General features: G+C 39.5%; 2 protein-coding genes across 2 annotated transcripts; both read left to right on the top strand.

The window, feature by feature from the left end:
- Positions 1-29,260: 29,260 nt before the first annotated feature.
- On the top strand, positions 29,261-38,851 carry THOC3 (THO complex subunit 3). Its single transcript, XM_065874935.1, has 6 exons — positions 29,261-29,589; positions 30,390-30,546; positions 31,958-32,162; positions 35,505-35,666; positions 35,786-35,886; positions 38,272-38,851. The coding sequence occupies exons 1-6, from the start codon at positions 29,323-29,325 to the stop codon at positions 38,433-38,435; spliced, it is 1,056 nt and encodes a 351-aa protein (XP_065731007.1). The 5' UTR covers positions 29,261-29,322; the 3' UTR covers positions 38,436-38,851.
- Positions 38,852-48,278: 9,427 nt separating this feature from the next.
- On the top strand, positions 48,279-50,492 carry LOC136121582 (centrosomal protein of 78 kDa-like). Its single transcript, XM_065875494.1, has 3 exons — positions 48,279-48,367; positions 49,219-49,390; positions 50,292-50,492. Exons 1-3 carry the CDS (start codon positions 48,279-48,281, stop codon positions 50,490-50,492), a joined length of 462 nt encoding a protein of 153 aa, XP_065731566.1.
- The last annotated feature ends 21,597 nt before the right edge of the window (positions 50,493-72,089 follow it).

The following is a 72,089-nucleotide window of genomic DNA, read 5'->3' as shown; positions in this document are numbered from 1 at the left end:
CTATCTATTGTATTTTTTTGTCTTAGACATTATAGTTTTCATCTTTAGAAGTTTCATCTTTAGAAGTTCAATTAAAAAATATCATCCATGTCTTTTCTTAACTTTTTGGGTCTATGGAGTATAGTTATAATTATAATAACTATTTGATGTTCTTGTCAGCTTATTCTATCATTTCAGGGTCAGTGTAAGTTGATCAATTTTTCTCCTCATTATTGGCCATATTTTCCTGCTGCTTTCTATGCTATTAATCAGATTAGATGCCAGATATTGTGAATTCTATCTTGTTTGTTGCTAGATATTTTAGTTCTCCTATAAATATTAAGCTTTGTCTGGGGATGAAGCTAAGTTACTAAGAAAAACATTGATCCTTTCAGGTCTTACTTTCAAGATTTGTTAGGTTGGATCAGAGCAGCATTTTTTTTCCTAGGGCTGATCATTCTCCATTACTGAGGCAAGACTTTTTTGCTTACACTACCCAGGGACCCATGAGTTATTAAGTTTTCTGCTCTGATTGGTAGGATCAGGTACTCTTCTCAGCCCTCTGTGAACTCAGGCACTGTTCTCATTCTTCCTTTTAGATAATTTCTCTCTCATCTCTGGTAGTTTCCTTAAACAGGTAAACTTATCAATTCTCTGGTGAATACCCAAGGCAGACACTCCACAGATAGCTGGAGTTTTCTTTCCAGCTTTGTCCTTTGTGTTATTCTGTCTTGTGAGCACTAGCTGCCTTGGTCTCCCCAGCTTCTCAACTCTGTCTCCCCACCTCCAGAAGCCTACTACTTCTTGTTTTCTTCTTCCTGTACCTGGACAGTGCTCAAGGCAGTAACCTGGGGCAGTCATAGAGCTCACCTTGACTGTTTTTGGTCTTCCATGGTTCGTTACCCTTATTACCTGAGGTCCACTCTCTTGAAAACTGCTGTTTCATACTTTTTCTGTTTTTCTTTTCAGTTGTGTCAGATAGGAGGTTAGCTGCGTTCCATTACTCCATCTCGCTGGAAGCAGAAGCGTCCATTACATTTTTATTCCATTATTTTTCTTTTAAAACTCACCTTAGAAGCAATCTTCCTCTGTAACAACCGACGGCTCCAGAAAGTGTGTTCCATCATCCTATGACTGCTTTGCTTCTCAAAGCAAGCCTATGAGGTGGCGTCAGATCATCCCCACTTTACTGGTATGGGAACTGAGCCTCAGAGAAGTGAAGGGCCTTGTCCAAAGTCACATGGTCTATAAAGAATTAAGTCTATGCCCCTATTGCACTGTGCTGCCCTTGTCGTTCCCAGGAGGGGAAATAGAGCCACATGAAGAAAGGGTTGGCCTTGTTAATATATTTTAAATTATTTTGGGTGGGGAGGGAGATAAATAGGTGGACTCAGAGAGTAATATTTTCCAGGTCACAACGCTAATGAGCCTGGTGCTTAGAGAGGGTCAGGGGTCTCAGTGAGTGGTCTTCCTACTGCACCTACCCCTGACTCATTTCCAAGGAAGGGAGTATGTCTTCTGTGTAATGCATCCAGCCAGAGAGGAGAATTGGGCTTTTTTCCAGAGCTGTGGAATTGGGGATCTAAAACCCTCAGGGAAAAGAGAAAGTTACTGGCCGCTCAGTGGCAGGGTGTGTGTGGGTGAAGGGGAGGCAGGAGCACCAGACAGCTGGGGGTGGACCTGTGGAAGCTGTGGGCTGAGGGCACTGAAGTGGGGGTTGTAGGTGCAGTCGGCTCTCCACCCCTCTCCACCCATCTCCTGGCTTGCATAATTCTCCCTGCTCCTCCCCCTCTTCTGAGAAATAAAGGTGGGGAATAAAATAATTAAGCCGTGAGTAGGTGAGGTGTTAGGGACACAGCTTGCCAGGGTGGGCAGCACAGATGACCGCAGGGTGGGGAGGGAGGTGGTGGGAGGCAAATGTGCAGATCTGAGCTCTGAGAAACTGGGTGGAGGGGGCTCAGCCTGGGTGTGCAGAGTTGCAGGTGGGGACGCTGGAGGGTGACACCCCAGGGACAGGTGCTTCCTGGGAAAAAGGTAATATGGTCTTTTCCTGGCTATGGGGGAGGCTTTGGAATGTTCTTGGAGAATTTCTTTAAAGTGAGATTCTTCTTAGAATCTTTTAAAGCATGGAATGGAATGGAACCTGATAGTTTTCATGTATTCAGTGCTATTTTAGGCTCAGAACCCATTTCACATGCATCAACCCATTTCATATCACAATTATCCTATGAGGTAGGTACTATTATTTATTCCATTTCACAGAATTCGAGGCTCAGGCAGGTGGTGGCTCACTCAAGCATCCTATACACTTTTTTTAATGAGAGAAATGTGAGGTGCTAGAGCCTCACTGAACAGAACTCATGTGAGGGGGCTTCCCTCAGCTTGACAGACTTGGAGAGGGATGAGAGAAGAAAACGAAGTATCGAAGACTGACACCAAATATGGTATTAGGTACTATATCATATATATTCTGGATGTTTTGACTACTCAATAGCAACTTCCCTTCCATGGGAAGCTGGAACTCGATTTTTATGTGAACATTCCCAATTTTTAAATGTTGGCATCTAATTAAAAAAACCATGTGAGCCCCAAAATGTTCTTGACTCCAGGTGAAAGGAGTTTTTGGTAATATAGCTCACATGGTGTGCCAGGCTCTGTGCTGGGCCAGAGGGAGCTGAGGACAAGTCAGCCTGGCCTCAGTTCTCCCAGGGCAGCCTGGTTGCAGTTTGTTGTACTGGGATTAGATCTGCATTATTCTTTAACCCCTTGGCCTGACCTGCAGAATGCTCTTTGTTTGGAAATGGAAACAATAAAGCAATTAATGGCATAATTTGTGGCACTCAGAAACTTGGGAAATGTTTCTAGGGCTTCAGTGTTTCCTGAGGGGCTTTCACTGTCCCATTTGATCCATTCTGTTAAATGAGCAATAATCCCACTTTCCGGGTGGGGCAACCAAGGCTTATAGGAAATAAGGGTCTGAGAGTCACATGAACTGGCCTGGACCCAGGGCTCATGAGTCTGTTTCCCCCTTGCTACGTGGTGGCTCAGGTAGAGACAGGGGATGGGGACTGATGTTATTTGAACACTGGGTGTTCATACTGATCTGATTGGATCTTCCCTCAACCCTGTGAGATCAGCCTCATTCTTCATAGCAGATTGTTCAAGGCAGTTGGATTACTTACCTGGCAGCTCAAGGCCAAATTGTGAGTGTTCTAGCCAGCAAGGTGGGAGCTGTACCATCTTTATGATCACTGCTACTGTAGTCACAAGCCCTCTCAAGATTCAAGGAAAGGGAACAGACTACCTCACAATAGGGAAAGTATCCAAGACACATTGTAAGAAGAGCATGAGGGATGGGAGATATGACCTTCTTTGGAAAATGTAACATGCAACAGTGTGCAAAGTTTACCTTGCACTGTGTTCTCCAAAGCAGAGGTTTCCATAAACGTTATACTTGAACTTCACATTTTAAATATGTTTAACTATTTAAACATTGTAATAAATGCAATATGAATCCTCAGATATGTTGCATGCTCGATGTTAAAACCTGGAGATGGCCAGCATATTTTTTATGTTGTTAACTCAGTTGTGTGTAAGCTTGACACTAAGGTTTCTCCTCCTATCTCTGTATAATTAGAGAAAATCCTGAAATTCCGAAGCAAGTCTTAAAATACAAGTAGCATTTCCAACTGCTATTCTTCGTGACCTGGAATTTTCTTAGTATTTCCAAAAGAAAAAGAAAAAATAGGACTAAATGCAGTGCTGAGGTTGAAACATGACTGCATCTGTCATCCATAATATCTAATTTCTTTTTCTTTTTGATCTATCCAAACAATATCACTGTTCTCAATGATTGACCTTATAATAAGTACATGTTATAGAGTTTGCCACAGAGGCACCAAATTTCTGTCATTTTCCTTTTACTGGAAGAGGACAACTACATTTCTCAGAGTCCTTTGCATCTGAATTGAGGCAGGTGACTGGATGCTGAGGACCACTGGGATATGGATGGAAGTGGTGTATGCTCTTTCTTCCCCTTCCACAGAGGCCGGGGCTTTATCATGGTTGAATCACAAGATTGTTGGGGGGGGGTGAGTCACTGGGGGGAATGGAAATCTGCTAAGAAGAGTTCTTTGACCTGCACTAACTGTGACATGTGCAAGAAAAAAACCTTTGTGTGTTAAGCCACTGTAATATTGGGGTGTATTTGTTATCATAGCAAATCCTGGTCTACCCTGACTGAATCCGAATCAAACTTTTGAAATAAAATTTCTAATAAAACATAGGTCTTATCTGTCCTATAAGTGTTCCATACATTATTTATTTCAAAGAAAAACAGCTCTCCTAATCTAAAAGATTTCAAAATCAGTAATGGAACCTCATGTCTGAATCTTACAGGTGGGGAACTCAAGGACCAAATAGGAGAAATGACTTTTTTACAGTCACACAGCCGTGGCAGGGCTAGAATCCAGCATAAGGATATCTGTAGTTGTAACCTGTGTGAGAACATATGGGTGAGGAAACTTCATATCTGCTGCAATTTATTTATTTATTTATTTAGGCTGTGCCGGGTCTTAGTGGCGGCATGCGGGATCTTCGTTGCTGCATGCAGACTTCTTAATCGTGGCATGCATGTGGGATCTAGTTCCCCGACCAGGGATTGAACCCAGGCCCCCTATATTGGGAGCATGGAGTCTCACCCACTGGACCACCAGGGAAGTCCCTGCTACAAATATTTTGACATAGATTAATAATGCATCAATAAAGCAACTTTTTCATAACATTTTCTAGTCAGAAGCTCTCATGGGCATTTTCTTTCTTTATTCTCTACTCCCCAGATTGTCTCTACTCCCCAGATTGTCTCAACTCCTCAGTGTTGGAGCCTGTGCTGAAGTTCATCAGATATTCCAGGCAGGGCTTGTCTAGAAGCAGAATATACTACACCAAGGATAGTTTGAGATCAAGTGAGAAAAGGACACAGAGACACTCAGAGAGAAAGTTCCTGTGAAGATGTAGACAAAGATTGGAGTTATGCTACTACAAGCCAAGGAAATTTAGAAGCTACCAGAAACTGGGAGAGGCAAGGAAATATTCTCTCCTAGAGCTTGACAGGTACGTGGCCCTGCTGACACCTTGATTTCGAACTTCTGGCCTCTAGGACTGTGAGAAGATAAATTTGTTTTAAGCCATAAAATTTGTGGCAATTTGTTATGGCAGTCTCGGAAACTAATACAGGGTTGTACATAAAACACAGCTGCCTTGTCATGAAATACAGCTTGAGGAGGCCCCAAGATCACCTTTCTCAAAGAGAGCAATGCCATGTCTGACAATATTCATGCAGATACTGCCTTTGTGCTCAGAGATAAATCCTATACACACTTCTGTGGGAAAAGCACCTTGCCCTCAGCTGCCACAAAGTGGTGGACCTGGGTCTGGTTGTGTGTGTGGGGGTGTGGGTATCATGGTGGAGATGACGAGAACATTCTCATTCCTCCTGCTCCTGGTTCATTCTGTCTCTCCGCCAGTAATCTTCCTTATTTCCCACTCACTCTTCTACTGTTTTCATTCTCTCATTTATCCCCAGGCATGTTGTGGCTTCACCGTGAACATTCCCACCATTGATATCTGTCTGAGTCATCCTTCATGGATATCTCATTATGAGTTGAATATTTCTTCCCAAATATAACACTATAGACATTAACGATCCTTGAGTAGCAACTACCCTTTTTCTGGGTACAAGTTTCTGGCTTCTGAACAGGTGTGGGACATCCCTGGAGGGAGAAGAATAAAGTGGGCAGTAAGCCCTGCATCATGCACACCCATGGGGATCCTACCCTGACTGATCTTGCCCAAGTGCCTGTTCAGGGTGTTTTCCAGTTGCTTCTTTACTAGGTTCTCCCTTGGGTGCCTTGATAAGTCACTCTCTGAGTCACTCACCAACTCCCTCTTTCTTCTCTCTCAAAGTCAGTCCCCTAATAGTGTGTTGAGAATGTTGACATAAAGAAGCCAACCAGTAGGTGCTAGCTGGAGATGCGCTCTCTGAAATGTTCAGACTGAGAGTTGGGTGTACTCTGGCAGTGGTAAGAGTAGGGCACTTTAGAAGTGGAGGATGCCAAGTGAATGATTCAGTGGGATTCAAGGGGTGGGTCAAATTCGGTGAGATTGCTATCATGAAGCGTGTGGGGTCAGGTGAAGCCATTCTTTTCTTTACTCTGTTTACATGGGAAAACAAAAACAGAATGAACAGCTGGGAATCACACTATCCCCTCTTCAGGCAAGAGGGGATATTCACGAATAATGTGTCTTCTGCATTGAATTCATGTATCGCTGTGTTCTTTCCCTGTTATTCATTTTTACGGTGGATAAAAATATTTTCCATTGATGCTTCTTTGAAAAATTCAAATTAAAAAGTATTTTTGATATGTGTTCCTCAATGATCTTTCAGTCAGGTATCTTCTGTTTAAGAAGACCCCGAATAGCCAAAGCAATCTTGAGACTGCAAAATGGAGCTGGAGGAATCAGGCTCCCTGACTTCAGACTATACTACAAAGCTACAGTAATCAAGACAGTATGACACTGGCACAAAAACAGAAATATAGATCAATGAAACAGGATAGAAAGCCCAGGGATATGCCCACGCACATATGGTCACCTTATCTTTTTTTTTTTTGCGGTATGCAGGCCTCTCACTGTTGTGGCCTCTCCCGTTGCAGAGCAACAGGCTCCGGACGCGTAGTCTCAGCAGCCATGGCTTATGGGCGCAGCCGCTCTGTGGCATGTGGGATCTTCCCGGATCGGGGCATGAACCCATGTCCCCTGCATCGGCAGGCAGACTCTCAAACACCGTGCCACCAGGGAAGCCCGGTCACCTTATCTTTGATAAAGGAGGCAAGAATATACAGTGGAGAAAAGACAGCCTCTTCAATAAGTGGTGCTGGGAAAACTGGACAGGTACATGTAAAAGTATGAGATTAGAACACTCCCTAACACCATACACAAGAATAAGCTCAAAATGGATTAAAGACCTAAATGTAAGGCCAGAAACTATCAAACTCTTAGAGGAAAACATAGGCAGAACACTCTATGACATAAATCACAGCAAGGTCCTTTTTTGACCCACCTCCTAGAGAAATGGAAATAAAAACAAAATAAACAAATGGGACCTAATGAGACTTAAAAGCTTTTGCACAGAAAAGGAAACCATTAAACAAGATGAAAAGACAACCCTCAGAATGGGAGAAAATATTTTCAAATGAAGCAACTGACAAAGGATTAATCTCCAAAATTTACAAGCAGCTCATGCAGATCAATAACAAAAAAACAAACAACCCAATCCAAAAATGGGCAGAAGACCTAAATAGACATTTCTCCAAAGAAGATATACAGACTGCCAACAAACACATGAAAGAATGCTCAACATCATTAATCATTAGAGAAATGCAAATCAAAACTACAATGAGATATCATCTCACACCAGTCAGAATGGCCATCATCAAAAAATCTAGAAACAATAAATTCTGGAGAGGGTGTGGAGAAAAGGGAACACTCTTGCACTGCTGGTGGGAATGTAAATTGATACAGTCACTATGGAGAACAGTATGGAGGTTCCTTAAAAAACTACAAATAGAACTACTATATGACCCAGCAATCCCACTACTGGGCATATACCCTGAGAAAACCATAATTCAAAAAGAGTCATGTACCAAAATGTTCATTTCAGCTCTATTTACAATAGCCAGGACATGGAAGCAACCTAAGTGTCCATCATCGGATGAATGGATAAAGATGTGGCACATATATACAATGGGATATTACTCAGCCACAAAAAGAAGCGAAACTGAGTTATTTGTAATGAGGTGGATGGACCTAGAGTCTGTCATACAGAGTGAAATAAGTCAGAAAGAGAAAAACAAATACTGTATGCTAACACATATATATCGAATCTAAGAAAACAAACAAACAAACAAACAAAAAGCAGTCATGAAGAACGTAGGGGTAAGACAGGAATAAAGACACAGACCTACTAGAGAATGGACTTGAGGATATGGGGAGGGGGAAGGGTAAGCTGTGATAAAGTGAGAGAGTGGCATGGACACATATACACTACCAAACGTAAAATAGATAGCTAGTGGGAAGCAGCCACATAGCACAGGGAGATCAGCTCAAGTGCTTTGTGACCACCTAGATGGGGGAGATAGGGAGGGTGGGAGGGAGGGAGATGCAAGAGGGAAGAGATATGGGAACATATGTATAACTGATTCACTTTGTTATAAAGCAGAAACTAACACACCATTGTAAGGCAATTATACTCCAATAAAGATGTTACAAAAAAAAAAAAACACAGAGAAATGATCAGATGACTGACAGGAAAAGAAATTTACAAGACAGCAGCCTAACTACCAATTCTCTAAAGATTGTCATTTATTAAGGAGAACTAATAAAATATGAAAATACATTGAAAATTAAAAAATAATAAATAAAATAAAGGTGCTTATTTTAGTCCTAAATATGCAGTTTGCTCCATCAGGTAGGATTCTTATCCCTGATGCCAGAGCTGAGTTTTTGGCATCTTCTCAGAGACTTTTATAGGATCGGCATGGCTCTGCAGATTTGCCCCAACCCAAAGGCTTGGCTCAGAGACCAAGAATCCATGTGGGAAGGTAACTGAAAAACAAGTATTGTAGGGCTCTGCTCTGCTGCAGGTATCCTGAACTTTAATTATCCAGGTTTTTCTCTGGAGCTCTCTATACAGCCCTCTAGATATGACTGTGGGCTTTGAATAGAAACCCTAATTGCCACTCTACCCCCTGGCCAATCTATCCTCTTCACCTAGAAGAATGATGATCTAATATTTCTGGAGAATTTTCACCTGAGGTATCTGTCTCTGTAAATGATCTAATAATATGGGTAAGAACAGGCAAAACAAGATCAGTCTGTTCTGGAGACTAGGTCTAGGAATCCATAACCTGATACATTTCTCTATTTTTCACAAATAATGATGAAAATGGATTCCTCTGGAGAGAGTGGAGAAACAGAAAGAGGATCCCACATCATAGATGATCTAGAAAAATGTCTCAAAAGTTGATCTTGAGCTCAATCCTGGGGCACTAAATTTCCTCAGAAAAAAAAGAGAGATGTCTTTATCATCTGAAGCACACTCTGCCTCAGGCAACTGGGCACTGAGCATTCTTATTAGTAGAGTTCCATACCTGCATCACAGAGCTCTGTATGGGTTCTCGAGGTTGGGGGTGGGAGCACAAGAGGTGGAAGAGCCCTTAGTACCTTTCCTCACACTCGAGTCTAGCAGATCCCACCACACATCCTGGACCAACTGCATCCCCTCACCCTCCTCTGGGCTTTGTTGTTTTCCACTTCCAACCTTTCTGCGTATAATAATAATAATTACCTTAGTATAATTCTCCGTTTATTCCCCACATCACCAAAGCTAGGTTCAGCTTTGATCTTACCATTTCCATAGCCTCAAAAGTCTGGAGTTTTGCCAGAAGTTTTTTGTTAATTCTCAGGGATTTACAATCTCAGAATCTCTTCTATTTTCAACTCTGGCTCTGGTTTTGCTTTGCATAAAGCCATGGAACTCAGTTTCCTCCTTCAGATTTCCCCAAAAACATAGACTCTCACAGGAAAGCTTAAGTAAGCAATGTAGTCTCTACTAAAGATAATTCATGGGTGGCAAAAAGGGAGTGTGGTGCCATGGCAAAAAATATTTTTTAATTAAAAAAATTGTGGTAAAATATATATTTACCATCTTACCCATTTGTAAGTGTTCACTTAAGTGGCCTTTAGTCACATTGTTGTGCACGCATCACCGACACGCATCTCTAAAACGCTTTTCATCTTGCACAGCTGAAACTCTGCATCCATTAAACAATAACATCCCAATTCTCTCCCCTTTCTTCAGCCCCTGGCAACTGCCATTCTATGTCTGTCTATATGAATTTCACGACCCTAGGAACTTTATATCAGTAGAATCATACAATATTTGTCTTTATGTGACTGGCTTATTTTCACTTAGTATATGTCTTCAGTGTTAACACAGGTTGTAGCGTGTAGAATTTCCTTTTTAAGGCAGAATAATATTCCTTTGTATGTATATACCACATTCTGTTTAGCCATTTATCCTTTGATGGACACTGGGTTGCTTCCACTTTTCGGCTACTGTGAATAATGCTACTGTGAACATAGGAGTACAAATATATCTTTGAGACCCTGATTTCAATTCTTTTGGGTATATGCCCAGAAGTAGAAGTGCTGGATAATATGGTAGTTCTATTTTTAACTTTTTGAAGAAATGCCATACTGTTTTTCACAGTGGTTGTACCATTTTACATTCCTACCAACAATGCACAAGGGTTCCAACTTCTCTATATCCTCAAGAATAATGTTGTTTTCTGTTTTTCATGGTAGTAGCCATCCTAATGAGTGTGAGGTAGTATCTCATTGTAGGTCTGATTTGCATTTCTCTAATGATTAGTGATGTTGAGTGTTTTGGCCATTTGTAAATCTTCTTTGTGGAGAAATATCTATTCAAGTCCTTTGCTCATTTTTGAATTTGGTTGTTTATTTTGTTGTTGTTGTTGAGTTTTAGGTGTTCTCCTTATGTTCTGAATATTAATCCTTCATAAGATATACAGTGTGCAAAAATTCTCCCATTCTGTGTGTTGCCTTTTTACTCTGTTGATAATGTGTCTTTTGAGGCACAAAATTTAAAAATTTTCATGAGGTCCAATTTTTCTGTCTTTTCTTTTGTTACTGGTGCCTTTGGTGTCATATCTAAGAAATCATTTCGAAGTTTAATGTTATGAAGACTTTGTCCTATATTTTCTTCAGAGTTATAGTTTTACGTCTTACATATAGGCCCTTGATCTATTTTGAATTAATTTTTGTATATGGTGTTAGGTAAGTGTACAACCTCATTCTTTTGCATGTAAATATCCAGTTTTCCCAGCACCATTTGTTGAAACAACTGTCCTTTCCCTACTGAATGGTCTTGGCACCCTTATCAAAAATCATTTGACCAGGGCTTCCCTGGTGGCGCAATGGTTGAGAGTCCGCCTGCCAATGCAGGGGAAACGGGTTCGTGCCCTGGTCCGGGAAGATCCCACATGCCGCGGAGCGGCTAGGCCCGTGAACCATGGCCGCTGAGCCTGCGTGTCCGGAGCCTGCGCGTCCGGAACCTGTGCTCCGCAACGGGAGAGGCCACAACAGTGAGAGGCCCGCGTACGGCAAAAAAAAAAAAAAAAAAAATCCTAATATATAAAGATTTTTTTAAAATACAGAAGAAAAAGGATGGGACTTCCCTGGCAGTCCAGTGGTTGGGGTTCCACACTTCCACTCCCAGAGGGGCATGGGTTCGATCCCCTGGTCGGGGACTGGGTTCCCGCATGCCGTGCAGCATGGCCAAAAAACCCAAAAAACAAACAAACAGACAAAATGACAACCCCTCCCCAAAAAAACCCCCAAAAAACCCAGAAGAAAAAGGATAACTTGCTACAAAAGTGGGTAAGAAAAAGTGGACGATTCATAGAAAAATAAACTCAAATGGCCCTTATATATATGAAAAGTTGATCAACCTCACTCATAAGGAAAAAGTAAATTAAAACTATACTGGGGCTTCCCTGGTGGTGCAGTGGTTGAGAGTCCGCCTGCCGATGCAGGGGACACGGGTTTGTGCCCCGGTCTGGGAAGATCCCACATGCCGCGGAGCGGCTGGACCCGTAAGCCATGGCCGCTGAGCCTGCGCGTCTGGAGCCTGTGCTCCGCAATGGGAGAGGCCACAACAGTGAGAGGCCCGCGTACCGCAAAAAAAAAAAAAAAAAAAAATTTGACCATACATGTGAGGGTTTATTTCTGGCCCCTCTAGTCTATTCCATTGGCCTACAAGTCTGTCTTTATGCCAATACTACAATGTTTTGATTTCTGTAGCCTTGTAGTAAGTTTCGAAATCAGGAAGTGTGAGCTCTCCAGGTTTGTTCTTCCTTTTTCAAGATTGTTTTGGCTATTTGGAGTCCCTTGATATTCCATATGAATTTTAGGATGGGATTTTCCATTTCTGCAAAAAACATTATTAGGATTTTGATAGGGATTTCACTGAATTTGTAGATCACTTTGGGTAGTACTGACATCTTAAAAATATCAAATCTTTTTATTCCATGAGCATGGGATGTTTCCATTTATTTATGTCTTCTTTAATTTCTTTCAACAATGATTTGTAGTTTTCATTGTACAAGTCTTTTGCCTTGGTTAATTCCTCAGCATTTAATCTTTATGAAGCTATTGTAAATGGAATTTTTTTGGTAATTTCCATTTCAGGTTGTTCATTGTTAGCACATAAAAATGCATCTGATTTTTGTGTGTTGGTTTTGTATCCTGAAACTTTGCTGAGTTCACTTATTAATTCTAACAGCTTGTGTGTTTGTGTGTGTGAGTGTGTGTGTGTGCATGTGTAACCTTGAGGGTCTTCTACATATAAGATTACGTCATCTGTGAACAGAGATAATTTTATTTCTTTCTTTCCAATTTGGATGCCTTTTATTTCCTTCCCTTGCCTAAGTGCTCTGGCTAGAACTTCCAGTACTATATCTTGAATAGAAATGGTAAAGGTGGGCATCCTTGTCTTGGAAGCTTTCAGTCTTTCACCATTGAATATGATGTTTGCTGTGAGTTTTTCATAGGTGGATTTTATTATTTTGAGGTAGTTTCCTTTTATTCTTAATTGTTGAGCATTTTTAAGAGGTGTTACATTTTGTGGAATGTTTTTTCTGCATCAACTGAGATGATTCTTGTCTTTCATTCTGTTAATCTGGTGTACTACTCGATTGCTTTTCATATGTTGAAATGAATAAGTCCCACTTCATCATGGTATATAAGCCTGTTAGTGTGTTGTGGAATTTGGTTTGCTAGTATTTTGTTGAAGACTTCTTGTCAGTGTTCATAGGATGTTTGTCTATAGTTTTGTTTTCCTGTAGTATCTTTTTCTGGTTTGGTAGCAGAGTAATATTGGCCTCATAGAATGAGTTAGGAAGTGTTCACTCCTCTTCAGTTTTTGGAAAAATTTTGTGAAGATTGGTATTATTCTTTAAATAATTGGTAGAATTTATTTTAGTGAAGTCACCAGGTCCAGGGCTTTTTTTGTTGTTATTTTTGGGAGATTTTTGATTATGGATTTAATCTCCTTATTAGTTATAGGTCTATTCAGATTTTCTATAACTTTGCAATTTAGTTTTGGTAGGTTTTGTGTTTCTAGAAATTTGTCCATTTCATCTAGGTTATTCAATTTGTTGGTGTACAATTGCTCATAGTACTCTTTTATAATCTTTTTTATTTCCATAAAAGTGGTAGTAATATGCCTACTTTCATTTCTGATTTAATAATTTGAGTCTTCTTTCCTTTCTCTTAATTAATCTAGCTGATAGTTTGTTAATTTTGTGGATCTTTTCAAAGAACCAACTTTTCTTTTTTTTTTTTTTCGGTACGCAGGCCTCTCACTGTTGTGGCCTTTCCCGTTGTGGAGCACAGGCTCTGGACGCGCAGGCTCAGCAGCCATGGCTCACGGGCCCAGCCGCTCCGCGGCATGTGGGATCTTCCCGGACCGAGGCACGAACCCGTGTTCCCTGCATCAGCAGGCGGACTCTCAACCACTGCGCCACCAGGGAAGCCCCAAAGAACCAACTTTTGCTTTCACTGGTTTTCTCTATTATTTTTGTATTCTCTATTTCATTTATCCCTGCACTAATATTTATTACTTAATTCATTTTATTAGCTTTGGGTTGTTTCTTCTTCTTTTTCCAGTTCCTTAAATTGTAAAGTTAGATTTTGGACTTGAGATCTTGTTTTTTTGTTTTTTGCGGTACGCAGGCCCCTCACCTCTGTGGCCTCTCCCGCCGTGAAGCACAGGCTCCGGACGCGCAGGCCCAGCGGCCATGGCTCATGGGCCCAGCCGCCCCGTGGCATGTGGGATCCTCCCAGACCGGGGCACGAACCCACGTCCACTGCATTGGCAGGCGGACTCTCAACCACTGCACCACCAGGGAAGCCCGAGATCTTGTTTTTTAATGTAAATGTTTATAGTTATCATTTCCCCCGTAGCACTGCTTTTACTGCATCTGTAAGTTTTGGTATGTTGTATTTTTGTTTTCATTGGTCTCTATGTATTTTTAAATGTCCCTGTGATTTCTTTGACCCATTAGTTGTCTAAGAGTGTGCTGTTAATTTCCACAAATTTGTGAATTCTCCAGTTTTACTATTTTTTTAATTAAAAAAAATTTTTTTTAAGTTTTATTTGTTTCTGGCTGTGTTGGGTCTTTGTTACTGTGTGTGGGCTTTCTCTACTTGCGGCCAGCGGAGGCTACTCTTTGTTGCAGTGTGCGGGCTTCTCATTGCGGTGGCTTCTCTTGTGGTGGCGCACAGGCTCTAGGGGCGCAGGCTTCAGTAGTTGTGGCTTGTGGGCTCAGTAGTTGTGGCTCATGCGCTCCAGAGCGCAGGCTCAGTAGTTGCGGCGCATGGGCTTAGTCGCTCTGCAGCATGTGGGATCTTCCTGGACCAGGGCTCAAACCTGTGTACCCTGTGTTGGCAAGCAGATTCTTAACCACTGAACCACCAGCGAAGTCCCTCCAGTTTTACTTCTGTTATTGATTTCTAACTTCATCCCATTGTGGTTAGAGGAGTCACTTTGTATGACATCTATCTTTAAAAATCAATTGTAGGGGGCTTCCCTGGTGGCGCAGTGGTTGAGAGTCCGCCTACCGATGCAGGGGACGCGGGTTTGTGCCCCAGTCCGGGAAGATCCCACATGCCGCAGAGTGGCTGGGCCCGTGAGCCATGGCTGCTGAGCCTGCACATCCAGAGCCTGTGCTCCGCAACAGGAGAGGCCACAACAGTGAGAGGCCCGTGTACCGAGAAAAAAGAAAATCAATTGTGACTTAATTTGTGGTCTAATATATGGTCTGTCCTAGAAGATGTCCCATGTGTACTTGAGAAGAAAGTGAACAGTGTTCTTGTTGAGTAGTGTTCTGTGTATGTCTGGTAGATTTAGTTGGTCAGTTGTGTTGTTTAAGTCTTCTGTTTCCTTATCTTTTGTCTGGTTGTTCATTTCATTATTGAGAGTGTGGTATTGAAGTCTCCAACTATTCATGGAAAGCTGTCCATTTCTCACTTCAGTGTTTTTCTTTATATATTTTGATGGTCTGTCATTAGATGCATAAATGTTTAATTGTTATATCTTCTAGCTGTATTCTAGCTATCTATCTTTTATTAATATAATGTCCTTTGTCTCTTATAACCTTTTTAAAAAAATTTAAAGTCTATTTTGTCTGATATTAATATAACCACCCTTGCTTTCTTCTGGTTATTATTTGCATGGACTATCTTTTTACATCCTTTCATTTTCAATCTATTTTTGTGTTTGGATCTAAAGTATCTTATAGACAGCATACATTTGGCTCATGTATTTTTATCCATTTTGCCAATCTTTTTCTTTTGATTGGAGGGTTTAATCCATTTGTATTTAAAGCAATTACTTAGAAGGAGGGATTACTTCTGTCATTGTGCTATTTATTTTCTATATGCATTATGCGTTTTTAATCTCTCATTTCCTGCATTCCTGTCTTCGTGTTAGATGATTTTTGCAATGAAAATTTTAAATTCCTTTCTAATTTTCTTCCTTTTTTTTGGTTTAAAAAAATTTTTTATTGGAGAATAGTTGCTTTACAATATTGTGTTAGTTTATAATGTACAGCAAAGTGAATCAGTTATATGTATACATATATCCCCTCTTTTTTGGATTTCCTTCTCATTTAGGTCACTACAGAGCACTGAGTAGAATTCCCTGTGCTATGCAGTAGGTTCTCATTAGTTACCTATTTTATACATAGTAGTGTATATATGTCAATCCCAGTCTCCCAATTCATCCCATCCACTGCCCTTTCCCCCTTGGTATCCATACATTTGTTTTCTATGTCTGTGTCTCTATTTCTGCTTTGTAAATAAGATTGTCTATACCAATTTTTCCAGATTCCACATATATGCATTAATATACGATATTTGTTTTAAAAGAGAGTATTTTTGGTCTGAATTATTCAGCTTGGCTATTGACAAAACTCAACTGGATAATTAAACAAGTCTTCCTTTGACTAGTTCTATATTGGCCTAAGTTTTAGGTTTGGGATGTGAAATGTTGGCACTGGGAAAGTCAGTAAGCAGTCAAGCCCACCTCATCTGAAGGAGACTCTGGGGGTGCAAAACTTAAGGAGGCACTATTCTCAAGATGGGGTAAGTACACTCAGCCCTGAGCATGCCTCCTTAAATTTTGTGTCCTAGTCACCTCACTTGCCTCACCCTTGTTCTGGTCCTGAAACTGATGCCCCAAAAGGCCAAGTTCACCTGACTAAGTGGCATCAGAGCTGGAACTAACATAGATCCTCTAACACCTGATCTGGCACATTCCCCATATAGTGGGCTGCCTCCAGCTTTGCCTATCCTTCCGAGGAAAGACCTTCAAAGCTAAGCAGGAAGTTGTCTGCACAGCTGGGCCAGTGGTCCTCAATCTAGGTGGTACATTAGATTTCCTGAGGGAGTTTTAAATATTCTAAGTCCCCCTCTCTGAGATTTTAAATCAGTTGTTCTGGGATGGACCCTGGAAACATCTTTATTTACATTTTTTAAAACATCTTTATTGGAGTATAATTGCTTTACAATGTTTTGTTAGTTTCCGCTGTATAACAAAGTGAATCAGCTATATGTACACATATATCCCCATATCCCTTCCCTCTTGCATCTCCCTCCCAACCTCCCTATCCCACCCCTCTAGGTGCTCACAAAGCACTGAGCTGATCTTCCTGTGCTACGCAGCTGCTTCCCACTAGCTATCTATTTTATGTTTGGTAGTGTATATACGTCCATGCCACTCTCTCACTTCATCCCAGCTTAACCTTCCCCCTCCCCATGTCCTCAAGTCCATTCCCTACGTCTGTGTCTTTATTACTCTCCTGCACCTAGGTTCATCAGAACCACTTTTTTTTTTTTTAGATTCCATATATATGTGTTAGCCTATGGTATTTGTTTTTCACTTTCTGACTTACTTCACTCTGTATGACAGACTCTAGGTCCATCCACATCACTACAGATAACTCAATTTCGTTACTTTTTATGGCTGAGTAATACTCCACTGTATATATGTACCACATCTTCTTTATCCATTCCTCTGTTGATGAACATTTAGGTTGCTTCCATGTCCTGGCTATTGTAAATAGTGCTGCAATGAACATTGGGGTGCAGGTATAATTTGGAATTATTGTTCTCTCCGGGTATATGCCCAGTAGTGGGATTGCTGGGTCACATGGTAGTTCTATTTTTAGTTTTTTAAGAACCTCCATACTGTTCTCCATAGTGGCTGTATCAATTTACATTCCCACCTACAGTGCAAGAGGGTTTCCTTTTCTCCACACCCTCTCCAGCATTTATTGTTTGTAGATTTTTTGATGATGGCCATTCTGACCAGCGTGGGGTGATACCTCATTGTAGTTTTGATTTGCTTTTCTCTAATGATTAGTGCTGTTGAGCATCCTTTCATGTGTTTGTTGGCAGTCTGTATATCTTCTTTGGAGAAATGTCTATTTAGGTCTTCTGCCCATTTTTGGATTGGGTTGTTCGTTTTTTTGATATTGAGCTGCATGAGCTGCTTGTATATTTTGTCAGTTAATCCTTTGTCAGTTGCTGTGTTTGCAAATATTTTCTCCCATTCTGAGGTTTGTCTTTTCGTCTTGTTTATGGTTTCCTTTGCTGTGCAAAAGCTTTTAAGTTTCATTAGGTCCCATTTGTTTATTTTTGTTTTTATTTCCATTTCTCTAGGAGGTGGGTCAAAAAGGATCTTCTTGTGATTTATGTCATAGAGTGTTCTGTCCGTGTTTTCCTCTAAGAGTTTTATAGTGTCTGGCCTTACATTTAGGTCTTCAATCCATTTTGAGTTTAATTTTATGTATGGTGTTAGGAGGTGTTCTTTTTTTTCTTTAAACATATTTATTGGAGTATAATTGCTTTACAATGGTGTGTTAGTTTCTGCTTTACAACAAAATGAATCAGTTATATATATATACATATGTTCCCATATCTCTTCCCTCTTGCGTCTCCCTCCCTCCCACCATCCCTATCCCACCCCTCCAGGCGATCAGAAAGCACCGAGCTGATCTCCCTGTGCTATGCGGCTGCTTCCCACTAGCTATCTACCTTACGTTTGGTAGTGAATATATGTCCATGCCTCTCTCTCGCTTTGTCACAGCTTACCCTTCCCCCTCCCCATATCCTCAAGTCATTCTCTAGTAGGTCTGTGTCTTTATTCCTGTCTCACCCCTACGTTCTTCATGACATTTTTTTTCCCTAAATTCCATATATATGTGTTAGCATACGGTATTTGTCTCTCTCTTTCTGACTTACTTCACTCTGTATGACAGACTCTAGGTCTATCCACCTCATTACAAATAGCTCAATTTCATTTATTTTATGGCTGAGTAATATTCCATTGTATATATGTGCCACATCTTCTTTATCCATTCATCCGATGATGGGCACTTAGGTTGTTTCCATCTCTGGGCTATTGTAAATAGAGCTGCAATGAACATTTTGGTACATGACTCTTTTTGAATTATGGTTTTCTCAGGGTATATGCCCAGTAGTGGGATTGCTGGGTCATATGGTAGTTCTATTTTTAGTTTTTTAAGGAACGTCCATACTGTTCTCCACAGTGGCTGTATGAATTTACATTCCCACCAACAGTGCAAGAGGGTTCCCTTTTCTCCACACCTGCTCCAGCATTTATTGTTTCTAGATTTTTTGATGATGGCCATTCTGACTGGTGTGAGATGATATCTCGTAGTTTTGATCTGCATTTCTCTAATGATTTGCATTTGATTTGCATTTCTCTAATGTTGAGCATTGTTTCATGTGTTTGTTGGCATTCTGAATATCTTCTATGGAGAAATGTCTATTTAGGTCTTCTGCCCATTTTTGGATTGGGTTGTTTGTTTTTTTATTATTAAGCTGCATGAGCTGCTTATAAATTTTGGAGATTAATCCTTTGTCAGTTGCTTCATTTGCAAATATTTTATCCCATTCTGAGGGTTGTCTTTTCGTCTTGTTTATGGTTTCCTTTGCTGTGCAAAAGCTTTTAAGGTTCATTAGGTCCCATTTGTTTATTTTTGTTTTTATTTCCATTTCTCTAGGAGGTGGGTCAAAAAAGGACCTTGTTGTGATTTACGTCATAGAGTGTTCTGCCTATGTTTTCCTCTAAGAGTTTGATAGTTTCTGGCCTTACATTTAGGTTTTTAATCCATTTTGAGCTTATTTTTGTGTATGGTGTTAGGGAGTGATCTAATCTCATACTTTTACATGTAGCTGTCCAGTTTTCCCAGCACCACAAATTGAAGAGGCTGTCATTTCTCCATTGTATATTCTTGCCTCCTTTATCAAAGATAAGGTGACAATATGTGTGTGGGTTTGTCTCTAGGCTTTCTGTCCTGTTCCACTGATCTATATTTCTGTTTTTGTGCCAGTGTCATACTGTCTTGATTACTGTAGCTTTGTAGTATAGTCTGGGGTCAGGGAGCCCGATTCCTCCAGCTTCATTTTTCTTTCTCAAGATTGCTTTGGCTATTCGGGATCTTTTGTGTTTCCATACAAATTGTGAAACTTTTTGTTCTAGTTCTGTAAAAAATGCCATTGGTAGTTTGATAGGAATTGTATTGAATCTGTAGATTGCTTTGGGTAGTAGAGTCATTCTCACAATGTTGATTCTTCCAATCCAAGAACATGGTATATCTCTCCATCTGCTGGTATCATCTTTAATTTCTTTCATCAGTCTTATAGTTTTCTGCATACATGTCTTTTGTCACCCTAGGTAGGTTTATTCCTAGGTATTTTATTCTTTTTGTTGCAGTGGTAAATGGGAGTGTTTCCTTAATTTCTCTTTCAGATTTTTCATCATTAGTATATAGGAATGCAAGAGATTTCTGTGCATTAATTTTGTATCCTGCTACTTTACCAAATTCATTGATTAGCTCTAGTAGTTTTGTGGTAGCATTTTTAGGATTCCCTATGTATAGTATTATGTCATCTGCAAACAGTGGCAGTTTTACTTCTTCTTTTCTGATTTAGATACCTTTTATTTCTTTTTCTCCTCTGATTGCTATGGCTAAAACTTCCAAAGCTATGTTGAATAATAGTGGTTAGAGTGGGCAAACTTGTCTTGTTCCTGATCTTAGATGAAATGGTTTCAATTTTTCACCACTGAGAACGATATTGGCTGTGGGTTTGTCATATATGGCCTTTATTATGTTGAGGTACGTTCCCTCTATGCCTACTTTCTGGAGAGTTTTTATCATAACTGGGTGTTGAATTCTGTCGAAAGCTTTTTCTGCATCTGTTGAGATGATCATATGGTTTTTATCCTTCAATTTGTTAATATGGTTTATCACATTGATTGATTTGCATATACTGAAGAATCCTTGCATTCCTGGGATAAACCCCAATTGATCATGGTGTATGTTCCTTTTAATGTGCTGTTGGATTCTGTTTGCTAGTATTTTTGTTGAGGATTTTTGCATCTATATTCATCAGTGATATTATCCGGTAGTTTTCTTTTTTTGTGACATGTTTTTCTGGTTTTGGTAACAGGGTGATGGTGGCCTTGTAGAATGGGTTTGGGAGTGTTCCTCCCTCTGCTATATTTTGGATGAGTTTGAGAAGGATAAGTGTTAGCTCTACTCTAAATGTTTGATGGAATTCACCTGTGAAACCATCTGATCCTGGACTTTTGTTTGTTGGACGATTTTTAATCACAGTCTCAATTTCAGTGCTTGTGACTGTTCTGTTTATATTTTCTGTTTCTTCCTGGTTCAGTCTTGGAAGGTTGTCCTTTTCTAAGAATTTGTTCATTTCTTCCAGGTTGTCCATTTTATTGGCATTGAGTTGCTTGTAGTAATCTCTCATGATCCTTTGTATTTCTGCAGTGTCAGTTACTTCTCTTTTTTCATTTCTAATTCTGTTGATTTGAGTCTTCCCCTTTTTTTGTTGATGAATCTGGCTAATGGTTTATCAATTTTGTTTATCTTCTCAAAGAACCAGCTTTTAGTTTTATTGATCTTTGCTATTGTTTCCTTCATTTCTTTTTCATTTATTTCTGATCTGATCTTTATGATTTCTTTCCTTCTGCTAACTTTGGGGTTTTCATTTGTTCTTCTTTTTCTAATTGCTTTAGGTGTAAGGTTAGGTTGTTTGTTTGAGATTTTTCTTGTTTTTTGAGGTAGGACTGTATTGCTATAAACTTCCCTCTTAGGACTGCTTTTGCTACATCCCATAGGTTTTGTGTCGTCGTGTTTTTATTGTCATTTGCTTCTAGGTATTTTTTGATTTCCTCTTTGATTTCTTCAGTGATCTCTTGGTTATTTAATAGTGTATTGTTTAGCCTCCATGTGTTTGTAATTTTTACAGTTTTTTTTTCCTGTAATTGCTATCTAGTCTGATAGCATTGCAGTCAGAAAAGACACTTGATATGATTTCAATTTTCTTACATTTACCAAGGCTTGATTTGTGACCCGGGATATGATCTATTCTGGAGAATGTTCCATGAGCACTTGAGAAGAAAGTGTATTCTGTTGTTTTTGGGTGGAATGCCCTATAACTATCAATTAAGTCCCTCTTGTCTAATGTGTCATTTAAAGCTTGTATTTCCTTATTTATTTTCATTTTGGATGATCTGTCCATTGGTGAAAGTGGGGTGTTAAAGTCCCCTACTATTATTGTGTCACTGTCGATTTCCTCTTTTATGGCTGTTAGCATTTGCCTTATGTATTGAGGTGCTCCTATGTTGGGTGCATAAATATTTACAATTGTTATATCTTCTTCTTGGATTGATCCCTTGATCATTATGCAGTGTAATAGTCTTTATTTTAAAGTCTATTTTGTCTGATATGAGAATTGCTACTCCAGCTTTCTTCTGATTTCCATTTGCATGGAATATCTTTTTACATCCCCTCACTTTCAGTCTGTATGTGTCCCTAGGTCTGAAGTGGGTCTCTTGTAGACAGTATATATACAGGTCTTGTTTTTGTATGCATTCAGCCAGTCTGTGTCTTTTGGTTGGAGCATTTAATCCATTTACATTTAAGGTAATTATTGATATGTATGTTCCTATTACTATTTTCTTAATTGTTTTGGGTTTGTTTTTGTAGGTCTTTTCCTTCTCTTGTGTTTCCTGCCTAGAGAAGTTCCTTTAGCATTTGTTGTAGAGCTGGTTTGGTTGTGCTGAATTCTCTTAGCTTTTGCTTGTCTGTAAAGGTTTTAATTTCTCCGTCAAATCTGAATGAGATCCTTGCTGGTTAGAGTAATCTTGGTTGTAGGTTTTCCCCTTTCATCACTGTAAATATGTCCCGCCACTCCTTTCTGGCTTGCAGCGTTTTTGCTGAAAGATCAGCTGTTAACATTATGGGGATTCCCTTGTATGTTATTTGTTGCTTTTGCCTTGCTTCTTTTAATATTTTTCTTTGTATTTATATTTTGATAGTTTTATTAATATATTTCTTGGCATGTTTCTCCTTGGATTTATCCTGTATGGGACTCTCTGCACTTCCTGGACTTGATTTACTATTTCCTTTTCCATGTTAGGGAAGTTTTCAACTCTAATCTCTTCAAATATTTTCTCAGACCCCTTTTTTTTTGTCTTTTTCTTCTGAGATCCCTATAATTGAATGTTGGTGTGTTTAATGTTGTCCCAGAGGTCTCTGAGACTGTCCTCATTTCTTTTCATTCTTTTTTCTTTATTCTGCCCTGTGGTACTTATTTCCACTCTTTTATCTTCCAGGTCACTTATCCATTCTTCTGCCTCAGTTATTCTGCTATTGATTCCTTCTAGAGAATTTTTAATTTCACTTATTGTGTTGTTCATCATTGTTTGTTTTCTCTTTAGTTCTTCTAGGTCCTTGTTAAAGTTTCTTGTATTTTCTCCATTCTGTTTCCAAGATTTTGGATCATCTTTACTATCATTACTCTAAATTCTTTTTCAGGTAGACTGCCTATTTCCTCTTCATTTGTTTGGTCTGGTGGGTTTTTACCTTGCTCCTTCATCTGCTGCATATTTCTCTTTCTTCTCATTTTGTTTAACTTACTGTGTTTGAGGTCTCCTTTTCGCAGGCTACAGGTTCGTAGTTCCCCTTGTTTTTGGTGTCTGCTCTCAGTGGGTGAGGTTGGTTCCGTGTGTTGTGCAGTCCCCTTCTTGGTGAAGGGGACTGGTGCCTATGTTTTGGAGGGTGGGGCTGGATCTAGTCTTTCTTGTGGGCAAGGCCATGTCTGGAGGTGTGTTTTGGAGTGTCTGTGAACTTAGTATGATTTTAGGCAGCCTCTCTGCTAGTGGGTGGGGTTGTGTTCCTGTTTTGCTAGTTGTTTGGCATGGGGCATCCAGCAATGGAGCTTGCTGGCCGTTGGGTGGAGCTGGGTCTTAGTGTTGAGATGGAGATCCCTGGGAGAGTGCTCACAGATGGGGCCAGGAGGTCTCTGGCAGTCCAATGTCCTGAACTCGGCTCTCCCACCTCAGAGGCTCAGGCCTTACACCAGGTCGGAGCACCAAGACCCTGTCAGCCACACGGCTTTTATTCTCTTACTTAAAGACCTCTTAGCTCACATTGGCAGGTTGAGTTCCCAGGGAAGCAGAATGATGCAAAGACCAGCATGTGGGATGTTTACTGGGGAGGATCTTGGAATTAACATCTTTTATTAACCAAGGGCTGGAGTCGTCTGTGCAGACAGACACAGGCACACAGCAGTCTTCTCCCACACAAGCCTGGAATGGCAACAGTGTGCTGCTGCCTCTCATGCCCCTTCTGGCCCCTCACCCCATCCCTGCAGCCTCCTCCAGCTTTGGGGAGCGTCTGCATGTTCTCTCCACGTGTGAGCCCCGGGCAGTTTTGATTTTCTTTCTTTCTTTTTTATTGTTTTGGCATATCCTCTAGCTATTTTCTTTGTGGGTACTGTGGGGATTACATTTAAAATCCTAAAGTTATAACACACTAATTTGAATTTATACCAGTTTATCCTCAATAACATACAAAAACTTTCTCCTTTATCAGCTTCGTTCTCATCCCTTTTAGTTGTTGATGTTACAAAATTACATCTTTATACATCATATGCCCCCAAACATAAACTAATACTTCTTTTAAGTGCATTAGTCTCTTAAATTATGTAGAAAACTCTACGTGGAGTTACAAATGTTACAATATTAGCTTTTAGACTCATAATTTTAAAAAATGTACTAGTCTCTTAAATCATGTAGAAAACAAAATATGGAGTTGCAAACTGTTACAATAATAGCTTTTATAGTTGCCCATGTATTGACTTTTATTGAGATCTTTATTTCTTCATATGGTTTTGTGTTATTTTCTATTGTTCTTTCCTTTCATCCTGTAGGATTTTCCTGAAAATTTCTTGCAGGGAAGGTCTAGTGGTAACAAATTCTTTCAGCTTTTGCTTATCTAGGAATGTCTTAATTTCTCCACCACTTTCAAGGACAGTTTTACTAGATGTAGGATTCTCTGTTGACAGTTTTTTGTTTGTTTTAGCACTTTGAACATATTGGCCCTCTGTCTTCTGGTCTATAAATTTCTGATGAGAAACCTGCTTATAATCTTATTGACAATCCCTTTTATGTGATGAGTTGCTTTTCTCTTGAAGCTTTCAATGATTCTCTTAAAGATTTTTTTAAGTATAGTTGATTTACAGTGTTCCATGTACAGCAAAGTGAATCAGTTTCATATATATATGTACTTTTTTTTTAAAAATAAACTTATTTATTTATTTTTGGCTGCGTTGGGTCTTTGTTGCTGTGTGCAGGCTTTCTCTAGTTGCGGTGAGCGGGGGCTACCCTTCACTGTGGTGTGCGGGCTTCTCATTGCGGTTGCTTCTTTTGTTGTGGAGCATGGGCTGTAGGTGATCGGGCTTCAGTAGTTGTGGCACACGGGCTCAGCAGCTGTGGCTCGTGGGCTCTAGAGTGCAGGCTTTGTAGTTGTGGTGCACGGGCTTAGCTGTTCCATGGCATGTGGGATCTTCCTGGACCAGGGCTCGAACCTGTGTCCCCTGCACTGGCAGGCGGATTCTTAACCACTGTGCCACCAGGGAAGCCCCTATATATGTACTCTTTTTAAGATTGTTTCCATTTAGGTTATTACAAGATATTGAATGTAGTTCCCTGTACTATACAGTAGGTCCTTGTTGTTTATCTATTTTATATATGGTAGTGTGTATCTGTTAATCCCAAATTCGTAATTTATCCCTCCCCCACCATTTGTTTTATCCATCCTGGCATTTGAAAGTTTGATTATAATCTATCTCAGTGTGGGTCTCTTTGAGTTCATCTTACTTGGAATTTGTTGAGCTTCTTGGATATTTATCTTTCATCGAATTTGGGAAATTTCCAGTCATTATTTATTCAAATATTTTCTCTGCCCCTTTATCTCTTTCTTCCCCCTCTGGGACACCCCCCCCCCCCCGCCAAACAACACATACATTGGTACACTTGATCGTGTCCCACAGGTTCCTCAGGCTCTGTTCATTTTTCTTCAATCTTTTTTTCCCCCCTGTTACTCAGAGTTCCAAAACAGTTACATCAGACAGATTCTTCTAGTGCAACTGTTGTCTATGTGGGGAGACAGATTTGTGATTCTTTCTACTCTGCCATCTTCTCAGAATCCTCCCTAAACAGTTCGTACAATAAGTAATGAGGTCATTTTTTTGGGTGCAGGAATCTGCTTTAGTTTCCAATATTACCTAGGTAATATGATAGAAATGTAATACCTTTATAATTAAAATTCTAAGCTGCTAAAATCAAGCTCTGTATCCTTTCCTTAGTTTGATTTCCTCACTTCTCTGACCTTTGTAATGAGTCTACCTTGCCCAGGAGACCCAAACCTCTCCCACCCCATAATGGTCTTTTTGATGTGTCAGCTTGGCTAGGCTGCAGTCCCCAGTTAGTCAATCAAACACTAATCTAGATATTTCCATGAAAGTATTTTATAGATGTGATCCATAATCAGTTGACTTTAAATAAAAGAGATTATTTTATATAATCTGGGTGGGCCTGAGTCAATCAGTCGAAAGGCCTTTAAGGCAGCACTCAGACTTCCCTGAGGGAACAAATCCCACCTGTGGAAAGTACTTTCGGCCAGTGCCTGAGAGTTCCAGCCTGTCCATTCTGATGGCCTGCTCTATGGATTTCAGACTTGCCTACCTAACCCCCACAGTGGTATAAAATAATTTCTTGCAATAAATCTCTGTAATATATATCTTTCACTAGTTTGCTTCTCTGGTTAAACTGATACACACCTATACGTTGAAGATTTGCCAGAAGTGACATGCTCCTTCCTGTTTTCTTTTGCAACAGCAGCTTCTCCAAAGTCCCCCACCAACAAAGGACTTATACTTCAAGCCCCCCTCCTTCCTTATCTACTGTTCCTTCACTGTAGGATCTCTCCCTCGGCCCCTGAAAATTCCCTCTACACATCCTGGCATTTCTGGAATTATTATCATTATTGTTTTATTCTTTTAGATGTTGGGGGTAGGAGTTTATTAATTAATTAATTTATTTTTGCTGTGTTGGGTCTTCATTGCTGTGTGAGGGCTATCTCCAGTTGTGGCAAGCGGGGGCCACTCTTCATCGCGGTGCGCGGGCCTCTCACTGTTGCGGCCTCTCTTGTTGAGTAGCACAGGCTCCAGACGCGCAGGCTCAGTAGTTGTGGCTCTCGGGCCTAGTTGCTCCCCGGCATGTGGGATCCTCCCAGACCAGGGCTCGAACCCGTGTCCTCTGCATTAGCAGGCAGATTCTCAACCACTGTGCCACCAGGGAAGCCCCTGGAATTATTATTTTTGATCTGATTCTGCCCTGAATGACTCAAGTTCCTATGACACCCATATATAAAAACATCCTGCAGAGTCTGAGCAAAGATCAGCTCCCAAAGAGAATTTCTGGGTTGCAGAAGGGACTATAACAATGGTCCATCGACTATATTTTTCAAAAAATGTGAAGATCATAATAGCATGGAAATGCTGGGGAATTTTTATATAGATTCAAGGAGACTAAGGAGACATGATACAGTATAAAATCCTAGACTAGATCTTGTACTGGAGGAAGAAAAATGCTCTAAGGATATTAGTGGGTAAACTGACACAATTGAAATACAGACAGTAGATTAAATTCTATGTTACTGTTCAAATTACCAAAGTTTATAACTATGCTAGGGATAGGAAACAGAATATCCTTATTCTTCGGAAATACTCATTGAAATCTTTAGGTGTAAAGAATAATGATGTATGCAACTTACTCAAACATTTAGGCAAAAGAGTAATACGTGTATGTATAGACACAGCAAATGGAACAAATGCTAAAACCAGGTGAACCTGGGCCATGGGAATAACAGCGCTCTTACTACTCTTGCAACTTTTCTGTAAAGTTGTTAGTTTTTCCAAACAAAAAGTTTTTTTAAAAATGGCCCATGCCTCTGTTCCCCTGAATTTTGTCTCTTTGAGACTCTCTGACTTCAGTCTCATAGTCCCCAGAAATGTGCTATTACAACTGTCTCAGTGAAGAGCAGTGGGATACACTTATCACAACTGAGGTTCTAACATTTGTGTTTACAGAATATAGAAAAAGAACTCAGGGAAAATGAAATAAAAAACACATAACATACAAAAATACAGAATTAATACAGAAATTCAAAGAATTACATTTATAACCTAGAGGTTTCAGATACTAAGAATCAGAGTGTAGAATTTGAAGTCAGTACCTCTAATACCAGCCATGTGACCTGGAGCAGGACATTTTACCTCTTCTTTCTTCAGTGTCCTTATCTGGGACCAAGAGATATAAATTCTCAGTGTATGTAGGAAAAAAAACATGCGAGCATATGAAGAAGATTCCTGAAAATGAAAGCTAAGGAGGGAAAACTAGATACCAAATAATCTCCCACCCCAAGATCTTAGTGATGTCATCAATATTCTTTGGAGTCTAAAAAGCTTTGAAGTCTCCAAGAATTTCTAGTTTTAAAGGGGTAGGGAAGTGAATTGGGGAAAGAAAAGGACCTCATTTCCTAAGGTCCCTCTCAGAACCTTGTGCTTTATATGAGGACTCACTTAGTATTTAGGACCTTATGACACTCTCCCATGCAGCTGGTGGAAATGTAGATTGTTAGAACTTCTTCAGGTGTTTTGGCAATATTTATTCAAATAAAAAAGTGCATATGTGCACAATGAAGTTTGTATAGGGATGTTCACTGCAGTATTGTCCTAAAAGCGAATCATGGACACAAAATGTCCACCAAAGGGATCAGTCAAATAAACTATTATGCATCTATATCATTAAAGACTGCATCCATGAAAAGAATGAGACATATGCATATACTGATAAGAAATGATTTCTTACAGGTGTTTACCATAGAAAACAAGTTATGTAAGGAATTCTACCATTTTGAGGGGTGGGGTAGGATACACACACACCTATCTACCTCTCCCAAGGTGCTTATTTACACTTAAACTATCTCTGGAAGGCCACAAAAGAAATTTAACAATATTTTTTGGAAGGTATGGGTGTGAAGTGTGGGGAATAGTCTAAAGGGCATGACACAGGCAGACATTTACTTTTCACTCTGTATCTTATATATTTTTGCATATATAATCATGTGAATATAGCCCCTTCTAAAAACAAAGAATTTGTATATTTAAAAACATCCCCAAACCCCTTCCCAACACCTCCACCTCTCTTTCCTCCCCTCCCCTCCCCCCCTCCCCTCCCCTCCTACCTCCTCCTCCCCTCCTCCTTCCTCCCGCCCCTACAAACTCCTAGCCCTTTACCCGGCACAAGTTCACCAGCTCGTCCTTCTCCAGCAAGAAATTGAGAGCCTTCAGCTCTAAGAGATGTGGCTGACAGGTGGGGAGCACCCCTAGAAAAAAGGTGTTTCTGACTGACGGCGAACGGAGGTTTAGAAGAATTGCGTTGGTTTATTTCTTCGATTAAACAGGGATACAAATATATATACCAAGTAGTAGGTAAGGGGAAAATAAAGACCCTAAAAACCTTCTAACCGTTATTTGTAAAGAAAACTTAAAGTGGAACCCTGACTATTTGAAAAGGCAAAAGCGGGCGCGCGCTGCAGGCTGGGACTTGTAGTCCCTTCTGGATGGTCCACAGTGCGGCTGCGCGGAAGAGTGGGCGCTCTCCCGCGCGCATGTGTGCGGCGGCGGCGGCAGGGCTGACTGCAGTCCCGTAGAGTCAACCCAGCCGGTGTCAGGCCGCTCGGCATGGCGATCCCCGCGGCGTCCTTGGGGCCCTCGGCGCTGGGCCAGAGCGGTCCTGGCTCGATGGCTCCCTGGTGCTCAGTGAACAGCGGCCCGACACGCTACGTGCTCGGGATGCAGGAGCTGTTCCGCGGCCACAGCAAGACGCGCGAGTTCCCGGCCCACAGCGCCAAGGTGCACTCGGTGGCCTGGAGCTGCGACGGGCGTCGCCTGGCCTCGGGGTCCTTCGACAAGACGGCCAGCGTCTTCCTGCTGGAGAAGGACCGGTTGGTGAGCCGCTAGGACCCGGCCCAGGCTAGGGAGAAGGACTGTGGTAAAGCGAGGTGTGGTGGCAAGGAGAGAACGGGGGTGAGGAGTGTGGAGGTGAGGAGAGGGGAGGAGGGTGAAGGGGTGTGGAGACGAGGGGCGTGTGTGATGCGAGACAGAGGAGTATGAGGGTGAGGAGGGGGTGAACGGGCTGGGGTGGTAGGGGGTGAAGATGGGGATGCTGGAGAGGAGGACTGGTGGTTAGGGAAGGTGGCCGTGTGTAGGGAGTGTAGTAGTAAAGGAGGTGTGAAGATGAGCGGGGAGTCGCGGTGCGGGGATAGTGAAGACCGGGGGTGAGGAGGATGGATGGATGGGTGGTGAGGAGGATGGTGGGGGTGTGGGAGAGTGGTGGGAGGAATTGTGTGGTGGTGAGGGGTGGCTAGGGGCAGTGGTGGTGGGCTCACTGTGGTGGTAAGGAGGGCCTCTCTGAAAATGATAGGGCCTCCATGGCAATGAGCAGGTGGGTTGGGACCCCTTGGTGGCAGAGTAAGGGTAGAAAACCAGAAAGAAGGAGGAAGGCCAGGGAGAGCAAAAGAGTAAGGGCATTGATGTGGAACCCATCCTCAGAACAGTTCAGACTGATTGGGGAGGAAGGGAGGGAGGATTTTGGAAGGAGTTTGGGGGAAGAGGCTTGGAAGGATTTGACTCTCTAATTACCCAAACTTTTGTTGGTCACAAGATAGCTCTGTTTAAATAAGGTTGAGAAGTTACATGGGGAGGCAGGTACATATGGGTGAAGTGACATCTGTATTCTGTTCTTTCAGGTCAAAGAAAACAATTATCGGGGACATGGGGATAGTGTGGACCAGCTCTGTTGGCATCCAAGTAATCCTGATCTCTTTGTCACTGCATCTGGAGACAAAACCATTCGCATCTGGGATGTGAGGACTACAAAATGCATTGCCACTGTGAACACTAAAGGTGACTATTCAGAGAGTGGGCAGTAGGAAGATAAGCTACTTATAGTCATTCAACAAGCATTTTGCAAGTATCTTCTCTGTGCATGACCCTGTAGGTATAGGACATCCTGAGCTGAATAAGACAGTTTCCAGCTCCAAGGATATTAGGGTTTAGTGCAAGGAGAGAGACATATGTATAAAAAAAACACTAACGTAATATGACGTGGTCATCCTATAACGGAGAAGTCTACAAAGTAGATACCCAGAATGGAAATGCTTAAGTCTGCCTGGGGGAGATAGGGAGGGCCTCACAGAATTTGAGCAAACTCTTAGGGTAGCCATATAGATTTAGTGGTCAGGGTGCATTGGGTGAGCAGCTCTAGCAGGGAAGAGCATGTGCAAAGGAATGGAGAATTTGGGAAACTGCTGATAGGCTAGAATGGCTGATCTTGGAATAAATGGCTTTGATGGTCTGGGAGAAAATGACCTGGAAGTTGTGCAGTACATTTACAGACTGTTTTTCACCACGTATTACCTTATAAACCTTGAGGCCCTTTATTAAATTTTATTGACTAAGATGTTATTGATTATAAGATGCATCAGTATTTTATGGACCATTAGGAAAAAAAATAAAGTTTTATTTATCATATAGTCATGATACACCGAAAATTTTGAGATGTATCCTGATGCATTCTAAGATATATTATAGGTAATAAAGTGTGAAAAAATATGCATCTTAGAATCAGTAAAGTTGATGAAATTTTTAATTGATGTATTCAATGTGGGCTACTGGACTTTATTGGCAAGACTTGTACCTGGGGGTGGAATGATGTGGTTTCCCCAACTAGACAACTGGTGATATGTGAGTGATTTAGGTGGTATATGGATGAATATTAAAAACTGATTGTGTATATATTTTAATGCCTACTAGAAAAAAAGAACTAGCCCATAGAATTTATTGCTAAAGTAAAGCTATTTAAGTAAAAATTTGGGGGGTCAATTTTAATAAAAATCTGGAGTGAAGAAAAGTATAGCTGTTACATGGATAGTACAAAAATTGTGAAAATGGCATGTGAATGACTGGAGTTTGGGAAGTGCTGGTGTAAGAGTTAGAGGCTTTGGTGTCAAGTCTGGGTTTAGATCTTGGCTCTGTTACTTCACAGCTTTGACACTTCGGCTCATTTCTCTTCCATTTTTTCATCTGTAAAATGGGGGTAAAAAGTGTCCCTTAAAGAAACGTGAGAACTAAAGGGGGACATTTGTAGATGAATGTGCTGGACTCCCAGTTGATGTGTAAGTGGTAGTGCCCTTCTGTTGACGAGGACCTTAGTGAATGAGCTCTGGCGATAGCTCTAGTTTTTCTGTGATAACAAAATAAACTTCTGGAAGATTATGGGCTAACATTATCTTGCTGATTATATGTGGGTTCCCAGGGGAGAACATCAATATCTGCTGGAGTCCCGATGGACAGACCATTGCTGTAGGCAACAAGGATGATGTGGTGACGTTCATTGATGCCAAGACACACCGTTCCAAAGCGGAGGAGCAGTTCAAGTTTGAGGTCAATGAAATCTCCTGGAACAATGACAATAACATGTTCTTCCTGACAAATGGCAATGGTTGTATCAACATACTCAGGTGAGGGGTTCTAGCTGAAGGGACTGTCATATCTTTGCACTGGGTGCTGTGGTGGATACCAAGGTGAATTAGATGTGAGTCTATTTTGAAGGACCCAAAAGGACTAATACAGTTGACCTTTGAACAACACGGATTTGAACTGCTCAGGTCCACTTATATGTGGATTTTTTCAAGAGCAAATATTACAGTCCTACCTGATCCGGGGTTGGTTGAATCTGGGATGTGGAACCTTGGATACAGAGGAACCGTGGATACAGAGGACCAACTAAGTTATGTGTAGATTTTTGACTGTGCAGAGAATTGGCACCCCTAACCTTCTTGTTCAAGGTTCAACTGTAGTAATAAAGAATTCTAACCTCTCTTGAGCACCTTTGAACTAGGCACCTTATATTTCACTGAGTCCTCAGAGAAATCCTAGGGAGTCGATGGTGTGCTTCCCATTTCACAGATGAGGATCAGGGACTCTGAGTCACTAGTCAGCTGGTGAGCACTAGAACTGGATGCACTTGGAATTATAGCTAATTCGTACCCTTAAAGTCTCCACTTAAATATCACTTCCCCTCCAGGGAAGCCATCTTCACCCCCAAGGTTAGAAACTTATTTTGTGTACTTCCTGTTGGAAGCATTTCTCATTCTACATTATAATTGCATGTTTATTTCTCTATATCTTCCATTAGACTGTAAACTCCATGAAGGTAGGGACTGTATTTAACTTGTTTACTGTTAAATCCCTAGTGCCTAGCCCAGTATCTGCTACACAAAATTAGGATCTCAGTGAATATTCTCTAAATGAATGAAACTGTGGAATTGAAATTGAGATCTGTCTGATTCTGTTCTTTCTGTTATCTTGGGTGAGCAATGCAAGGCAGAGTGAAATAGGCTCTGTGTGAGAGCCTGGGAGTTTGCTGTAGAATCCCAAGGAAAGAAACTTATATTGATTGTGGCAGTTGGGGGTTGAAGGAGGCAGCTTCTGAGCTTGACCTTGAAAGATTAGTTGAATTTTAAGAATCAGCAAAAGGGAACTGCACAATGGACAAAACAAGTGAGAATTAGCATGATTTATTTAGAGAGTAGTTGGTAGATCAGGGTTGCTGGGAGTGGTGGCAGATAAAGTATCTGAAGAGAGACGTCCTGAAACGGGAAGATAAAGCTGAAGTATAATTTGAGACCAGGTTATTTGGGTCTGGAATTCTATGCATAGCAATTTGAACTTTATTCTGCAGGCAGTGTTTTTTGTTGTTGTTTTTTTAAAGCTTTTTTATTAGAAAATAAAACAGATACAGAAAACCATGAAATATAAATGTGTAGCTTAATGAACTATTATATGCTTAACGCCTGTGTAACTCCACCAGGTCAAGAAATAGTACTTTGCTGGCCACCTCAGAAGTCTTGCCATGGGCTTTGTCCTTCCTAATCAAAACTCCCTCCCCCAAAAACAGTCTTGATTTTTATAATATTTCTTTGTAGTTTTAGCTACCAAGTGTGCATCTCTAGATACTCTAATTTTGCCCACTTAAAAAAGTTTGATATGCCTTTTAAGTCAGCTAAACTACGGAGTCCCCCTCCATCCCTTTCTTTTACTTAGGACTTAGCTGTTGAAAAAGCAGGCTGTTAACCTGTGGAGCTTGTCCCAGTCTGGATTTTGCTGATTCCAAATGCTTGCTTATTTGTTGGAATTTAAGAGACATTTCCTCTAATCTGTTTGGTTACCCAGGAATATAGTTCATTTAGAGAAAGCAGGATAAATGGTTGATTCTTTCCCTTTGTCATTAGGTAATGAGTTAGTTCTCTGTCACCTCCAAAGATGATCACCTAGGGTTTTTTAAATAAAAAAGAATCATTATGGACTCATGGATTTAAGCATGGTAGAAGTGTTTCAGTCTATCGTAATCATTATCCTTATTGAAGCTCAAATTATCTTATTTTTGGCAAATGGGATCCTCTTCAAGTTGGTTCCTGAGTCGTTTTTTCTTTTTTTTTTTGACATAATCCTATTAGTCTTCAGTTTCTTGCTCTCTGGTATGACAAGATATGCCAGGTTCATCTTATGTTTTTCCTGCCTCAAATCTTTAATCAGAAAATTCTGAGAATTCCTGGATTCTTCTACTAGAAAATAATATTGGAGCTAAGAATGTCCATATTGTTGGGTTGACTGTTTATAGACCTTTCCAGTGGACAGAGCTAAGAAGTATATGTATTGTATATACCTTAAAGATAAAATACTTTGTGAATTCATACTGATAACTTCCAGTTAAAATCTCTTTCCTTCCAAACTGAGTGCTCTGGTTCTCAGAGATGCAGGGGATTATAGAATTTGAATATCCCATGGTTGCTTATTACCTTCATCCCTTGTTACACATACAGATATTTCAGAGTAACAATACTACCACCACCACCACCACCAATATGATTGCTTAAAATAGTAAATTTTGCTTTTTGAATATGCTTTCCTCATTCTTCCTCCATTAAAAAAATAGTCAATACTATATATTGTCAGATTATACAGCTATCACATATTATACCTTAAACATAATATAATTTCCACAAGAAACTACGTATTTAATGCTCATTACCAGCCTGGTAAGTCTGGTACATCTCTAGTCACTGATTGTCAAAACTCACTTTCCAGTTTTGATTCCTCAGGAAGAGTTCAGGGGAACAAGATTCCCTGAGTTCATACTTATTATAGCTTATATACTTCTAAAATTTTAAGATATGTTATGGGGCTTCCCTGGTGGCGCAGTGGTTGAGAGTCCGCCTGCCCATGCAGGGGACACAGGTTCGGTTCGTGCCCCTGTCCGGGAAGAACCCACATGCCGCGGAGCGGCTGGGCCCGTGAGCCATGGCCGCTGAGCCTGCGCGTCCGGAGCCTGTGCTCCGCCACGGGAGAGGCCACAACAGTGAGAGGCCTGCGTACCGCAAAGAAAAAAAAGATACTTTATTATATTGTGCTTATTATTTGAACTTTTTATAATTAATAGTTTCGCTAGATATAAACATTTCAATTCATATATTCTTGCTGGTGTATCTTAAGTATGTTACTCCATTTTCTTTTCGCATAAAGTGTTACTGTCAAAAAGTCTGATGACAATCTAATTTAAAGTCCAGTAATTTTACTACTATACGTCTTCTTGTTGGTTAGTCTGGGTTCATATTCTCAGGTATGTGGCGTTTCAGTGTATTGTTTGACATCTTTTTATTTCAGGAAAGTTGTTTTGAAATTCCAGTCTTTGATATTTGTTCTGTTGTCTTACTTCCATTTTCTTCTTAGTGTCTCCTCTTACCGTCTTAGTACCACGGTCCTCTTCTCCCAGTTTGATTGCTGTTTGTCTTGTTTCTCAGCTACCCAGAGCTGAAGCCTGTGCAGTCTATCAACGCCCATCCATCCAACTGCATCTGTATCAAGTTTGATCCCATGGGGAAGTATTTTGCCACAGGAAGCGCAGATGCTTTGGTCAGCCTCTGGGATGTAGATGAGTTAGTGTGTGTTCGGTGCTTTTCCAGGTAAGCAGCTCTGCCAGCACTTTCCTTGTTGGATAAATTTGTTTTATGTCATGTTGGGTGAAACTGGGCCCTCCTCTCACTGGGATATTTTAATGTCTCCTCTGTCTACTCTGTTATAGGCTGGATTGGCCTGTGAGGACCCTCAGTTTTAGCCATGATGGGAAAATGCTGGCATCGGCATCGGAAGATCATTTCATCGACATTGCTGAAGTAGAGACAGGTAACTATAATGAGACTCCTCTGTCTTTCATTTCTGGCCATCAGGCCTTCTCCTGTCATGTGTTTTCATCTCTGCTCATTACTACTTGGCCAGCACTAGTATAAATGGGTATTAGCATAAATGCCAGCATTAGCACAAACTCCTTAAGGCAAGTTTGTTTATTATGACTATTGTAGTCAGGTAATGGAGGGAGCAAAGAATTAGGAAAGAAAGGGGCAGGTCTGAAAGAGAGTGATTAAAGAAAATATTTTACATTTTATTCAGTTTTAATTCTTCCATTATAACAAAATTTTTGAAATACAGAAAGGGAGAAGAATGAATGAATAAATGGATGGATGGATGAATGAGTGAATGATCCCACCATTTAAATACAACCTCCTTTAGCATTGCGGGATATTTCTATCTTTGGCCTGTATGTGGACTTAAAAAATACATATATACATTTTATAATTTAAGAAATTATTAAAATAGATGTGATTTGTTTTAAAAAGCAACAAAACAGAACTTGAAAATAGAAAAATGAGAGGTGAGTATTCATTTTACAAAAGAATTTCCCCAGATTTATTTTTTAAAGCAGCTTTATTGTTTTTGGAAATACATGATACTTTATTAAAAGAATTCAAACTATATAGAAAACTTCAAAGAAAGTAAAAAGTTTGACATTCCACGATTTAAAGAGTGCCACTCTTACAGCATTTTGGTGAGCATTGTCCAGCCATCCAGACATGCAGCTCCTTCATGTCCCCTCGTGTTCATGTGATGTAGGCGTGCTCTCCTGCTGCTCCGGGGCCCTCCCTCCTCACCTGCAGGGTCTTACAGCTTCTTACATGGCGATGGCTGTTGAGCTCTACTGCTGTTTTTAATGGGGTTTAGAATTCCATTGGCTATACCAGTATATACCTAAGCTGCCCCACTCTTAGATGGCTTCTGGTCTTTACACCATTATAAATGATTCTTTGATGAGTATCATTTTACTTATGTAGTAATCCTTTTGGGTAAAATTGGGATTGCTGAGTCCAAACTGCTCACATCTTGTCAGGAACCAAACTTCCTTACAGAAGAGTTATTGCAGTGTTTATCGCAGCAGCAACGCATGCATGGAGTTAAAGGCCGAAAGGGAAATGGAAGGGGAGTAGCAGCCTCCGACACCATTTTTTATGTCTGTGTAACACAGAAATTTGCTCAGACATGTGGCTATAGATTGCCATATCCTAGCATTATGAAGAGTGGTTAACTGTCCCTGAAATAGATTACTTAAAAGAAAAAAAACAACTATATACAAAGCAGAAACAGACTCACAGACATAGAAAACAAACATGGTTTACTAAAGGGGAAAGGGAGTGGGGGGAGGGATAAATTAGGAGTATGGGATTAACAGATACAAACTACTCTATGTAAAATAAATAAGCAACAAGGATTCACTGTATACTGCAGGGAACTATATTCAATATCTTGTAATAACCTGTAATGGAAAGTGATCTGAAAAAAAACAAATCAAAACTAAATCACTTTGCTGTACATGCTCTACACCTGAAACTAACACAGTATTGTAAATCAACTATACTTCAATTAAAAAATCTTCTTTATACACATACACACACATATGTATATATGCATATGTGTGTGTATATATATATATATATATATATATATATAAACAGCTTTATTCAAATACGATTCACATACCGTATAGTTGACCAGTTTGAAGTGTATAATTCAGTGTATCATGCATTTTTAAATCAGCACCACACTGTGAACATTTTACTACATTAATCTTAACTCTAAGGTTGAAAAAATGTTAAGCAGGACTAAAAAAAATGGCTTTGGAAAAATTATGTTTAACTTCCACAAGTAGGAAGAAAAATTTTTGGAAAAAAAAAGTCCTTGTGGTTTAGTAGAAAGATCTGTGGCTTTGGAAACAGACTGACTTCCTGTGCTGACTCTGCTGTTTCCCTTTTTATTTCCCCTGCTGCTTCCTTGAGGTGTGACTTAACTGTTCAGTCACCTGTTTCTTTATAAAATGGGGTTTAAAATCATTACTTGCCTTGCTGGATTGTCATTATACTTTATTAAGATAAAGTATAATCCATCTGATTCATAAGGGGTGCTCAACAAACAGCTGCTGTTGCTGTTTTTTCAGGAAGGGTAGAATCGGGTTCAGAGCACAGGCTCTTAAGTTAACTGGCCTGCGTTCACATCCTGCTCTGCCCCCCACTGCCTCGTGACCCCTCTGCGCCTCAGTGTTCTCTGCAAAATGGGGTAGTAATTGTACTTATCCTATAGGGTTATTAAGCAGATTAAATGATTTAATGTAGGTAAGTGCTTAATGAGTATGGTCTCTTATTATTAATGTATTGATTGGTTTCTCTATATTGATTTTTATAGGAGACAAGCTGTGGGAGGTACAGTGTGAGTCCCCCACCTTCACCGTGGCTTGGCACCCCAAAAGGCCTCTACTGGCATTTGCCTGTGATGACAAAGATGGCAAATATGACAGCAGTCGGGAAGCTGGAACTGTGAAACTTTTTGGGCTTCCTAATGATTCCTGATAGGGGGACCTGATGTATGGAGAAGGCCCAGGCAGAGGCAGGCTTCCATTGTATAGTTAGTTTGGTCTGTTCTCTTGGAGTTGGTGGGCACCTAAAGTATTTATAAATTGGTATAAATTATACAAGTCTTTTATCAGGCTGCCCATTCCAGTCTCCTTCGTATTTGTTATGGTAGCTGTTCCCGTTCCTTGCCCCCTGCAGGAGGGCTCTGCAGTGATGACACCAGCATACCTTGTCCTGTCTTTCTGCTTTTGGGAATATGGTGGACTTTGTTGGGCTTGCTTCTGCTTGCCACCTAGTTTGAAGGGGTGGGTGAGGAAGGGTGAGACAGGGATGGAGATTTTTTATAATAAAAAAGAAATACATTTACTGTTGAGAATTGAACATTTAATAAAACTGACTTTTTAATTATGGGACTTCTAGGACTTTAAAAATTATGGTAACATTATTATTTTCTTATGTTTTTTTTAATTTTTATTTTATTTTTTTATTAATTTAATTTTTATTTATTTTTTTGTTATCCATTTTATACATATTAGTGTATACATGTCAATCCCAATCTCCCAATTCATCACAAGACGACCACCCCCCGCCACTTTCCCCCCTTGGTGTCCGTACGTTCGTTCTCTACATCTTTGTCTCAATTTCTGCCCTGCAAACCAGTTCATCTGTACCATTTTTCTAGGTTCCACATATATGTGTTAATATACAATATTTGTTTTTCTCTTTCTGACTTACTTCACTCTGTATGACAGTCTCTAGATCCATCCACGTCTCTACAAATAACCCAATTTCATTCCTTTTTATGGCTGAGTAATATTCCATTGTATATATGTACCACATCTTCTTTATCCATTCGTCTTGTCGATGGGCATTTAGGTTGCTTCCATGTCCTGGCTATTGTAGATAGTGCAGCAATAAACATTGGGGTGCATGTGTCTTTTTGAATTATGGTTTTCTCTGCGTATATGCCCAGGAGTGGGATTACTGGGTTGTATGGTAGTTCTATTTTTAGTTTTTTAAGGAACCTCCATATTGTTCTGCATAGTGGCTGTATCAATTTACAGTCCCACCAACAGTTCAAGATGCTTCCCTTTTCTCCACACTCTCTCCAGCATTTGTTGTTTGTAGATTTTCAGATGATGCCCATTCTAACTGGTGTGAGGTGATACCTCATTGTAGTTTTGATGTGCATTTCTCCAGTAATTAGTGATGTTGAGCAGCTTTTCATGTGCCTCTTGGCCATCTGTATTTCTTCTTTGGAGAAATGTCTATTTAGGTCTTCTGCCCATTTATGGATAGGGTTGTTTTTTTTTTTTAATATTGAGCTGCATGGGCTGTTCATATATTTTGGAGATTAATCCTTTGTCCGTTGATTCGTTTGCAAATATTTTCTCCCATTCTGAGGGTTGTCTTTTCGTCTTGTTTATGGTTTCCTTTGCTGTGCAAAAGCTTTTAAGGTTCATTAGGTCCCATTTGTTTATTTTTGTTTTTATTTCCATTACTCTAGGAGGTGGGTCAAAAAGGATCTTGCTGCATATTATGTCAGAGTGTTCTGCCTGTGTTTTCCTCTAAGAGTTTTATAATGTCTGGCCTTACATTTAGGTTTTTAATCCATTTTGAGTTTATTTTTGTGTATGGTGTAGGGAGTGTTCTAATTTCACTCTTTTACATGTAGCTGTCCAGTTTTCCCAGCACCACTTATTGAAGAGACTGTTTCTTCTCCATGTTTATTCTTGCCTCCTTTGTCATAGATTAGGTGACCATAGGTGTGTGGGTTTATCTCTGGGCTTTCTGTCCTGTACCATTGATCTATATTTCTGTTTTTGTGCCACTACCATATTGTCTTGATTACTGTAGCTTTGTAGTATAGTCTGAAGTCTATAGTCTAGAGTGAGAGGCTTCTATTGATTGTTTGATTGACAGCTTAGAAACACCTTGAGGCATATTGTACTTACTAGGTATTCGGCACTGTTGGAAGGGAGGAGGGAGAGGAAGAGAAGGAACTTGAACTCCAGAGGAGAAAAGGCTATAAGGACATAAACCTGAAGCAAACTAAGCTATGGTTGATTTTTAACCACTTAAACTTGACACTATAGATGTCCCCCTTTTCAGTGACACACAGGGGTAATGACCACCTATCTAATTTGTTGTCCACACCAGAACACTTCAATAGTGTAAGGAGGTGCTCTAATGCTGTAACATCAGGACAACAGGTATAAACTGGAACTGCCCAAGGCGGCTTGGGGTATGTGGTCACCCTGCACGAGGGCAGTGACACTGATACCGTATGGAACGAGGTGTAGTCTATACACAGAGACACAGTACATCTGCAGTGGGCAATATTAATTTCATTGTAACAATGGCAATACTGTCTTGTTTTGCAGCTTTTATTGTCAACTTGCATGTAATAACAAATAACTAACCTAAACTATACTTAGTATGTATTTGCATTAACTTGGTATGTACTGAAATGTACTAGTATGTACTTAGTATATATTAGGCTCTAAGTGCTTTTGCATATATTAACTCATTTAATCCTCTGAATAGCCTTATGAGGTTGGTGCTAATATCATTCCCACTTTTGTGAAAAGGAAGCTAAGACAGGGAAGGAACTTGCCCAGGCTGTACGTAATTTAGGGTTGGATCGAGGCTTTGAGTTTAGGCGCTCTGCCTGTTGTCTTAAACCTTACTCCCTACTGACTCTCAAATAACAGAAGACTTAACTGCACATAGAACAGAGTATAAATTTCAACTCTGACAATGTAAAAGCTAGGTCTGGAAGGGAGACAGGAGGTAGAAAGAAGGAAAGATGGTATGAATGTCCTCATTTTACAAAGCGTGACGCTGAGAGAATTTATAGTTGATCAACAATTTAGGTTTTTAAGTATATCACTACAAGTCAGAGATCCTGAGCAGTGGAATAACTAATGATGACATAACTTTACTAAGCAGTGTGGAAACAGTGTAAAGGAACTAAACCCTTACTTAGTAAAATAGAAAATGAACAGATAATGCCTCCAATTTAGTTAGAAAATCATCATGTAAGAGTATTACTTGGAAATGGGGAAGAATTCAAAATAACAAATAGTTGGACCTCCCTGGTGTCGCAGTGGTTAAGAATCTGCCTGCCAAGGCAGGGGACACGGGTTCGAGCCCTGGTCCGGGAAGATCCCACATGCCGTGGAGCAGTGAAGCCTGTGTGCCACAACTATGGAGCCTGCGCTCTAGAGCCTGCGAGCCACAACTACTGAGCCCACGTGCCACAACTACTGAAGCCCGCCCGCCTAGATCCTGTGCTCCACGACAAGAGAGGCCACTGCAATGAAGAGTAGCCCCTGCTCACCGCAACTAGAGAAAGCCAGCACGCAGCAACGAAGACCCAACTCAGCCAAAAATAAATAAATAATAATAAAAAAATAACAATAGTTGACGTAAACCTCATAAAAAAGGAAATCCAAACAGCCAGTAAACACAGAAAAGTGTACGACTTCATTAAGTAATAAGAGAAAAGTGAGTCAAAACCAATGAAACTACATGCCAATCAGTTTGACAAATACATAAATGAAGTGTGGTAGTATCAGGTATTGTAGACCTGGAGTACTATGGGAATCTTCTACCCTGTTTATACTGGAGTATAAATCGACACAACTACTTTGGAAAGCATTTAGCACTCTCCATCAACTGAAGGTATATAAATAGCCTGTGAGCCAGCAGCCCTCACCCCCGCCCTGTGTAAATGCACCGGAATAACCGGTACAGCAGGATTCCTAGCCGTGATTTGCATTAGCACAAACTGAAAACAAACTAAATGTCCATTAAGAGTCAAAAATTAAATAAATTTTGTGTATTCGTACAGTGGGAAAACTATCCAGCAATAAAATTGAATGAACTAGAGCTACAGGCAGCAATGTGGATGAATTTTTTAAACCAATGTTGAGAGAAAGAAATAAGATAGAAAAGACTTCATATACTATGATCCTCTACATAAAGTTAGATGTTGACAAAACTAAACTCTTGTTAGGGATGCATGCAGGTTAAAGGAAAGGATTGTCAAGAAATGAGGATGGTGTTTAACTGGGAAGAGGGAAGGAGATTGTGATGGGAAAAGGATATGGGGGGGGTTTTGAGATGCTGACAAGTATCAATACTTTCAGATTCGAGTAGTGTTTATGTAACTATTCTCTTTTTATTTGTCACATTGACAGTTTTGTTCTGTGCACTTCTCAGTACACATATCGTATTTTACAATTAAAAACCTGAGTAAAGAATCGGTCGCTTCTTGACTGCTGGATGTGGGAGTGGGATGAGACCATTTCATTTTAAGCCCTTCACTACTGCTTGCGTTCACATGTTCATTCATTCAGCATTAGTTGAACATATTCTGTGTACCAAGCACTCTTCTTATTTTATATGTGTTTTAACTCATGTAATCCTCACAAGAGCTCTGTGATATGGGAGCTTACCTCCATTTTATAGATGAGAAAGTTGAGGCCTAGAGTTATAGAACTCGTCCAAGGTTATATAGCTAATGGGTAGTGCCAGGCCCATTTGCCTCAGAGAATCTGAATTTTTACAATATAATCTAAAAGAGAAATTTAATTGCTAATTATAAGAAAAAAAATTGCACATTAAAGAAGATGACAAGTTTTCATCTATCCAGTTAGAGAAAAACACAGTCTGTCTTTCACACACGTACATCTTGTATTGGCAGGGATTTTCCTTATTAAGCAATTATTTATTGACCGCCTATGTTGTGCTAGGCACAGGTGCTGGGGATAAACACTTAATAAAATACACCCCCAGTCTTCAAATAACTTGCACTCTACGTGAGGAAATAAGCCAACAGTTGTAGTAGAGGTTATATACCAAGTGATACATCGCTGATGGCAGTATAAAATCTCAGAAATCTTTTGGAAAGAAGTTTGGAGATAGGTACCTCAAGCCTTAAAAATGTTCATTTGCTTTGACCTCAAACTCATTTTTATGGATTTATTGCAAGAACGTTATTCTCAATATGGAAAAAAGCTTTCATGCATAAAACGGTTATTTTGTCTTATAATATTGAAAAGTTGGAAAGAATTTAAATGTGTAAAGTGGTTAACCAGTAAACCCACTCAGTGGAATATTTTGTAGCCCACACAAAAAAATCAAGGTTATGAATCCCCTGATCATATGAGAAATGATGGATTTCAATGTTAAATGGAGAAAAGGTGAACATAAAATTTGATATCCAATATGATGGGTGCTTTGTCCCAGAAAAATCACCCTAGCCGGTGTACAGAAGGGAGAGCAGATGACAGGAAGGAAAATTATTCCAAAGCCTTATCATTAGTCTTACTTATTTAATAGAATATCAAGCAATTTTACTTTCTAACTTTTTTGGTTCCATATTTCCATGTAAGGGACGTGAATTATTAATACTTTGTGGGAGGAGGGTACACTTTTTCACAAAAATTTAACACTGTGTTCTAATTCCCTCCACTAGAGGGAGAAACTATTTCATGTAATTTCACTTTGATGTGCTATTTAGAACCAGTCAGGAAGTTTTACTCTACTTTCCTCTGACTGTGGTGAGGGTTTTTTTGTTTGCTTATTTGTTTAGAAATTCTTTGAAATCGGTTTTAGACGATTTATTAAACCATTATATTGAAAGTAGAGGAATTTTGCAATTTTTTTCCCCTTTTTCCCCATTGAAAACTTGGCTGGCTTTAGTAATGAAACATTAAAGAATTTGAAGTTCTCAGACTGTCAGTTTTTTAAACATGATCTGAATATAAAAATATATGTTCATTGAGTAAATTTTTGAAAACAATGAACAGCTTCTTGAAGGAAGTAGAAGCCACCTCTGCATGTACACACACCTAATCTGCTCTTTTGTCCTAAAGAAGTATGAAAAATATTTTGCCATGTCACTACACACTCCTCTGCATCAGAGAATTTGATTAAGCTTATGCACCGTTTCCCAGGAAAAACGCACAGATACATTTTGAATGTGGAACTCCTGAAGCCCATTCATTAACTCTGGTTGAGACCCGTTGTCATTCTTTTCTTAGTGGCTTCATAGCGCATTCCTTCAGACGGTGAGCTCTTTTTGTTTAAACCAGTCCCAATTTGGAGGCTCTTAGCTTTCTTCTAGGGTTTGGTTATAAACAATCTTATGACATCATGTTGGTAGATAAATCTTTGCCCACATCTTTGATTTTCTTAGGGTAAACTCCTGATGTAGGATTGTTGTTAGGTACCAAGAGCTACTCTCCAGAAAGTGATACCAGCTCCTCTCCCAATGATGGCATATAACAGAGTTCCTCATTCTTTAAGTGATTGTTCAAAGCAGCTAAAATGTATAAATATACCTTACTGTTTTCATAAGTGTAGGTATTCTGATTGTTTATCACTGCATAAGAAACCACCCTGAAACAGTGGCTTAAAACAATGAAAATCGTTTATTTTGTTCATGAACCTGGAGGTTGAGTAGAATATTAATTCTTTCATTACACTCTTACTGACTGAAAACAGTACCTATCTGACTAGCTCACAGTTCTGTAGGTCAGAAGTCCAGGCACAGCGTGACTAGGTTTCCTGCTCAGATCCACACTGGAACATGTGGGTTCCCTCCCGAGAGTGTTAAAGCATGTGAAATGTAAGTGGAAGACATTGAGCCCCAGACGTTGGATGTTCACCATAGTTTGTGTGGGTCACAGAGCTGAAATCTAGATGTCAGTCAGGCTGTGTTAGCACCCAGAGGCTCTGGGAAAGAATGGCTCCAGGCTTCTTCGGCTTGTTGGCATAATTCAGATTCTGCAGTTGCAGGACAGAGGTCCCCATTTCCTTGCTGGCTGTCAGTCGGGGGACAGTCTCAGGTCCTAGAGGCCTCTCGCTTGCCTTCCCTGCCGCAGCATTGGACTTCTTCAGAGCCAGCAATGGAGAGTCTCCCTCTTGTCCCTTTTGTACTTCAATTCAGGAAGAGTTCAGGTCCTTTTCATGGGGTGCCTGAGTAGGTCACATCCACCTAGAATAATCTCCCTATCTTAAAAAATCAACTGATTTTGAACCTTAATTCCATCTGCAAAATCCCTTCATTGCAGCACCTAGATTTAGAGTTTGATTGGATAAGTGGAAGGTTTGTGTACTTCAGTAAGCAGGAATCTTGGGGGCTCTGTTAGAATTCTGCCTATTGCTAGCAGTGTCCCCACTTCAAAGACCGAAGTGTCTTAGTTCCTAAAACTCCTAAGAGAGTTTATCAGTGTTCATTTTATTTCAGTGACCTTGGTGAATGGGAAGACAGGAATGGCACCCAGCTTCCTGAGTCCACAGTGTGGCTCTGCTACTTAGTGGTGTGACCTTGGCTGTGCTGCTCTACTTATTCTACTTCTCTGCCTCTGTTTCCCTCATCTGTAAACTAGGGCTTCCCTGGTGGCGCAGTGGTTCAGAGTCTGCCTGCTGATGTAGGGGACACGGGTTCGTGCCCCGGTCCGGGAGGATCCCACATGCCGTGGAGCGGCTGGGCCCAAGAGCCATGGCCGCTGAGCCTGCTTGTCTGGAGCCTGTGCTCCGCAATGGGAGAGGCCACAACAGTGAGAGGCCCGTGTAACGCAAAAAAAACAAAAACAAAAACATGGAGTTAGTGATCGTTCTTTCCTCGTAGGGTTTTTTGTTTTATACATTTATTTATTTATTTTTGGCTGCGTTGGTTCTACGTTGCTGCTCGCGGGCTTTCTCCAGTTGCGTCGAGCGTGGGGCTACTCTTCGTTGCAGTGCGGTGGCTTCTCTTATTGCGGAGCACAGGCTCTAGGCGCGCAGGCTTCAGTAGTTGTGGCACGTGGGTTCTAGAGCGTAGGCTCAGTAGTCGTGGCACACGGGCCTAGTTGCTCCGCGGCATTTCGGTTCTTCCCGGACTAGGGCTCGAATCTGTGTCCCCCGCACTGGCAGGCGGATTCTTAACCACTGTGCCAGCAGGGAAGCCCCCTTTTAGGGTTTTGATGATTAGATTAGTTCATACCCAGGGAACTCCAGGAACAGTGCTTGACTGTGAATTGCTTTAAAAGTGATTACTTTTTAAAAACATGCTTTTGAATCTGCAGTTAGGCAATTCAGGTATGTTAAACATGTTCATTAATAGGACTTCCTGCTATAAAAGACCCACAAATAAAAATAGACTTTTTCTTTCTTGGTCTTAACTTCTTATTTCTGACTTACTATGTTATACGCATATGCCTTTTATGGTGGGCTGCCACAAATTTATGTTGGAAAGAGTGGAATTTAAATAAATCTTACCTATGCTAATTTGATAGATTTTGATAATTCATTTCACTAGCATGGTATGATATTACCAGTAGGAGACTAAACTCTGAGTTCACTTCTGGCTCTGCCCCTGAATCCTGATGAAACTAATAGCTGGAAAGGCTTTTGGATATTATACTATGAATTAGCTATAATATTGACTCTGTTTGTTTAGGAAAACCTGGAGGAGTGCCTAAAGCAGTTAAAGGAGGAAAGAGTAATAAGACTGAAGGCTGACAGACGCGTCAGTGAGGTAAACACGTTTCTTCTTCTGCTTTTGAGAGTGTTCTGGTTTTATTTTGATTTTATTTTAAGCCATATACACATAATTTGTAAGCTTTAAAACTGTAATATGTTGCAAATTGGTTGTATCATATGGACTTTTGCATTTACTGGTATGTAGTGATCATATGATCTATATTCCAGAAAGCATGTTTTTAAAAATGTGAAAATCTGGTTTTGTGTGTGTGTGTGTATGTGTGTGTGCACTTTTATATGACATTAGCCTATTTCCTGTTCATGATTCTTTGATTCAAGAAGGCACTTTTTGTGCATATACTGTATATACAGTAACATAAAAGACACGATGAGACTCTTCTGGCAATGAATTAGGAAAGTGAATCCTTTAAATAAATTTAAGATATTGGAAAACTTCTAAGAATGCAATGAAAGATAAAAATATATACTATGAGAATTACATTAGGTAATGTGCATGAAAGCAGGGCATAATCTAAAAAGTTCTATCTAAATATAATTTATCACAGGGTGAGTGTAGGGAGGAATTTTTGAAAGTGCATCCATTGGATTGGCGGACACTCATTCAATAAATGTTGAGCACCTGCTCATGTAAGGCAAAAGGGGCATCATGCACATTAACGGCCTTTCTGAGAAATACTAGAGTTGAGCTTACAGGGGGTTTTAAGTGCATAGGTGATGAGCGGAAGGGGAAGAGTGCACGGGGGTGAATATTTTCAAGAAGCCAAAGAAAATATTGGTGATTGTACATTTAATAAATTGGGTTGGGTATGATTTAGGACTTTTAAACGTAAGCATTAGATATTTTGCTCACTAAAGTTAATTCTTAACATTCAGCAGAGTTGTAATATGTTTTGTTCAGATCAGATTCTATAATTCATTTTCTAATTTAAGAGAAACTTAAAGCAGGTAATTTTCTAATGTGGAATGAGGCTCCGTTATGAATTGAACTAGTTAGAAATGTGGTCTTTTGTGAAAGATCATTAATAAAACAATAACTTTGGTTTATTTATATACCACCTAAGTGTTATATAGGAAACTTTGTTGGGTGCCTGTGGGTTTTGGTTACTATGTGATATGGCCTCTGTCTTTACTGGTGGAGAGTTAGGTTAATTACAAATTAATTACATTTTGAGTGTTTTAGTTTTGTTCCTTGAACATAGGCAAGACTACTTTTGATGACAATGAGAAAAAATCATGTCAGACATTTTTAGTCTTCTTTTATAGCTGGAACATGAAAATGCCCACTTAAGAAATATGAATTTCTCTTTGTCTGAAGCCCTTCATGCCCACTCATTGACAAGCATGATCCTGGATGATGCAGGTGTTTTGGGCAGCATTGAGAATTCTTTTCACAAGTTCCATGCTTTCTTGGATCTCCTTAAAGATGCTGGGTTAGTTCATTTCTCTTCATGGCGTTCTTCTCTTTGCGACTATAATGGTAGTTTGCTGAGGAACTGGAGCAATTTTCATCACTTCCGTGGCCATATTTAGTGTAATAATAGGTAATACAGTTGACTTTTTAAAATGAGGAATTAAATTTTTTAAGAAATGCAAATAGGGAAGCCTGCTTTGGTAGAGTGGGGAGCTCATTATAAAAGAGTAACCTGTAGATAGAGTAATTAGTAGGTGTAGTTTTTTGTAAAGATTAAATTGAAGGCAGTTTTCATTGAAAATATTCGGGAATGGATAAGAATTTTCCTATCTTTCATTTACTTTGCTTGTTTGATAAGTTTGAATTAAAGTTATTTTTGCCTTAGACATAAAAATTATTATTAATCTGCAGGGGAGATATAGGTCAGTGGTTCTCAACTGGGAGCAATTTTGCTGGAAGAGGGAAGTGGAGATTGATGGTTGATGGAGTGGTGTTTTGTCAGTGAATGAATTGGTGTTGGTGTTGGGAAGGAAGGAACAAACACATTCTTGGAAACTGGAGGAAATGTGGTAAAGAAGTGTGGGAATGGAGGTGTGAGAGGTAATGGACGAGGTGCGTGGTAGATGTTGAAGCTGCTAGTCAGACAGTGTTTAAAATGGAGCCGTAATAGGTAAGGAGATGGGATGTGTCCTAGAGGATGAATCTGGAAAGGGCTGAGAATTTGGGGGAGAGAGAGGCTTGTAGTCTGGAGTAGGATGTAGGCTTTTAAGATTTTAGAAGTACTTCATGATTGTAGGTCTGGGGAAATCTAAACTGCTCTTCTGTGATTATAATAACCTTTGTCTTTTCTCCTTTCCTCCTCTGGTCCAGGCTTGGGCAGCTGGCCACAATGGCTGGTATAGAGCAGTCAGATTTTCATTTACTAGGTCGTCCCCAGGTGAATTCTACTGTTAGTAGTCCACGTAAAGAAGAAAAGAAGGCGCTTGAAGAAGAAAAATCAGAATCAAAACAGGGTGCCCCAGGACAAATGCAAAATATCCAAGTAAGTGGACAGAACAGCACTTCATGATTCTAAGAGTGATTAGCAAAAAGGAAATGACCAAGTCAGGGAGAAAACAATAATGATCAGTCTCTAATAGTTCACATGCTCAGGAGCTAGAAGATTCTGGAATCCTTTCCAAATCTGAGATTAGTAAATGTGTGCCCATTTCATGATACTGTATTGTTGTAAATAAGGAGACTGGAAGTTCTTTAGAAAATTTATGAGTTAAAGCAAACTATCCTTAATGAAGAAAGAAAACATTAGAGAAAATATTCCAGATTTTAAATTGTATAAATGTCTATTCTATTCATATTTTATCTAGGTTTCTATCTGTATGCAGTCAGCTTACAATGAAGGAACACTAATGAAGGTACACATGCTGATATAATTTTTAAAATAAGTAATCCAGACATAGCTAATAGGTAACATATGACAGTGAGTCACTGGTTATGGGAATGGGAGGGGAAAACCTGTCAGCTTTTCCTCTAGCCTTACTTGGAGCCCCCATCAACCAATCTCAGACTGGTCTTGGGAACTGACAGCTTGAGAACACAGTCTGGTCACAAACTATATACTGTTTACATGTGCCTGGAGGATAGAAAAGAGATTAATTATCTTACAGAATAGGGTTTTATTTTTAGTGAGGGAAAGGAAATGGGTAATAACTACCCCAGTCACCAAAGTCTGAAAATGTAGTGGACATAGTCTTGGATATAGCTAGGTTAAGCTGAGAATCACTTGGCAAGATATAATTAGAAAAAAACTGGCTCTGAAATCTTCTGAATATTGACTGTGTTAATAATAAGATCACAGAGTAACACTGAAGTTTTGAACTCTACTTTTTCATGGTTGGCTTTGTTCATCACTGAATTTTTGTCTTGTCTTTTGTTTTTCCCTCCAGTTTCAGAAAATTACAGGTGATGCTGGGATTCCTTTGCCTGTCGACTCCTTCCATGTCCCAGTGTCTACTCAGGAGGCCTTAGAAACTTCCAAAGACAACCTGGGGGTCCCAGTCACAGAGCAGCGGCAGGAGTCTTTTGAAGATTTCATTGCTAGAACATGTTCTCCCTTCAGCAGACGTCATTTCTGGAACTGGAAGTGAAAGAAAAGAAGAGGAATTATCTAGAAATAGCAGGTCTTCTTCACAGAAAATGACCAAAGCAGGTGAATATACCCAAAACTACTCTGCTAAGAAACAACCTGGGAAGGACCTGCATTCCTGCTCTGACTCACCTGTAAAGCAGAAAAGCAAAGGAATTGGCCAAAATAATTCTTTGCTTAATGAACCAATTAGAAGTGAGTCTTCGAAAAAACACATTTCTGTTAAGAAAGAGAGTACAATAGTGACTGTTTCATCAAAGACAACTAAAAGTAAACTCAATCTACTAGAACATTCTGAAAGTGATACTCCTGGATCTGATTGTGAATTTCAAGAAAGCATCCATACTCTATCACACCTAACATAGGTCTAAATCTTTTAAAATTATGTTTTTGTCTTCAAATTTTAATAAATTACTTATGTTTTTATTATAGCATATGGTGGTTTCAGTTACTTGACTGGAAGCCATTAGAGAAAGATTTATCTATACTTTTTTATTATAATGAAAGTTTTGCTGTACTTTTCCTTGTGACACTTTGCACCATTCATTCAGCTAATGTTTACTGAGGGCTTCATATGTACAGTACTTTTCTGGGTGCTATTGTTTTCAGCAGTGAACAAAATAAAGCCTTTACTCTCCTGGAACTAGCACTCTGTGTTGGGAGAAAACATAAACAACAAAGCAGGGTAAGGGTTAAAAAGAGATGGGAATGATAAATGGAATAGTTTTACCGTTTGGTTAAACATCAAACTATTATAAATCACATGGCCAGATGCCATTGAGGTATTTTAATTCACAATAACCAGAGAGCCTCAAACATTTACCAAGGCACTTAACCGTGTTTATGGATTACAGCAACGCTCTGAGGTAGGGAACTGTTACCATCCCCGGTTACAGATGAGGAGTCTGAGGAGACATTATGTGAGTTGCCCAGAATTACACAGCTGTAAGTAAGTGGGAAGCTGCAATGTGACCCGAACCCATACTCTATTTTTTTTTTTAATGTATGGACTTTATTATGTTTCATTTATGTGAATTTTTTCTTTAAAGATTTTTTCTGATGTCGACCATTTTTAAAGTGTTTATTGCATTTGTTACAGTATTGCTTCTGTTTTATGTTTTGGCTTTTTGGCCGCAAGGCATGTGGGATCTTAGCTCCCCCACCTGGGATCGAACCCTCACCCCCTCCATTGGAAGGCGAAGTCTTAACCACTGGACCACCAGGGAAGTCCCCCTTATGTGACTATTTTTATGGCAATTTTTAAAAATTTTGTTTTTTTATTGACGTAGAGTTGAATTACATTTTTGTGTTAATTACTGCTGTACAGGAAAGTGACTCAGTTACACATTTATATACATTCTTTTTCATATTCTTTTCCATTACGGTTTATCACAGGATATATAGTTCCCTGTGCTCTACAGTAGGACCGTTTTGGTTTTTTTTAAATACATTCACTTTTTTTAAAATAAATTTATTTATTTTTGGCTTCATTGGGCCTTGGTTGCTGCACGCAGGCTTTCTCTAGTTGTGGTGTGTGGGCTTCTCATTGTGGTGGCTTTTCTTGTTGCAGGGCACGGGCTCTAGGTGCATGGACTTAAGTAGTTGTGGTATCGGGCTTAGTTGCTCTCTGGCATGTGGGATCTTCCCTGACCAGGGCTCGAACCCGTGTCCCCTGCATTGGCAGGCGTATTCTTAACGACTGCGCCACCAGGGAAGTCCCATGTAGGACCTTTTTGTTTATCCATCCTGTATATACACCAGTTTGCATCTGCTAATCCCAAACTCCCAATCCAACCGTCTCCCACCCCCTCCCCCTTGGCAACCACCACTCTATTCTCTATGTCCTTGGTTATGTTTCTGTTCACAGATAGGCAGAACCCAGGCTCTTAATTACTTTGTTATCCTGTTTCCTTGTTAAGAGAAGAAGGGTTTAAGGAAGGCACCGAGAGAGAAGCCAGTGAGCACTAGAGATGCAAAAGAGTGGGGCTGTCAGAAAGCACACCTGTCTCCTTCCCCCATCTGAGCAGAATTTTTAAATGGCAGAGTATGTAAGAGTATGTGATGACACATCTCTGGATTAAATTATGTCTCCCTGGTAAAACATGCACAGATAAGTCTTTAGTTCAATCAGACTGAAAGGTGAGATCAGAGAAAAGCTGGAGTGTCAGATTTCTTCTAAAAAGTCCTGCCTGATTGTTACTAAGAGGGCTACTATAGTACTGGTTAGTTCATTAGTCATGGATTGGGTGTTAGAGGAGTGAAACAATGAGCAAGATGTAGCTTTGGCCCTTTAGCAGTGGAGTGAGAGGGAAGACGCACAGCAGATGTCTCATCCTGCACGTGACATGCTGTGACAGGCATATTCAGGGCGTTTGGTCAGTGTTTGTGGAAGAAGAGGGGGAGCTGTGAGGCAAAGAAAAGTCATCAACAGAGGCAGTCCCTAAGCTAAGTCTTAAAGGACTCATGAAAAACTGGTGAGTCAGCCGGTGAAGGGAAAGGACACTCAAGGCAGAGAGGACAGCGGAAGTCCAGAGCCGTGAGTGTGCGAGGGGTGTGTTACGGAGCCACAGGCACAGGCTCTGGAGGATCAGTGCAGTGTCGCGAGGCAGTGGCAAGTGCCCCTAAAGGAGGCCGCGAGGAGGAGGAGAGCGGGTCTTAACCACCCATGTGCGTGGACCTGGTTTCCTCAGAAAACAGCTAAGAATGGAAAGGACAAGTTCAGGTGGCATTTTAGACCACTGACGTCAGTATGGATGAGGAATTTGAAGAAGCCTGGAGACAATTATGCCCCAGTCTTCTGAGGAGCAGCGGTTTTTATTTTCAAGTGGGACTTTCACGCTGCCACCTCCTCTCCTGTCCCTACTGAAAGGTTCATAGGCCAGCAGAAGGGAGAGCCTGGCTTAAGTAAAGTTAATCAGGTTTCTTTACTGTACAGCTCCTCGGGGCTGCTGTAGGCTAGTGTTCATTCTGGATCGTCACAGCAGGCGCATGGTACACAGCCATCCTCAAAGCTATTTGACTCTAGAGTCCTCTTTAATAGAAGTGTCTAACAACTGGTTCCACGAAACAGCAATTTGGTAACTTCTAGACCAGGTAGTAGCAAGGAGAAAGGGGTCTGAAATAAGGTATAGATGAAGGGAGGAAATAAGTTCTCATTTTATTTAGGAAATTACAAGCAAGACTTGATCTTGGGAAGTAAGGAAGAAGTAGGAGGCGAAGGCTGAATCCCCATCTGTGTGACTAAGGTTGGGTGGTGGTATCATTGAGTTTGGAAATAGGGGATAAAGAACTGAATTGGGGAAAAGACTTTAGTTCTGGACATGTAGAATTTTAAAGCACCTGTAGAATTCAGGAGACAAACTGGTAGATAACTGGACATGCACGTGAAGACATGCAAAGATAAAAATTTGAATGTCATCAGCACATATCAGCAGTCATTAAAATCATGAACATAGATGAGATTTCAGAGAATTGTGAGTACTGACAACGTTTAAGTAATAAGCAGAGAAAGAATTCTGGGAAGGAGACAGGTGATAGAGTTTCAAGAAGGAGGAAGTAGATGACAGTGTCATCCTTCAGAGAATGTGAGTGTCCATTGGATTTGGGCAGTTAGGTCCCCAGTGACCTTAGAGCAGTTCAGTGAAGTGGTGGACAAAAAGCCAGATGGCAATAAATTGAGGGTGTAGGGCTGCCTGTGGGGGCCAGGCGGGGCTAGCGAGGACAGTGGGAATAGGCTGCTCTGAAGGAGTTTGGATGAAAAGAGAAAATAATTAGCAAAAAAGAATTTTTTAGAATGAGAAGGACTTATATTTTTTATGTTGAAATGAAGGAACCGATAAAGGAGATCCTGAAGATGTAGATAATAATTTAGAGAATTGGGGAAACATGGACATATGAATAAGAAAAAACCTTGCACAGTATATAAAAATCACTTGTATCCTTCCAGTTGGATGGGTACTGGTAAGTTTGGGAGGAAATAAAAGTAAGAAGAGATAGAAGTTAAATGAGTTTATACTGATAGCCTCAGTTTTCTTTGACACAGATTTTCAGAGACACATATTATACACATACATAATTACAGTTTTAAAATTCCTACATAGTTACATGTTTTATTAATCACATCTGAGAAAAGTCATTGATTTTCATTTTGTACCCCATTATCTTGTAAGGACAAGATACAGTGACAATTTCCAAGCGTTTTGCTTATCAGAGCTGAAACTGAAAGCATCTCCATAATTGAATTTTCACTTCTTATTTGTAATAAGTTTATCCTTAGGAGGATACTTTCATAGTGTTTGATCACAGATGAGTTTGGGCATTGCTATCACTCAATAATGTTAAACATCTGTCAGGTTCTCTCCTATACTATATATTAATTTTTTCTCCGTGAAGCAAATATTAATTGGCGGCCTGTGGGAATAAGATACACCTAGGTCCTCTTTCCTTGGTATATTCACAAAAGCCTCTGAAAGTAAATTTCCAAGTCAGGCCATACTAAGTCCTGGCATAATAAGTTTTCATCGTTAACAGTTTTTTTGTGTTTGTGGGGTTTGTTTTTATTTTTTTGAAGCAAGGATAAGACACTGTCTTAACTCAGTAGTTGTCCATTGATTAATAAGTCAGAGAAGACATTGATGAAGCATGGTATTTTGAATTTCCTTTCCACAGAACAGGTAATGGGCCATCCCGAAACTCTGGTGAGATGCTTATCATTTTCAGATTTTGGAGTGGCAGAGAAAGCCCTATTACACCTTGAATTATCACTAGAAACATGAATTCAGCCAAATAAAAACAGTGCCTCTGCCTACTGAGGTTGTCAATTTCCATCTCAACAAAAGTGAACATTTCTCCTTTAGATTAAAATCTAGAAAATCCCCTCTGTCCAGGATGCCATAATGGGGTGCAAGAAAGAGGAAAACTGAAGCTACTCCCTCTTTACACCTGAACAGTGAATTCATTCTGATATCAAATATTTTTTATGATTCTGTTATGACCAGGTACTTTATTGTTTAGAGATCAAGTTACTCTTCATTCTTGGTAAGTAAGAAAAATCCATGTTTTAGGACTCTGAATAGTAACTTTATATATTTTATATATATATTAAGAATAAATATATATATTATATGTAATATATATTCCACCTATTCAACAAAATTGTAATTTTCATCGTCTCTTACGAATGATGAACTGTATTCTCTCTTTGGAAAGGGCTTATAGGGAATTAAATTCTCCATTTACTTTTTATATAAGACCATGGAAACCAAATTCTCAACTGGGAGCAAACTTAGGTTTTGCTATGAAGGTTTATGCTTGCCTGGCCTTAGAGTGATAGGCCACGAACTCAAGGTGGAGTGTTTTTCCTCTAAGTTACTTTCATTGATGCCACCTGAACAAATTTGGAGGGAGTATTTTTTGAAATAGCTTTATCTCAGTAACCCTTTAAAAATGCTTCAGGGTATGGGGAACACAAGTGTCAAAATGTTCAAGCAACTCTTGTTGATTTAAGTGTAATTGATCAGGAGCAATACAGGAAGGAGCTGGGTACAAAAGACAAAAGGCCCAGGGCTATTTCATGTATTGTTTTTGGCTTATTGTACAAAACAGAGAAAGTCTCATACACTCCCACAGCCAAGGTCCCCTACTGTTCTCTCCTTTTAGTAAAAATAAAAGAGAGCTAGCTTCTCAATAGCAGCATTCTATCCTTAAGTGGGTACACAGTGATATTCTAATGGTCTCTGGAGCAGAGAATAATTCCGTGGCAGCTCTGACCTCCAGTCACCGGGTTCTCTGTAACTTAGTCTTTCATGGCCAAGGACTATAATCATTATTTCCATTTGTATTTAGCATCTCAAAATTGAAAGCATTCCATGGACAACAAAACAGTAAGTGATTTCATGAAGTGTTTTAGTATGGATAAAATAATAAACTATAAAAATACAAATCATACTAAAGCTTTTTCTTTCTGGAGAACTATATTCAGAAATTAATGTAAGCATCTAAGGTGCGCATATGTGTTTTTTCACCCATGATGTTTGTGTGCGTGTGTGTGTGTGTGTGTGTGTGCATTCCACTGCTACAGGAGACATGCAAAATAATATCAGATTTGCTACTATATGAAGTTCTGCTTTCTCACAAGAACTGTGTCCTCGCAGGGTTCGTTCAGGAAGGTGAGTGCCCTACCACCACATCGCAGTCATATCTCATCACCTTCGGAAGGAATAATTTACACTTTAACCTTACATGCTGGCATATTAAATTAGTATTACTCATGAGAACTTGCTTATTAATAAAACAAGCTGAATTAGCCACTGGAGAATCATATTTGGAAATTCAATGACAATTTTACATTTTTAATAAAGGCTCAGAAATATTATTGCAGAGCAGGTAGTACAGAAAACTGTGGTCAAATTTGACATTCATTAATAATTGAAGTGTGGAACATGACAGGTGAAAATTGATATTGATTTCTTTCCTCTAATATTTGGAAGAGTTCTAAAAGGTAAATAAAATGAGATAACAAGACATATCAAGTCTCACTGATTTCTTCGATCAACTCCTCCCCACATATCACTCATTCGCCTACCATGTTTTCAATAATTCAATGCCCATAGTCTTTCCAGTTCAGTGCATTATAAAACACGCTCAAGCTGGGTTTCAATCATATTAGACTGAAAACTGAACTTTTTATGAAGGATTATTTAAAACCAAATGCATCTTGAGCCCAACAGCCTTTGAAACCAAACAATCCTGGGAGTTCAGTAAGGAAATGTCAACACTGTGGAGAACTTTTAGATTCAGAAAATTCAGTCATCCTATTTGATGTATGTTAACCATATCAATATTAACAAACTTCTGCTTGATTTCAGCACTGATTTGAGAGCTGAGTTACTACTGATCTTGTATTTTAACTAGTTGTGAAAGCACTGAGAGAGTTGTTCTTGGGTTGAACTTGACCTGCCTCTGGGAATGCTCTCTGTGCTATCCGTCTTGAAAAGCTGTATAGAGGTGCATGTCTCTGCCTTCCTTCTTCTCACCTGCACCACTTGGGAAAACGAAAGATGCTCAAATATAGATGTGAACACTGCAGATGCTCTGTTTGACAATGGTGTCTTTCAGCTTCCCAATAAAATTTATATTGCTGACCACCCATTTGACTGAAAAGTGACTCATTTTACTGACACATATCTGGCTTCAGATGCCAAAAGAAATAGGTCATTTCAAATTTCCTTTTTAAGTCATAGCTTTGTGTTGCAACACTACTTGTTCAAAAGTAGTGTTGAACTACTTTTCAACACTACGTGTTCAAAAGTTAGATCATGACGGTTCCTTCCTATGACCTCCAAATAATTAATCAAAATGTTCTGCAATGGACTATATAAAAAGCAAGCAGAATATTCCTAATTATCAATCTTTCTCTTGAGTCATATAGTTCTTGTAATTTCAAGGAAGAGAAACTCAAATGTAAAGTGTTACAATAGCCAATCCTACCAGCACTGTTATCTAACCATTCAGCAATTTTCTCTGCCAAGTCACTCTGAACCTTAGACTACTGAGAATGTGTTTTTAATTAATTTTTAAGGTTCTCCTCTTCTGAGTTAAAAAATGGTCACAATTTTTATAAGTAAAATTAAAGAAAAAACAGCAAATAGAACATCTGAGATATTTCCATTAGGCATTATATATATATAAACATATATATATACATAATTTTAATATCTATACATATATAAATGCACTGGGATAAATCTCCATCTTCTGTGTCAGTCGGACATAGGTCCATTTTCTTAGGAATAGGGAACTCCTTTCACAATGGAAGTGAGGAAATTGGCTGGACCATCCTTCTTGAATATAATTCCATGAAGCCACCATTTAAGGTCATCTGGATCTTGGTTCCTTCTAGCAATCTACTACTCCAACAGTGTGTAGTTAATCAAATTCAGGTCTTTCTGAAGCCAGGCTAGAAATACAAAGTGAGGTGGACGACTAAGGTAACTGACCAAAAAGGAGGAAAGGAAGACGAGCAAAACAGTTTCCCAATTTCATTTTTTCCCGTATTCTCTGTGCTTGACAAGGGAAAAAATATTCGGGTCTGAGTTCCTTTCATTCTTAGCCATTGTTTGTTCAAAGTCTGAGAAAAAAAAAAAAAGGTAAAAATGAAAATATGGAATTCCGTTAGCTCTCTTGCATGTAATATCACAACTTAAAAGGCCTTCCAAAATGGAGGGATAAACTTTTAAAAATATAGCCCAATCTTTTCAATCTAAACAGGTAAACACTAAAAATATATTTTAGAAATCCAGCAAACACATTCACCACAGTCAAAGCAAAGGAAGGCTTATGGCTTACCAAATGACAGTGGCTGTCTACAAGAGAGAGAAAGAGAATACTCCAAAATTCTCTCTGACCTGGCAGAGCTCAGCACAGCTACTATTCTTTTCTAAAATCAAGGCATAAAGAAATTGAATAAAACTTGCCAAAATGTCACCTGCTGCCTCAAAAGCAGATTAAAGAAGAGAGTGTCCAGAAATCAGGATGAAGAAAACTGCTTAGAGAAACCCCTTCTCCTATCAGTGGGCCACCAGGGTTTATCTGGGTAATAAAATGATAATAGGCCTTTCTGTCATCTTCTTTTTATAATTTATACATTTAAATTTCAGTTAACATTTTAAAAATATCCAATCAGAATGACAGGCATTTCCAGAAGTGTCAGTTTTTTTAATCCTCACCCTTTCACAAATGTGAAAACTGAGGCTCAGTATAGCTGTCAAGGGATTTTCCTAAATCATTGAAACTAAATTTGGGACCTAAGTCTAAATCAGTTTCTCATTTTATCTTGGCTATCTTTTTAAAATTCTGTTTAGGGACATGGGGAGGGGGAAGGGTAAACTGGGATGAAGTGAGAGAGTGGCATGGACATATATACACTACCAAATGTAAAATAGATAGCTAGTGGGAAGCAGCCAAATAGCACAGGGAGATCAGCTCGGGGCTTTGTGACCACCTAGAGGGCTGGGATAGGAAGGGTGGGAAGGAGACACAAAAAGGAGGGGATATGGGGATATATACATACGTATAGCTGATGCACTGTTATACAGCAGAGACTAACACAACCTTGTAATGCAATTATACTCCAATAAAGATGTTAAAACAATATATATGAAAGCTATATTATAAAATAGATACAGTGATAATATATCTGAGAGGTGGAATTATGGCTGCTTTTTAATCTATTTTTGGATTATTTGATTACATGATTTCTCTATAAAGAATATGAATCTCTTGTGTAATAAAAGTTACTGAAAACCAAAAAAACAAAACAAAACAATTCTGTTTAGGAAGAGAGGATAGAATGAAGGCTTGAGCATAGAAATCATGTAGAAATCACTGAAGATAGTGGGTCTGTAGTGCAGTTTCATTTGTAGTGGGTTTGGCTTACATTCTTATATTTAGTTTTATTTCTATACAACTATCAAAGAAGGAGAAAGAAGTTGGGTAATATTTGCATTTGCAACTAATCAAAGCAGCATTGCTTTTAGCTTTAACAAAAAGATCGTTCTGTGATCTCAGATTAACATCTTTATTCTTAAATGGAGCATAAATAACATTTATTGGCTAAGATTATTTGCAATAAACAAGACTGTTTACTGTTTACCACCTAGCAGATGACTATTTGTAAGGCTCACTGAGTATGCTAAAACTTTATACTGAGCTCTCATTTTACCAGAGTGAATCTAAATTAACTTCAGCAGCCAGAATTAATGAAACCGGGTAAATGATGCAAAGATATTCCACAGGGTGTTCTGTTTTAATTAGAGATAGAAAATGTGAGTCATTAGAGGTTTTTAAAAATGTGGCATTGTGGGCTTCCCTGGTGGCGCAGTGGTTGACAGTCCACCTGCCGATGCAGGGGACACGGGTTCGTATCCCGATCCGGGAAGATCCCACATGCCGCGGAGCGGCTGGGCCCGTGAGCCATGGCCGCTGAGCCTGCGCGTCTGGAGCCTGTGCTCCGCAACGGGAGAGGCCACAACAGTGAGAGGCCCGTATACCGCAAAAAAAAAAAAAAAAAAAAAAAGTTGCATTGTATTACTTTCTCATATTTTGAATCTAGGAATATAGATGAAAACTAAAAAATGTTAGCCACTTCAGTTCAGGTTTTAATGTATATCAGCTCTGAATTTATATTGAGTGAATAGTAAAGAGTCTGAATGAAGAACAGAATCTGGAGGCATTCAGGTACAAGTAATAAACTTTATTAGAAGTTGAGTATCTGTTAATTAGCAGGCAGCTATATAACTTAACTATAAAGCCACTACAATTCAAACATTGTAGCATTACTACATGAATGAACACATATACAAATTAAACAGAAAAGAATATCCACAAATAGTTCTAAGTATGTCTGGAAAGTTTGATTGTGACAAAGTCAAGGTATAATCTTTAAAACTGATGCCTAGAAAACTACACACCCATTTAAAACTAAAGTCTGTACCTCACACTACATACCAAAATAAATTACACCAGTTGCACATGTAAGAAGCTTGCAAGTTGCCACTTTACCCTAGCAAGATGTGTCTTTTACAAATGTTTTCTCCCACTATGTGGCTTGTCTTTTCATTATATTGATAGTGATTTTCACAGAGCAGAAATTTTCTATTTTAATGAAGTCTAGCTTATCAATTCTTTCTTTCATGGAGCGTGCCTTTGGTGTTATATTTTAAAAGTCATTGCCATACCCAAGGTCATCTAGGTTTTCTCCTATGTTATCTTCTGGGAGTTTTACAGTTTTGTGTTTTACATTTAGGTCTGTGGTTTCATTTTGAGTTAATTTTTATGAAGGATATAAAGTGTGTGTCTCGATTTTTTTTTTTTTTTTTACTGTGGACATCCAGTTGTTTCAGCAGTATTTGATGAAAAGACTATCTTTCCTCCATTGTATTGTCTTTGTTCTTCTGCCAAAGATCAGTTGATTGTACTTATGTGGGTCTATCTTGGGGCTCTTTATTCTGTTCCATTGATCTATTTGTTCTTTCACCAGTATCACCCTGTCTTGATTACTGCACCTTCATAATAAGTTTTCAAGCTGGGTAGTGTCATTCCCTCAACTTTGTCCTTCAATGAGGTGATAGCTATTCTGGGTCTCTTGCCTCTTCATATGGACTTTAGAATCAGTTTGCCAATATCCATAAAATAACTTGCTGGGATTTTGATTGGGATTGCACTGAATTTCTATAGATTAAGACAGAAAGAACTGACATTTTGATAATACCGAGTCTTCCTATTCACGAACATGCGATATCTCTCCATTTATTTAGTTATTCTTTGACTTCATTCATCACGGTTTTGTAGTTTCCCTCCTATAGAGGTTGTACATATTTTATTAGATCTATACAGAAGTATTACATTTTTGGCAATGCTAATGTAAATAGTGTCGGTTTGTTTTAAACCTATTCCACTTGTTCATTATTGGTATATAGGAAAGCAATTGCCTTTTGTATATTAACCTTGGATCCTGCAACCTTGCTATAATCATTTATTAGTTACAGGAGTTTTGGGTCAACTCTAAGATTTTCTACATAGATGATCATGTCACCTGTGGACAAAGACAGGTTTATGTCTTCGTTCTCAATCTGTACACCTTTTATTTCCTTTCCTTGCCTTATTGCATTAGCAAGGACTTGCAGCACAATATTGAAAAGTTATAATAAAGGAGGACATCCTTGCCTTGTGCTTAATCTTAGTGGGAAAGCATTGAGTTTCTCTCCAGTAAGTATGATGTTAGCTATTGATTTTTTAGTAGATTGTATTTATCAAGTTAAGAAAGTCCCTCTCTATTCCTAGTTTACTGAGAGATTTTCTCATGAGTGCACGCTGGATTTTGTCAAATGCTTCTTCTGCATGTATTCATATGTTTTTTTTTCCTTTTTTTGTCTTGGTTGGATTATATTAATTAATTTTCAAATGTTGAACCAGCCTTACATACCTGACACAAATCCCCTTTGGTCATGGTATATAATTGTTTTCATACTTTTTTGGCTTCAATTTGCTAACATTTTGTTCAGAATCTCTGACACACTTTTTATCACATTTCTACTATAAAAGGTTTGGGATTCTAATGAATTTAAGCTATTAATTAGTCTTATCAAATTGTGCTTTTTATTCAAAGATACACCATAGCAGAACCCTGAGGGAATGGATGGTGAATGGTAAGGCCTGAATTTACACTTCTTTTATTCTTTATACCCTGAACCCGTCTCTCAACAAGTGTTTACAGTTGGTGTTTATTTTTTTGGAAATTAGACATAGCTCACTCCATTCATTCATTCAACAGATTGTACAGCAGAAGGGAGGCTTCTAAGGACGAGATTGTACAGCAGAAGGGAGGCTTCTAAGGACATAGGGTGTATTAGTGGGGCTGCAGGTTATTACAGGGAATCCAAGCAAGGTCTCATAATCGAGATGGTGATATTTGAGAAAAGACCTAAAAAAGTGAGTGGATGAGTACTGTAGATAGTAAAGACAACAGCAATTCAGGTAAAGGGAACAGCCATTGAAAATGTCTTCCTACTATACTTGTTGAACATCAAGGACTAAAGAGTGTAAGGTGTTTGGAAAAGAGTGAGCAAGGAGTAGAGGTGGAGGAGATGAGATCAAATATATAGTGTAGAGGGTAATCATGTAGCAACTTTCCAGCATTTTAAGAACTTCAGCTTCATCTATGATGAAGGGGAAGACACTGAAGTCACATAATTCTTCTGACTTAGATTCTCAAAGGGTTCTCCGGCCACTGTGTTAAGGACACAGTTCAGAGGGATAATAATTAAGATGACAGACAACGAAATCTTAATCCTGAGTGGTAACAGTGGAAAAATCGAGAAACTGTCAAATTCTGGTTCTATCTCAAAGATAGGGCTGACACATTTTGCTTGTGTATTGGATGTGAAAGGAGAGAGAAAGAAAAACGTCAAAGATGAATCACATTCTGTAACTGAGCACCAGGAAGAATGGAGCTGTGCTTTTCTGTTTTGGAAAGTCTACAGGAAAAGCATGAGTGACTATGTGTGTATTTGATTGCAAGGTATATTAAGTTTGGGATGTCGATTAAATGACAAAACAGAGGTATTCTGTTAGTAACTAGTCTTGTTAGGTGGATCCAGTCCATAAAGGACAGCCATCAACCTACCTAATCTGCTCAATTTGAAGACCCATAAAGGACTTTGGGGCATTAGTGTGAAGAGGGTTTCCTTTTGCGTTTGTGTGTGTGTCATTTGCTTTGACACTGTGGTTAGGCTAAAGTAGCACTATTCTGGGCTTTCAACTTTGGCAACTTTTTTTCTCACCAAGAAGCTTTTTTATTGGGTTGATGCCAAATGAGTATTTGCCTGATTCTTCATGTCCTGATTCTTTAATTATTTTCCTAGTTTGGACAGCCACAAATTTGCTTAGTGTTTGTTAATTTCACCCTTCAACTTGGACACACTTGAAGCGAAGTGAAGTCCCACCACACTGATGGTAGACTCCATCTAAGCATGCTCAAAAGAGCACAGAAGGGCTTCCCTGGTGGCGCCGTGGTTGAAAGTCCGCCTGTCGATGCAGGGGCACGGGTTCGTATCCCGGTCCGGGAAGATCCCACATGCCGCGGAGCGGCTGGGCCCGTGAGCCATGGCCGCTGAGCCTGTGCTTCCGGAGCCTGTGCTCTGCAACGGGAGAGGCCACAACAGTGAGAGGCCTGCGTACTGCAAAAAAAAAAAAAAAGCACAGAAGGTTGTCCATGGGGAGGGTACTATCAGAGGCTGATTGACAGTCTCTGTGTTGTAGACCAACTTAAGGGCAAACACATACGGTTCTTACGCTTTCCTGCTCCTGATAATAGGCAATGGCAGGCTCTGGATCACAATGTTTGAACCCAGCAGGAATAGTGCCGCACTATATGTGGCATGACCATGATAAGGGGTATGTATCTTATCTAGCATGTATCTTCTTTTTTATGCTACACAAATACAAGGCTGTCACTTTCTGAGACAATAAACTTTCTCTGGTTGTGACAGATTCAAAGCAGATGCCAAGTTAGAAACATTTCTGAATTAGGTGATTTGGGATCCTTGACCAGGTTAAAAAAAACAAAACAAAACTGTTTTTCTTCTTGGTTTCACATTTAAACAATATGAGTTAGTCTAAACTATATGACCAAAAAAATCGAACTACTAAAATAACAGGCTCTTATCATTATTATTTTGATATAATAAATAATAGAGGGATATTGTTTTACTAATAATTACCAGCATTTAGTAATGACAAGCCAAACATTAAGCCTTTAGGAAATTTGTGAACTCCTTCATTTCTTACAATAACTCTGTCAGATTGGTACCAGTATTTATCCCCATTGATGAAGAAACTCAGTTTCAGAGGAAGACACTGAGACACAGAGAGGATAAATGTAACTTGTCTATAATTGCCCTAGCTGCTATGCTAGTCGGCTTCATCAACCACTATCACCACTATCACATTTACTTAATTGGACTTCAGATTCAGATAAACAATTTTTCCTGGTTGCAAGGAGATCATTTAACAAGCCCAGATTGCAATGCTTGAAATCCAAGTCTGAGCCCAAAGCTTAGAACCCTAAACCATGTGATCACTAAAAATACTGAGTATCTATTCTGCGCTGTATAATAGGAGTTTGTTTTTAAAATAACAGGTCCTATTAGGAATAAGTGTACAAATGGCATTCTAGGAGGGAATATATCCAACAGGTGTTTTAAATTCCTTTAGTGGCAGTGAAAAAATATGAAGGCATTTCCTGCAATACTAAATGAGCTGATTTGCTTTTGGTGGGTGAACACTGAACTTTGTTTACAAAACTTAACCTGAAAGCCTTTTCTAAGTATCCTGCTATTACTCTACTCAAAGTTAGCCTTGTTATCTTCTTTAACAAACAAGAATGGTAAGACACAGTCTCAGTTAGTATAGTATGGATAAATCATTTTCGGTCTTGGGTAAACTTGTACCTTAACGAGTGTCTTCAATTTTGGGAAGACATGAATTCAGAATTGCCATTCTCCATGCATATTATTGCCATATAAACTAATTCCAGCAAGACAAAGCTATAGTTAGGTAGATCCTTTCATAAAGTGATGCAGTCACTCAGGAATACTTTATAATCTAAACCAACTGGACAGCCAGTAACCAATGAATTACCCTAATGCTGATTCATCTCAGAGGTCCTTTATTCCAATGACTTTTGCTGCTATCCTTCTCTTTTCCTTTTGGGATTAAGAACTATGCATAAAGTCTTACTTACTCTAAGGTTCACCTTGTACCTCTCCTGTCATACAACTCGTCAGTTTCCCCATCATATGCTACCAAATGCCAAAAAAGAAAAAAATAATCTGAGTACTCTGCGGTCATGGCACAGGTATTTCTAAAGAGATGAACACCTGTTCAAAAATCACCAATCTGAGAATAAATATATGGGGAAATGATTGGAATCAACTGAAACTGTGAGAGGCCAGTAGGCCAGATATGTGTGTCTGTATGTATCTTAAAGAATAATGTTCTCTATGAGAAAAAATGCTTTAGTGCCCCAAACTTTAATCCAATTAATATCCTGGAATATATTTCAAGACCACTTGTATATATGTGTATGTACATAATTTCAGCATTATATATTGTTTGTGTTATGTTCTCCCTTCTATTCATGGGAATATGTTGCCTTTAAAGCTTAACTTTTCTTGTCGATTTTGCACATGGATGAATGTTCACGCAATAAGTTCAAGGATTTCTTTCTCCAATACCATTGATATGAATTCCTGTTACTTAATTTCTTTTTGATAGATTTGCAGATGACAGTCCAAGATAGTTCTGCCAATGGAAATCACAGGACTACCAAATATGGCAAAGACTTTGGAACACTTACAGAGTGTTTTCATGGTCTGCATCAGAATTCTACAGAAGGCTTTTGGCTGAATTGGCAGTGAAATGAGAATGGAAAGTTAGTGTATCAGTTACTTTTCAGTTTGGTATTTTTTCTTTTCTAGTACTCTACTATGTATTAGAAATTACATAAAAATCAGGAGAAGATAAATGGTTAAGAAAAATATAACCTATCATGTTAACGACATTCAGCACTTACCTAGACTCACAGGTACCATGAGAGAACGTGAGACCTGGGTTGTGAGAGCTAACCTTGTTCCAATTCCCTCATTGTATTGATGAAAACCTTTGAGGCTCAAAGAAGGAAGTGACCCAGCCAGAAGCATACCATGAATCAGTGATGAAAGGGAGACTCCTTGGCTTCTGTAGATCCACGCCTCTGTGCACAAGGTATTAAAGAAGCATTAATTAAGTGCCCCTTTACCTAACAACGTGGAGCTTAATCATAGGGTTTGGGCTTCTTGTCTCTTCTTTTCTTTTGCTTTCTCTTTTACATCCTTGGGGGCCTTAGTTTGTAGTTGCTCTCTTGAACTGGATTTAGAAGACATTTATTTTCACTAGCCCTTATTTTTTTGGATTGTAGGCTGAATTTTTAAGAAGTTGGGGAAGGATATTGAACTGCCAGAAGTTAACAGATTATTGGCAAAGAAATAACAATAATTATAATGCCAATTTCCCTGGGTATTCCCTGTGTACTTTAGGTGTAGAAATAGTATTTGTAAAGTGATTTCAAAACGTGCAAATATTACCTGTGGGACATAACCTACTGGTTAAGAGCACTAACTCTGAAATTAACTTGCCTGGATCTTTTTTCCCCAGCTCTACCACTTATTAGTGGTGGGACTTCAGGAGTGTTTCTTCTTTGTGTTTCACTTCCCTTTTAAAAATCAAGGGGTTAATAACCTCACCCATTTTACAAAGCTGTGGCATGGAGTTAATACATGTAGAGTGGTTAGGAATCTATGCCACTCTTAAGTCTTTGAAAATCAACCTTACTATTGTTGTTACTATTATTATTATTTTGTTAGCTGTCCTTGCAAAAGTTTGCCAGCAGTACTCACTTGCTTTTCTTTTTGTTGTATATTCTCTACATCCCACTTAAGCTTTCTACCAAACCCTAAGAGGCTGGTTTCAGATATTTTACACCTCTTTACCTGTTTGTCACAGCAAAAGTAAAAGGAGTTTGACTCACCTTGATTAAACGAACCAGAACTTTGGTTTTCTCCCATTCATACACATTGGTGAACAGACGTGAAAAAGCAACTCCATGGGGCTTTCAGTCTGGAGCCAAACATCCAGGTTCTGTGTAACTCTACACTATTATGCACACATGTTGGTCCCTTAGGACCCAAAAGAATCTCAACTAAGCCCATCATTATTTCAGGAATATGAAGAATGCTTTTTGTGAAGTAGTTGAACATAACAGAAATACAAGAAAAGGCAGAGGTATTTCGTATCACAGCTTTTTGAGAAATGCTCAGAGCTCTAAGATGTAGCTGACAATTTCCGCATGAGGTAAAGTTTTCAAAGTTACCATAAATTTCACGATAAATACATTTTTTCATCAATGGCAATAATTCGGTGACTATATTGCTCAATTCTACACAGCGTCAGCATTAAATACATTAAAAGAGTAAGTTAAAATATCTGTATGATTGCTTCTGACATAACCCCTGGATCTCTTTTACTTCTGTACTCCATAAGTGATAATGTGGAACATTAAGACAAATTATTTCTAAACACTAACAAACAATGTAGCAATAAGTGGCAGACAATCAAGGGGAATTTTGCCGTAGCAGGGTGTTTATTTTGGTACAAGCAGGAATGCAAAACCAAAGGATGTAATTTAGAGGAAACTCTGGAGCCAACTCTGTCTATTCTCTAGGAACTAGAACAAGGAGACTGAGAGAAGATGATTGTGGGTGAATCAAACCGTTTTCTCCTAATTACAGCTGAATAACTGGGAGCAAACTCCCATGGAAGGTTGTGATCTGCTTGAAGAGAGCTAGGAGGGTGCCCTGGTTAGGGTCTTCCATATACAGTTATTTAAGCTCAGACTTGATCATCTGTCAGGGATGCTACAGTAGGGAGAGTTTTGCCATAGCTGTGAGACTCAGCAAGATCACTTCCAACTCTAAAACCTACAATTTGAATCACCAACACCAGCCGTCATTAAGCGCGACCTCAGATAACTCCAAATCTGTTCATCTACTCACATATTCTTTACACGGTCAACAGACCTCGAGTGATTACTACATGTCAGACACAGTTCTAAGACCCAGAATAAGGGATAAGAAAGGTAACAACCTCTGTCACTGTGGGGCTTGAGTTCTTTGGGAAGAATTTCATCTAAATACAAATAGACACAAAAGATAATATTTGTTTTTATTATTACTCTGTGAAAGAAATAAAGTAATCTGATAAATTGGGACTAAGTTAGGCTAGTAGGACAATCAAGGAAAAAATAGCTTTAAGAGATGAGTGCCAAAGAATAGAAAGGAATCATTTACGGAAAATTTTTCTGGAAATAATATTTCCAAAACATGGGAACAGCCAATACAAAGGCTCTGAGGCATGACGAAGCTTAACTACAATCAAGGAACAAAAAGAAGCTAAAAGGTTAGGTCAGGAGATAACCACACAAATTTACACCAGCTGGTCCCTAACTTCAAGACTACGTGGATATATTCCTGAGGTGAGTTAGATGTATATATCATCCAAAAAACAAAAAAAGTTCACTCGAAAATTACCCTGGAAATTCTGAGTGAGACTCTTGACAACGGCACCACCATCTTAGAGGTCACAGCCATCATTCTCCACAGCTTCACTCTGGCCATCACTTGCAGGCATTTAATGGGGGTGTTTAATATCCGCTCTAAAATATTGTGCAGGAAGCACAAACATCCTAGCATGTCTGCACAGTGCATCTAGTGTCTCGAAATTGAAAATTGGCTGGAGTTCACCCTGCTGACGGCTTTGTCAGCAGTCCAGCATTTAAAGACCTGAGTTCCTGTCCCTTCATCTGGAGTTGTATGTCTCTCACTGAACACACTTCCAACAGTATGTCAACACACTTCTGTGATTCTTTTGATAAGTGAACGTGCAGGTGTATGTTTGACTCTGCCAGGGACTGTGTCCATATCTGGTGTTTATTGCTAAAACAGACATCTTTGAGTATTTGAATCATGGCATATGCCATATTTACTCTTGTGTGAGTAGGCCAATTTTCCTCCAGCTAAAGATTTCTCCCTGCTTACTCCTCCACTTTCCCCCATTGCCCATGCTAAATAATTCAGCTCACTACTCCAGAAGTGACTGTGAGTCACCCAACCCATCTATATTCTTTCAGGGTTAGAGAGGTCAAAACATGAAGAAAAAGGAGTCGACATGCAACAGACATAGAGAAAAACTCTGAAAAACTCTCAACAGATTAAAATAATCACTTCAACTGTACCAAGATTTCATTTTTATTTTGATCTCATTTCCTGGAAAAGGCACACAATTTGGGAAGACTAGTTAGGCAAGGGAGTGAACAGTTCATTGCAGCTAGCCTGTTTCTAAAGTCTCCTCTGAAGCTCAGGTTTTGAAACCTTTGCAGTTATGAACTGGAAATCCATGTGTTACATAATGCATTTCTGGAAAGATGCCCATGACACATATGTGCTCTACAAAGCTCTAATACTAACATTAATCTAATGAATGGTATGTTACAAAAGTGATTTGTGTTCATCCTAATGGAAAGCATATTTTCTGAGCAAAGCTTGTGGACTGGAATAGCCAAAAAAGAATCCATCCCCTAAACAGAGCTTCCGGCTAGCACATCAACCAATAAGATAAGTTGGTGCACCTTCACAGAATGCTGCCTTCTGTTGTCCAGGGGAAAGCATTTTCTAAATCTTGTGCAGGTGTCTGAGAGAGACTACCTAAAAGGAAAGAAACTGAATTCTCCTGTGTGAGCCTCTGGATGACTCTTCTCATATAGAAGCTTGTTTTTTAATATCAGTTCGGTTTTCAAATGCAGCAAACTCCAAGCCCCTGTTTATCCCAGGGGGTTAATTGGGTTAAACTTGATCCATCACTTTGTGACTGCCCTCATATTTTACTCCAAAAGGCATAGCATCTTTTATTTATAGTGATCTTCATATTCATTTCCCAACTGAGGCACGCATTTCAGGGTGAGCTTGCATTGATCTCTAATTCCTTTTTTCTCTCTCTTTGTAACATATACTTTTTGGGTCTTAAGAAATAGCTCTGATAGAAGTTTGTTTTTTGTTTTTTTTTTAAGGAAAAGCAAGAGTTTGAGATTGCTGACTTCTTTTTAACCTCCTGAAGAGACAATCAGCCTTTGTCACCCAGTAGGTGACTTGGCTTTAAATAAAATCTGCATCCCACTATTTTTTTAAGTGCATTTGTCTTCAAGAGATGGAGCCTGACTTGAATGTTTCATGTAGCTGACTTCTGATTATTAACAGGTGAGAATGAGGACGGATCTAAAGAGAGGCTTAAATGACGTAGGAGATGAGAAATGCTCTTTTCCAACGACAAATGAGTTCGTGGGTAGAGTCAAGGCCAAAAGATGCATAATTGCATCTTAAGGACTCTAAATCCCATCTAGTTGTCCTGAGAAGCAGCCAGAAGGAACCGCAAGTCAAGGTGGAGACGTAACTCAGCTGTGCGGTGCAGCCACCACAGCAGCCCCATGTCCCCTATCTCACGCTGTCAGTAGGGGTGGAGTCCAATTTACAGCTGGACATCCCAGGACTCAGTCACTTTGGGGTTGCACCATGCAGATTAATGCACACCCATCGTGCACCAGAGCCAGCAGTTGAATTTAGGCTTTTAGATTCAAACGAAATTAAGCCATGACTCTTCAACTTCAGCTCCCATTTCGAGGTCAAGTTGCTCCCCTTAAGGCCTTATTTTCTCCTCAGCCAGTGTTCTCCTAATACAAGCGGCATTTTTCTTTTCTTTCCCAAAGTCCTTCTTGGGCTCCACATATCTTTTTGAGTCTGATCATCTGTTCCGTTTCCTCTTTCCCAGGAGAAACGTGGGTAATGACCTCTGTTATGCTTCAGAATCAAAGGTGCTCTGCAAATATCTGTCTAAAGTTATTATCACGCTACACGTAGATCTTTGGTCTTGAGAGCATATTAAGAAATATCCTCATTTTTCACTGCTTCTGGCATGATTAAAATTAGCGCTCTTCTAAGGGAAGGCCTAGAGAGCACAAAAATGATAGCTTTATGAAGAGACTTTGTGATAGGAGATAGCTTGATAAAAAGGATTGAGCTTTGGAACTCGGGTCCATTAGCAGCTCCGTCACTGGCTAGCTGCAAATATTTGAGCAAACCACTTAACTCTCTGGTCCTCAGTTTCCTCACGTAAAATAAGGTATCTAGGGATGAATAATTTCTGCCATTTCTTCTAGCCCTGAGACACTCTGACACAGAAAAGAGAAGGCAAACTATTTTGTTAAGTCTTTCTCTAGTAAGAGATCCTTGCCACATTCCAGCATCACCTCTCTTTCTCAGACTGGATTTCCAGCAAGGTGGTGGAAGACCCTTACTGGGCTAATTTACTCTGCTTTTGGTTTAGATTCCTCTGGCACATTGTGTCCAGCCTTAATATTTTACATGGTAAGCCATATCATCTTTTATCTTTTATT

Source organism: Phocoena phocoena, chromosome 3 (genome assembly GCF_963924675.1).
Source record: "Phocoena phocoena chromosome 3, mPhoPho1.1, whole genome shotgun sequence".
NCBI classification, from domain to species: Eukaryota; Metazoa; Chordata; class Mammalia; order Artiodactyla; family Phocoenidae; genus Phocoena; species Phocoena phocoena.
Note: the sequence above shows the minus strand (reverse complement) of the source record. Positions and strands in the feature narration are given on the sequence as shown.

Coding starts and splice junctions, on each gene's coding strand:
- THOC3 (XM_065874935.1), top strand. CDS start 29,323: ATGGCGATCCCCGCGGCGTCCTTGGGGCCCTCGGCGCTGGGCCAGAGC. Junction 35,667..35,785: donor TGTGTTCGGTGCTTTTCCAG/GTAAGCAGCTCT, acceptor ACTCTGTTATAG/GCTGGATTGGCCTGTGAGGA. Junction 35,887..38,271: donor CATTGCTGAAGTAGAGACAG/GTAACTATAATG, acceptor TGATTTTTATAG/GAGACAAGCTGTGGGAGGTA.
- LOC136121582 (XM_065875494.1), top strand. CDS start 48,279: ATGATCCTGGATGATGCAGGTGTTTTGGGCAGCATTGAGAATTCTTTT. Junction 48,368..49,218: donor GATCTCCTTAAAGATGCTGG/GTTAGTTCATTT, acceptor CCTCTGGTCCAG/GCTTGGGCAGCTGGCCACAA. Junction 49,391..50,291: donor GACAAATGCAAAATATCCAA/GTAAGTGGACAG, acceptor TTTTCCCTCCAG/TTTCAGAAAATTACAGGTGA.